At 42.6% G+C, this 72,089-nt stretch overlaps 2 protein-coding genes across 2 annotated transcripts; both read left to right on the top strand.

The window, feature by feature from the left end:
* Window positions 1-24,470: 24,470 nt before the first annotated feature.
* On the top strand, window positions 24,471-37,892 carry LOC124273713 (major surface trophozoite antigen 11-like). Its single transcript, XM_046709004.1, has 8 exons — window positions 24,471-24,548; window positions 24,876-25,350; window positions 25,489-25,698; window positions 26,639-26,848; window positions 30,034-30,192; window positions 34,651-34,692; window positions 34,922-35,003; window positions 36,231-37,892. The coding sequence occupies exons 1-8, from the start codon at window positions 24,471-24,473 to the stop codon at window positions 36,394-36,396; spliced, it is 1,422 nt and encodes a 473-aa protein (XP_046564960.1). The 3' UTR covers window positions 36,397-37,892.
* Window positions 37,893-42,771: 4,879 nt separating this feature from the next.
* LOC124273707 (mucin-2-like) lies at window positions 42,772-60,051 on the top strand. Its single transcript, XM_046708992.1, has 10 exons — window positions 42,772-43,011; window positions 43,767-43,821; window positions 47,463-47,603; window positions 49,115-49,371; window positions 49,659-49,974; window positions 53,953-54,093; window positions 55,019-55,321; window positions 56,422-57,421; window positions 58,710-58,772; window positions 59,571-60,051. Exons 1-9 carry the CDS (start codon window positions 42,988-42,990, stop codon window positions 58,720-58,722), a joined length of 2,250 nt encoding a protein of 749 aa, XP_046564948.1. The 5' UTR covers window positions 42,772-42,987; the 3' UTR covers window positions 58,723-58,772; window positions 59,571-60,051.
* The last annotated feature ends 12,038 nt before the right edge of the window (window positions 60,052-72,089 follow it).

The following is a 72,089-nucleotide window of genomic DNA, read 5'->3' as shown; positions in this document are numbered from 1 at the left end:
CTGACATTCTGCCCTTTGATACTGCGGTCGGTGTCAAATTTCAACATGCATGTGACAATATTATTATGCAGTCATACCTTCATGAAGGTACAAGCTCTCGCACCTCATCTATGTTTCGGGTAATAATTTTCAGAGCTTGATACTTTTATAGGACATGGAACATGCCGAAAATTTTAATCTTAAGTTCTTTCATGTGCGAGTATGTCAGTTGTTGCTCGTGTGCTTATGTTTTCATTGTATTTTAATTTGCTAACACATGACATATATCGATATACTACCTGTTAACCACTTCTCTCATGTTATTTTAAAGCCAGATGTAAATTGTTTTTTACCGGACAAAATGCAACTGGGTCCATGTTAGTAATAGCAACTGTGAAGGAGATACACAAGGATGAAAATGTTTAAAGTGCACGTAAAAAACTAATAAATCACCACAAAAGATGTATATAATTCAGTTGTGTAAGTATTGGTCGGGATTGTGTAAGGAAATATATCTGACCCTCCGACCGCAAGTGTTTACAAAGAGGGGCGTGAATCAAACTCCTTCACGAAAGAACAAATTGGAACTGAAGGTCACTAATACCCGCTGTTTGCACATTCTGGGCGTATTGGAGACCACGCCCTTTATGAATATGACAGTTCCGCTTCTTTTGGCTGAATAGACCCGCACGTGTCTCACCCGATGTGAGAGGAGCTGGATGCTGTGGTCGATCCACTGCTGAGAGGTTCTTTATACAACTGTGTTATCTCTGAGTGCAAGGCACTGTTGTTTACACACTGTGTATGAATACAATATGCTTTTACGTGATCAAAGCCTTCCTGTATACTGGAAGCTCACACAATGGGCTGTTTATTTTCAAATGTTTTGAGGTTTTGTTGATTTACGTGAAAGTTTAATGTAAAAGTCCATGTAAATGAGAAACCTTTTCACAATAGGAATTCCAGGTCCAAGTAATTACACACGAGCCGTCCCAGGTAGACAACGTATGGAAATCCCCACAACAACGATCCTGAACACATACACGAGAAGGTTCCGAACTGGCGTAGACACAAACAGACATCTACAACAAATATGACTTCTTTCCAAGGTTGCACAAGATCAACTTGCAAAGTCAACCACCCTGTCTGGCTTGACGCAATTCTGACTTTTCTCCAATAGGCGTTATTATTTATGACTGTGTGTCAGCGCTGTGTGGTGTAGCAGTTCCGGGGTCGGGCTGTCGACTGAAACTAAGCTATCTAATCCTGGTTCTTTCTCTCCACTGCTAGACAAAACTTCATCATTGTCAACCTTTGATGGGCACTTCTTGATCACACACACACATACACAGAACCTCGTATGTCGAATTGTCGAGTTTGATTGATCACGACAGCAATAAAAAAGCCTGCGTCAAAAAGCGATTGTTGGTGTCATTAGAAACGTATTTCTCATTACTGGTCCCACACCGTACATGCTAGTGGACGATGACTGACAACGTAGATACATCACTGACGATATTGACGTTGACGTTGTGAAGGTCACGAACTGCGTAGTGTGGGTGAACGCTCCTGTATAGAACACTGAAACATCACCTGTGGAATGGGTGTACGTTCCTGTATAGAACACTGAAACATCACCTGTGGAATGGGTGTACGTTCCTGTATAGAACACTGAAACATCACCTGTGGAATGGGTGTACGTTCCTGTATAGAACACTGAAACATCACCTGTGGAATGGGTGTACGTTCCTATATAGAACACTGAAACATCACCTGTGGAATGGGTGTACGTTCCGGCATAGAACACTGAAACATCACCTGTGGAATGGGTGTACGCTTCTGCATAGAACACTGAAACATCACCTTGGTGGGAGAGTTTACAGTGCGTTTAATTTGATGGAATATAACCTTGAGGGGTAGAGGTGGGGGCAATAGGTTTCTCTGCTGAACATATAAACATCACATTTGGCAACTGGGTGTTATGTTTGGCCAAGGTGCACTGTACAACGTACGACGTACGACGTACAGCGTCAAGTGTGGCGTTTTTACGGCCACAGTGCAATGTAGTCCCTTGGTCGCATGCTGGGTCATGTGACCTAAAGCGTCTGATGAGCACAGTCCCGTCAAGACAACCGGGAACCTGACCTTAATATGGATCCAGGATTCGCTAATATGTTATTCTTAGTCAGCATCACACCCGTGCTGCTTGAGCCCCCATCCCCACCCCACCCAGTCAACATAGCACCCGACAGTCATCACCCTAGGATCACCTGACATCACCAACACATATTTGATGTACAAACACGTCAGTTGTTTTATGAATATTAATAACAAACCTCGACATGTTAATAGTTGTGTTGGGGTAGCCGAGTGGTTAAAGCGTTCGTTCGTAACGCCAAAGAGCCATGTTTGAACCCCTACATGGGTACAACGTTGGAAGCCCCCGCCGTGATGTTGCGATCATATTGCTGAAACGGCACAAAACAATACTCACTCACAGTTTCACAGCAAGAAGGAAGTATCCGACTCTTTGCAGAATTAACAAAACTCCATTTCGTAACACCATGGGGCGTATGTGGGCATAAGATTTATTCAAAGTAAATATATGCGTAGCGATGAACAATATAACGTTAAAACCTCGTTATTATTAAATACATGCATGTTTCGTGTACCAAATGTCAAGATTTAAGCACACGTGTACATTAAAAACATTTAAACATGTCAAAGGAACAAAGAGGGCGGTTCTGACACATTATGCATAAAAAGACAAGTTGGTAAGTCGTTTTGAATGTCAATCATAATGACGTCACTATGACGGATATGAAGGGAGGTGCTTCTCCGTATCACGCAACGGGCTGATATTATTCCGCCTGAAGGCAGAGAGTTATCTGCCCTTCCTAGCTACACATGATGAATGGGTTGTTTGATAGTTCCTGTGATGACATTTGATGATCTGACGGGGACATACACAGTTTGAAAGGTTGATGACCCCAAGATGTTGTTAAAAGTAACTTTATCGCGTTTGCCCATGAAGACAAAGACAAATCTTTATGAATGGAATTAGGATGGGAAACCAGTTATGTAACACAACAGCCCAGCTTCTTAGTCTTGGGTAGTCGCCTACAGCGTTTATAATGTCCAGTTAGGTTACTACTGAGCATGTGCAATTACCAGTAAACATGCCCACAATTAATAAAGAGTGATAGTTGGACCAGCTTTATACCTAGTTTGTCATGGCAAATTTACATAGCTATTGCCAAGTCCGAACGTTCAAAGCTAATGTATGACAGTGAATGAGTGAGTCAATTAAGTTTTACGCCGCGTCTAGCAATATTCTAGCAATGTCACGGTGGTGGACACCAGACATGAAATTGTACCTATTCCAGTATATAATGAATGGGTTGGCTTCAACCAAGTCAACCAGCGCGTCCCTCGTTTCCCGTATTGAATTGTTGGTGTAGTTCTACCTGGCTTTCACGACCATTTAGTTTATTACAATAGCCCACATGTACATCATAAACACGTCAAATATATCATAAACAAATATTACGTGATGATAATTCATAATCTTATAATATCTGTCAAACATATATCAAAATAGTACTATAGAACATTACCAAGAGACATTGTATAATAGCGTAGTCTTTTGTCAACAGATATTCCATGATACTGAAACATATCATAAATATATATTGCATTGTTTTTCAAAATACATATTTCATGTTATTATTATATTATAATCATATATTCAAGTTGCTATGGAAACCAGTATATTATAAATAGAACATGCATGACATGACAGCCATTCTAAACATGAATATAATGATATCATAGTATATTATATATATTCATGCCAATAATGGTTGTCTACCCCTCCCACCCCCCAACCCCACACACACACACACCCACCCCACCCCCTCTCCAATTAAAAAAATTGAAGGGGGTGACAATCATTATTGGCATGAGTATACATTCATGCCATGATTCACAAAGACCTATACTGCTCAGAACTAAGTCAGGGAACATCCAATTCCTGTTTTGGGGCGAAGATAGATCAACAGCAATATGAAAGAACTGGGTGTTCTTGAACTTTTCCTGATCAGTATATGCCCATTTTCTTATAATATAAGGGTATCGATCTATGGCTTGAGTATCAATGATGATGAAATATCTTACAGCAACAGTGTTCGGATGTTATCAATCACTGGTCTGTCTGGTTTTGCAGCTTTTAGTGAGTGAGTGAGGTTTAATGCTGCTTTTAGCATTATTCCAGTAAAATCACGGCGGTGTACATCAGACATAGGCTTCACACATTTTACCTATTTAGGGAATCGAACCTGGGCGAACGCTTTAACCACTACGCTGCCCCCACCCCCACCCCACCCCCACCCTCCCCGCAGCTTTTATATGTACGGCATGGCGTTGCACAACAACCTAAAAAAGACCCAGTCACCATACAGCAAACCTCGCAAGTGGCAACAAACAGGTTTAGTCATCTGACTTGCAGAGCTGACCAAAGAAAGTGAGCCACATTATGCTTTTGTCAACCTACAGCACACCCGATATCTACCCAGCAGACAGGCTGCTATTCTCCACGTTCGTTTTAAGTAAATAAAAAGTTAGCTTCCCCGTGATGCGGAATACGGAATGCTCACATCCTACATTCGGGTGTGGTTAGAAAGGTGTGTCACAGCGTGTGATGTAGAGATACCCAGTTGAGCTGGATTACTGGAGTTGTCCGTTGAAGGTGAGTGATACCACGGCTCTTACCATCAAGGATTACAGGATCGAAGAGGGACCTTTTTGCAGTGGTCAAAGTGAGTTTGTTCTTCACTAAACTTTACCTAAATGTACCTTCATGGTTATAGTTGGTCGAAAACGAGGCAAACACAAAGGTTATTCTATAATGATGTACTAGTATTTCGGACAGGTAACGTGGTTTTGTTTTGGACATCAAGTTTTCAGTGTTTCAGTCTTGCATTTGTAATTATTTGGTTAAAGTCACTTTTATGGTGTATACATTTTTAGTTTACAGTTTAACTGATAGTTAAAGGAACACTACTACTTCATTGTCAGGGGTTTTTCATCTTTACACTCTTTACCCCGGACGTGGACCTTACTGTTCAGATTATCGAGGTTCCGCTTTATCCAATCATCTATTACAATTACTGGGATACGTCTACTGTTTCATGTTTTATGATGCGTTACTTGAGGATATAGTTTCCGAATTCTCCACTGTTTTCCAATTGATGGAAATGGGCGGTCGGGTAGCCTAGTGGTTAAAGCGTTCGCTCGTCACGCCGAAGGCCCGGGTTCGATTACCCACATGGGTACAATGTGTGAAGCCCATTTGTGGTGTTCCCCGCCGTGATATTGGTGGGATATTGCTAAAAGCGGAGTGAAACTAAACTCACTCACTATTAATGGAAATATTTGAAATGTTTGCACATGATTTACAATTTTTGAAATTGTTTGGATATATTTGGAAAGGTGGTGATTGTTTTGTAATTATGTTGCTACATATCTGTCCCTCTGTTGCTTTCATTTTGTCCTAATTGCTTCAATTTTCAGGAATGAAATTAGCCAGAGAATATACCATGTGCTATTTCCGAAAGCATTTATTATGATCACAAGTGTTAGTTCTGTAAGTGTTTGGTGTGTAGGTACACATAATATGTGGTGAAATAACAGCTGGATTGCGGCGTCAAGTATTGTCAATGATATTTCGAAAATGTTTCAAACTATTATCCTTCATATTGTATTTTATGATCAACTTACTCAACATCAAGCTGAAGGTTACTGCCTAGAGTTTTCGAAAACTATTATCTACTTTTCATAATTTAGGTCAAAATCAAATTCTCATTTAGCTCAACAGTTTGTTTTCAAACTGTTCCAGAAATATCACGGCGGGGGACACCAGAAATGGGGTTCACAGATTGTACCTATGTAGGGAATCGAACCCGTGCCTTCGGTGTGACGAGCGAACGCTCTAACTACTAGGTTACCCCATCGCCCCTGGTTGGGTTCGGACATTATCCAGTCTTATCCTAGCGTTTACAATATTTGTGGAACCTCGGGCAAGGGTATGACACCGGTAAACCCAATCAATCAATCCCGTGGGATCAGCTGGTCCTTGCATCACTAAGGAAGGCAACTCTGCTAAACACCACATTTTACTTCAGTATCTGAAAGAAAATTCTGATAAAAATACCCCAATAAGACCATTTCTTTATTTACAAGATTCGAACAACCCTATCAGCTGTCCGATCCGACTGTGTGATAAGCGGGTGTTATGATAGAGGCTCATAATGTTTTCCGTGTAACGCCGGTACACCTTGGTAAGCCTTCAAAGGGGTCGCTATAACAATAATCAGCACGTTTTCCTTAAAAGAAATATGATACCAGTCAAAGGTGTCGCCATGGAATCCAAGGGCGAGGATTAACACGTTTTCACCTTGTCCTTAAATCGCCAGTAAACGGCATCACCACGGAGACCAGTATGCAACATATAGGATGCTATACACCAATGACACAGGGTCGTCAGTTATATATACGTTTGTTTGACAAACATATCAGTTCCGAGAAACAGCTATCAATACGTTTAATCAAGATTGGCATTCAGTTTCATATAATAGCTCACGATATAATTCCTATATAATGTTTAAAACCCTACTCCAACCCGAAAAGTACCTATCACATGGTTACATCGAAGATTGATTTCTCCACTAACTTGGGGGAACCAATTACAAACCTTATACAGATGAATTGTACGAGGATCATGCATCAAATTGCTGAAAAGCATGTGTAAATATCGTGCAATTGAACCGCCGCGTTTTGGTGTAAAATTTGGTTAAGAATTCGCACATTTTCACTGATTTTCATCAGTTATGGAACTCATGACAATAATCTTTTCAACGTTAGGAATTTGTTTTACAACACATCAGTTCATGTATAAACAGTACCTTTAAACAGTATTGATTATTTTGCAAAATTTAGTTTAGAACAGTAAGTAGAAGTAAGTGGCTACATTTACACTAGTGAGTGTAAACTTTTGAAAGGAAGTATAGCTCGAATCTGTTCATGTAAACTGAGAAAAGATAATCGTCTCCATGAAGACATACTGGACATGCCTCACAGACATGTCAAAAGATAAATGTCTGCATGTATATAATGTATTCCGTGTTGCTGAGTGAAGTAAATACATACATCAACCTCAGACATCCGTGTTTGTGCATACAGAGATCTCCACTGTGGGGTCACCTCCAGCAAACATCGCCACGATCCGCTATGCCAATTAACGAAGACGTGTATTAAACATTCTCAATCAATATTTGCTCCCCATAAATTATAACCATTCCGTCTGGTTGGTCATTTACCAGATACCATTTATGCTTGCGTCGGCTATCATTATACACTCCCGGCAAAATATTTATACATCCATATTTGATGGTTGCTAAGATGCAACTGGATATTTGATGAAAGTGCATTTAGTACGAATATGTGTTTTCAGGACCTTCTGTTTTCAGTGTCTCTGCGACACTTTTAGCCCAGGAACGTTTTGATAACAGCTGCAGTTGTTGTGTGAGTCCTGTTTTCAGCGGTATACTTACTTCTGCCAGGACCTTTAACGGGCATTATACTGAGTTTTGTATCAACTTTCCTCCAGCGTTATGTTCGTTCAAGAAGTATTTCACTTTGATTGAAGGGGTTAAAGGTTTTTAGTCTGCGGGCCTCCATGGTGCGGGCCAAAATATGTGTTTTGGAACATGGCGATATTACAATTCTTTGGCATAGGTCAGTATACAGCCACAGACGTGTCCAAACTTGACTCCCCAGTGTTCGTGGTGTTTTAGGGTTGGTACCTCCCATTTGGTTGGTAGAGTACCCGGGTTTGTTGCCAAGAACACAGCCCTACTGTCACTGGGGATTCTTCGCATTCTCAGAAAAGAACACAGCCTGCGTGAAAGAGGCTCATCCAAATTGGTGCATTTTATTGTAATCTGGAAATATCGATAAAGTTATAAGAGCTAAACCTCCAGCATCGTGCGCATCGTGCACGTGTCTTGTGTTACCCAACAGCTTGTCAATATTTGATTTGCATTCTGACATCTTTCTCATCTACATTTCTTGACGATTATGTGATGCAGCGAATATTTTTGTGCGTCCCGCTTGACGCTGTATGCACTTTCTTCAGCGTTCATGTTTTGTATCTGAGCTCTCAGAACTCACATTTCCGTCACTGGTAGCGTGTGATTAATACCAACCTTCAAATTAGTCGTCTTAACCTCCCACAAAGTATATTATCCGATTTGTGTCCAAGAGCGTATAGGTACCTCCAGTGGAAACACACGAAAAGGTAAGAGGCGACTAACGGGATCAGGTGGTCAGGCTCGCTGACGTGTTAACACATGTCATCGGTTCCCAATTACGTAGATTGATGTTCATGCTGTTGATCACTGGATTGTCTGTTCAAGACTCGATCATTTACAGACCAGCGCCATATAGCTGGAATATTGCTGAGTGCGGCGTAAAACTAAAATAACTCCTTACTCACGCGAAAAGATACATTCTTTTAGGAAAAGAAGGCCACAGCTCATCCCATATCCGATCACTATGCAAACAGACCCCACCGGTTCTAGTACACTCCGCCTGTGGCCATCTTATGGTCCCGGAGACACTGGTTCTGTACTTCATACAGCGGTGGGACTCAATCCATATCCTACTACTCCTCACTGTTAGTTCTGAGAGTCAGTTTTGGGATTGTGAGAGCTGTGAGGTCTTCTGTACATATCCATGAGCGGGTCCATGAGCGGGTCCATGACTTTCCAGAAGGATGTGGTGGTGTTGGGATGCACATAAATCATGACGTCCAAAGGTCACGGGGAAGTGCTCCTCATTGATTTTTTTTCAGGGTGGGTCGGGGAGGGTTGGAGGGAGGTTTGATAGTGTGTACCCTCTGGATCCGCCCCCGATGTACATAAACACACATTCAGTGTTTGTGGCGATTTTCATCCATAACGTGTTCCTCTATAATGCAGAACGTGTTCCTCTATAATGCAGAACGTGTTCCTCTATAATGCAGAACGTGTTCCTCTATAATGCAGAACGTGTTCCTCTGATTGGGATAGTAATGTCAGTGTGTAAGATGTGACGCGGTACAAGTAGATCAGTGTGTTTGTTTGCTAAACAGACAGTCAACACGGCCAGGTCATTCTGCACAGTGGTGAAAGCTGTGAATATCATAGCACAGGTCATACATGGAGCGGGCAGCGTGTTGACCCAGTAGTTGGCCCTGCTGATCTCTGTAGTAAATGTATTCCAATTTCTTGTTCACTTTGAAAGGACCATGTTTGTTTCTTGAAAGGACGGTTTAAAGAAGAGGTCAGTGAACAAGATTTTTATATTCTTGTGATGATGTACACAATAAGCCTTTTCTCTGTTTTTGGCTTTTCATATGGTCTAGTTTGTGTACATCGAATATCATGTTATAAGTTCGAATTAATTTATCATAAATGGACGTGTATTTCCCTATGTGTGTAATTGTGTATATACAGTCATTGCTACTCGCGTGTACTCTGATAACGGGGTGATGGGGGGTAGCCTAGTGGCTTAAGCGTTCGCTTGTCACGCCGAAGATCCAGGTTTAACTCCCCACATGGGTACAAAGCCTATTTCTGGTGTTCCCGGTCGTGATATTGCTGGAATATTACCTTACTCACTCATTTCGAACGTTTTGTGAACTTGGATGGTTTCTTGGTGGATCTGTATTATTCCTTATATTTTGTATACATTCTCCGACACGTTCATATTGTCATTACGCTTGTTCTATTACAGATGAAGCTTGGGTTGATGGTACTACTTCTCGCTACAGGAGGTGTCTCCGTGCATAGCGCCAGTGAGTAGTGTTGTGCCTATCAGCCAGCATGTGTTCGGGGTTGGTGACGGTCTTTGATACCGCAGATTGCTGTCAACGTTTGGGTCCCTTATCCGTTACAGGATCCACTGTATGTGGGTTTGAATCCTGATATGATTAAACCAAAGAACGTCTAATCACGTATAAGATAAACTATTATGGATGTCAACTCTTTCCTTGCCCCTTCGTCATTCACCTGAAAAGCCCAGACACTGTTATACAATAAAGAAGAAGTTGACATCCATAATATTTTATCTTATACCTGAATCTCAACTTCTATATACCTCTCAAGAACCTCGTCTAATCACGTGATGTTCCTCACAGATAAACCTCACACAGAAAATTTATCATGATGAAAAAAATCGTTATATGCAAATTACTGTTGTATTTAATGTATTTTGAATACACAATATGCTAGACATATGCTCGATTAGGCCCACGTCCTGAATGTTATCGTCACTGGCTCTGTCTTCAGATATCTATGGCACCTGTACAACTGACGGGGAGTGTCCGACCAATGCTGGGTGCAAACCGTTCCGCTGTGGAGGCCTTGTGTGCCTGTGTGATCTTGGGTACTTAGCATCGAGTGATAGGTCGACTTGTTTAACAGGTAAAGTGTAGCCCTTTAACTATGACTACGTTGTATATTTAACCACACGCGAAGATCTTCAGTAACCCATGCTTGTCGTAAGAGGCGACCAACGGGATCGGGTGGTCAGGATCGCTGGATTGGTTTATTCAGGTTCTCATTTCTCAGTTGCGTAGATCGATGATCATGATGTCAATCTCTGTAATATGTCGTCTAGATGTCATTATTTACAGACCAGCGGTATATTGCTGGAATGTGTCGTCTAGATGTCATTATTCACAGACCAGCGGTATATTACTAGAATATGTCGTCTAGATGTCATTATTTACAGACCAGCGGTATATTGCTGGAATGTGTCGTCTAGACGTCATTATTTACAGACCAGCGGTATATTGCTGGAATATGTCGTCTAGATGTCATTATTTACAGACCAGCGGTATATTGCTGGAATGTGTCGTCTAGATGTCATTATTTACAGACCAGCGGTATATTGCTGGAATATGTCGTCTAGATGTTATTATTCACAGACCAGCGGTATATTGCTGGAATATGTCGTCTAGATGTTATTATTCACAGACCAGCGGTATATTGCTGGAATATGTCGTCTAGATGTCATTATTTACAGACCAGCGGTATATTGCTGGAATATGTCGTCTAGATGTCATTATTTACAGACCAGCGGTATATTGCTGTCTATCAGTTCACGGAAACAGGCGGGATCTGCAATCTGATGTATCTGAAAGCAATTGTTACCTACGGTTTAGTCCAAGATATTTGACTATTTGACAGATGATTATAAATATAGTGAGTGAGAGAGTGAGTTTAGCAATATTTCAGCAATATCACTGCGGGGGACAAATTGGCTTTAAACATTGTGCAAAAGTGTGGAATCGAACCCGAGTCTTCGCCGTGACGACCGATCGCTTTAACCACTAGGCTACCCCACCGCCCCAATTATGAATATAAATCGTGTGTGCAAAATAAAAACCTAGTGTTGACTCTCCTCAGAAACAAATTCTATTTAGTGTAGAGAGCAAATTGCTGCGAAAATCATATAAAGGAACCACTGAAAATCAGGGATGACGCCAGGTGTTCATGAACAGGGTCAAGACCCCCAACCCCCACACCACACACACACCACACACACACCCCACACACACCACACCCCCACACCACACACACCGCTGCCCGCCCTTCCCACTATTTGCCTTACAACGTTACAGCGATTGCGGCCTGTAAACAAGCCAAAGCGTCAAGTGACTGATGAACTTGAAAATTTTGAATTACGACTACTGTGTATACGTCCACAGATTCCGCTGCTGTCAAGTAATTTGGACATTTCCAACTTTGATACATCAGAAACCAAATGTATGACGAAGCAATTCACTACTTTGATTTGAACGACTTGTACGATAGGTTACAAGGTATAGGTGACCAGCAGCAATTGACCGGCCTTTGCATGTGTTTTTGACGGTCCCACCTATTGTCATCACATTTTGACAGTGATTCCTAACTGATGCTTATGATATACTGAGAGATGATTCATAAACAGACGGTTACTATTGAATTGAGAATGCGTTTTGTCACCTTACGTAAAGCATGAATAATTATATAAATTGTGATTATATAGCCTAAGCCTTTTAGGCCAACAAGATGACGTCTTTAAGAGAGTTAGACTATGTCTTTACATGCTTATTCGAACTCGACTTTAGTCCTGCAGTGGACAAATGACTTGCTTTGGCATATGTTTCTTGTTGGTCCCACCGTCGGGGCAGGAATACGCTAAGCTTTTCAAGAACGCTTGGTGGCATCATTACTACGTATATGATTGGAATGTACAGCCGGACCTAGATTTTCGAAGCTCTCTTAGCGCTAAGATAGTCGTGAGTAAATGTTAATGCATGGCATTTACGACTATCTTAGCGCTACAATCTTCGAAAATCTAGGCAATGGTTACGAATGTGGATAGGTGTTGGTTGCTGATATTTCTTAGTCGCAGAAACAATCAGTCATATCTCGTCACAGTCATATCTCGTCACAGTCATATCTCGTCACAGTCATATCTCGTCACAGGTTTAGTTAGACGATGTGTATGTCCGTCTTATGGAATGCTGCTGTTCCAGGACTTAACTTAACCGAGTCCTGTGACCCTGCCTCCACGACGTCAGTATGCGTCAACTCCATCCTCACCACCTGCAACAACGGCGTCTGTAGCTGCAAGTACCCCTTTACTCGAGAAGCTCTGGGAACCTGCTCTATGAGTGGAACTAAAGTGATCGGCGAGACCTGTGTGGTAGGAGAGTGTCCAGTACTTGCCCAGTGCTCCACCACGGCGTCAGTCTGTGAATGTCTGCCCGGATACAGACGACGGACTCCAGAAGAAGTCAATGCTGAACCAGATGTCGCCCTGGAATGTATCGCTAACAGCACCTCCTTGGGTAGGTGTGTTTGTAAATTTTCAAACACCACTTCTACTTTGTTATCAACTCTAAATTCAGTTCAGTTTATGGTATTCGCGGTGTCAGGTCCATATACAAATAAATATAATGTCATACATATATACATTGGTAATGGAAGTTTAACATAGTTGGCATTATGGCTTACATGTTTTCTTTCATTGTTCCGTATCTAATAGAACTGGAGTGTTTACAAAATGTACACAAGTTCCACACAATTTGGTTATTACAGACATAAGTAAACAAAACATGACAAAATTACAATTCTTAATGTATTTCTGCGGAAATATTGTTGTCTAATTTCATTATACAATGTACATTTTAAAATAACATGGAATTCATCTTCTTTTACATTTAAGCTGCAAAATTTACAAATCCTATCTTCTGTAGGTATATTATTTCTACGTCCGATATCTACCTGTAATTGGGCGCCTCCAGTTCTTAGTAAAGCTAAGATATGCCATCAGAATTTAAAAGCTAATTAAACAGATCGAAATGGGTTTAATAGATTTGAGATTAAAGTATGCAGCAGTGCCACACGAATACCGGCAAACTAGCATCTTAAATCCAGTCCATAATAAGACGCCCAATTATTGGTACTTTGACGAAGGCAAATTTTTATTCCAAATGATGAAAATCAAAATTACAAAATAGAACCGTACCAAAGCCAAAACGAAAACTAGAACCACAAAAAGAAGCAAATCAAATTTTGATCAAAAAGGATAAAATAAAAAAATGAAACAAAACCCCAACACAATAAAAACATCAAATATTATTGGGTACAATGGTCTCGGATGGGCCAATCTCTGTTTGCAGATACATGCAGCGGGACACCTGTTATTCAGCCTGTGTCCTCGACTACGGAACTTCCGGCATCTTCTACGTTATCAACGACAATACCAACAACATCATCTACCCAATTTCTTATCACACCGTCACCTACGTCTACGGAAATTACCGTGTCGGCGTCTTCAGTCCAAAGTGTGACGGAAACATCAGCACTGTCTACAGCAGCATCTACTCCAGCTGCGTCAGGGTCAGGTACGGTTTCTCTATAGCTGTTCCTCCTACAGCAATCCATAAGGTCAATCTGTTCCTCCTACAGCAATCCATAAGGTCAATCTGTTCCTCCTACAGACATCCATAAGGTCAATCTGTTCCTCCTACAGCAATCCATAAGGTCAATCTGTTCCTCCTACAGCAATCCATAAGGTCAATCTGTTCCTCCTACAGCAATCCATAGGGTCAATCTGTTCCTCATACAGCAATCCATAAGGTCAATCTGTTCCTCCTACAGACATCCATAAGGTCAATCTGTTCCTCCTACAGACATCCATAAGGTCAATCTGTTCCTCCTACAGACATCCATAAGGTCAATCTGTTCCTCCTACAGACATCCATAAGGTCAATCTGTTCCTCCTACAGCCATCCATAAGGTCAATCTGTTCCTCCTACAGCCATCCATAAGGTCAATCTGTTCCTCCTACAGTAATCCATAAGGTCAATCTGTTCCTCCTACAGCCATCCATAAGGTCAATCTGTTCCTCCTACAGTAATCCATAAGGTCAATCTGTTCCTCCTACAGCAATCCATAAGGTCAATCTGTTCCTCCTACAGCAATCCATAAGGTCAATCTGTTCCTCCTACAGCCATCCATAAGGTCAATCTGTTCCTCCTACAGTAATCCATAAGGTCAATCTGTTCCTCCTACAGCCATCCATAAGATCAATCTGTTCCTCCTACAGTAATCCATAAGGTCAATCTGTTCCTCCTACAGCCATCCATAAGGTCAATCTGTTCCTCCTACAGCAATCCATAAGGTCAATCTGTTCCTCCTACAGCCATCCATAAGGTCAATCTGTTCCTCCTACAGCCATCCATAAGGTCAATCTGTTCCTCCTACAGCCAATCCATAAGGTCAATCTGTTCCTCCTACAGCAATCCATAAGGTCAATCTGTTCCTCCTACAGTAATCCATAAGGTCAATCTGTTCCTCCTACAGCAATCCATAAGGTCAATCTGTTCCTCCTACAGCCATCCATAAGGTCAAGAGTAGGAACATGAATCGAGTCTGTTCCACTCTCAAGGGTATTCACTTCTCAAACCGGGTTCAATGCAATAACAAGACGTTTTGATATGGATTCTTCTACTGTTATCAAGCAAACATAACTGTGTAACCAGGGGCGTGTCACGCTTAGAAACAGCGTTAGAAAGTCATATAGGTATATAGACCCTACCCTAGTACTATATAGCGTGTCACGCTTGGAAACATCGTTAGAAAGTCATATAGGTATATAGACCCTACCCTAGTACTATATAGCGTGTCACGCTTAGAAACAGCGTTAGAAAGTCATATAGGTATATAGACCCTACCCTAGTACTATATAGCGTGTCACGCTTAGAAACAGCGTTAGAAAGTCATATAGGTATATAGACCCTACCCTAGTACTATATAGCGTGTCACGCTTAGAAACAGCGTTAGAAAGTCATATAGGTATATAGACTCTACCCTAGTACTATATAGCGTGTCACGCTTAGAAACATCGTTAGAAAGTCATATAGGTATATAGACCCTACCCTAGTACTATATAGCGTGTCACGCTTAGAAACAGCGTTAGAAAGTCATATAGGTATATAGGCCCTACCCTAGTACTATATAGCGTGTCACGCTTAGAAACAGCGTTAGAAAGTCATATAGGTATATAGACCCTACCCTAGTACTATATAGTTCTTATAGGCATATAGACCCTACCCTAGTAATATATAGTTTATATAGTACTAGGGTAGGGTCTATATACCTATATGACTTTCTAACGCTGTTTCTAAGCGTGACACGCCCCTGTGTGTGTAACAGTGTATACGAACATGTCGCTCTATGACATAAACAAGAAGTTGTTATCCATTAACTCGTATGCCTTTTATGGGCTCGCCTACTTCTAAAATGCCAGTCAAACAATTGGGAGTTTCATGCAGCTCCCTTCCAGGCGTAAATATTGATGCATTTTCTAGTTTATTTTTTACACATTCGCAGATCCCCATCTTTAATCCTTCATATGCCGTTTCATGTGATAGAGATTTTTACAAGAGCAAGTGTGTCATACGAACAAGTGTGAAATTGTGTTTTGTCGAGCGAAAGCGAGACCTATATATACTTTTGCACGAGTTTCGTAAATTTTTAAAAAGTCGTATGACACTTGGTCGAGTTTAATAATTTCTTTATTATCCATTATATTCATGTACATCTGTGCAGTAAAACACCGCAAGCAAGTGTGACGGCCCTCTTCATTGACGTCATGTTTAATTGTTAATGACATCCCAGACAACGAAATACAGAAACTATGGTTGCTAGTCAAAAGTGATATGTGCACATGTGCCCATATTATATATATGTATATATATATATATAAGTATATATATATGACACTGGTTATGTTTCACCATATGGGAAATATATTGGTGAACTTGTCCGTCTTCAGATATCTACGGTGCCTGTACAACTGACGGGGAGTGTCCGACAAATGCTGGGTGCAAACCGTTCCGCTGTGGAGGCCTTGTGTGTCTGTGTGATCTTGGGTACATAGCATCGAGTGATAGGTCGACTTGTTTGAGAGGTAACATGTACAACACCAGCCATAGTATATATAAATAATACTTGTGAACAGTGTAATTGTGTCCTTTATGCATTTACGAGGAGAACCATGCTTGTTGTCTATCAGGAAAGTATCTACGTGAAACTAATACTGTAAGGTTCAGTGTGAGTTAGTTTAGTTTTACGCCGCTTTTAGCAATATTCTAGCAATACCAAGGCGGGGGACACCAGAAATGGGCTTCACACAGTGTGATCGGATCGAAGCCAGATCTTCGGCGCGACGAGCGAACGCTTTAACCACTAGGCTACCCCACCGCCATGAGGGCTTCAGAACAGATTTTGATAATAGTTAAGAAAAATATTATATTCTGGTTATGATTTATGTTGCTTAAGCCGAACGACAGGCACGGTAAGAAATAACCTGATCTTTAAACGTCGTATGCAGTGACGTTCCTGTATTCGTGGCAGACTTGGCCGAAGTTAGGGTAGACCTGGTTGGCAATAGCTCGAAAAAGTCTTCAAAGGTTATTCAGAAAACACATTGTCACATTGGCACGGTTATTTCAGCGTGTTTGTTAAATCGCGTACTCGTGAGCGAGTGAGTGAGTGAGTTTTTTATCCTATCTGTATCGGCACATGGGAACCAGCGATGGGCATTTGAAATTAGACATTGGGAATCGGTGAAACGACTGAATGAAGCTTGATCTACCACCGCCTTTTATGTAATTAACAAAAACATGGACAAACGAACGAATTAATTAATGAACCTTTGCTTTAAATGTCACACTGGTATTTTACAAACAAATCCGACTAACCAAACACATACATGCAGAAAAGTAAGAGAGTTGTCTCTGAAGATTTTCTTGTGTGAAATAGAAGGACCAATAGAAACTGAATATATATTTAGCACATTATATAGAATCCGATATTTTGAAATGGCTATTTCATATGCAAAAAATATAGATAGCGGTAATGAATCGCTTCTTTGACAATGCACGTATTATTCAATGCTCCTGTTCCAGGACTTAACTTAACCGAGTCCTGTGACCCTGCCTCCACGACGTCAGTATGTGTCAACTCCATCCTCACCACCTGCAACAACGGCGTCTGTAGCTGCAAGTACCCCTTTACTCGAGAAGCTCTGGGAACCTGCTCTATGAGTGGAACTAAAGTGATCGGCGAGACCTGTGTGGTAGGAGAGTGTCCAGTACTTGCCCAGTGTTCCACCACGGCGTCAGTCTGTGAATGTCTGCCCGGATACAGACGACGGACTCCAGAAGAAGCCAATGCTGAACCAGATGTCGCCCTGGAATGTATCGCGAACAGCACCTCTTTAGGTAAGTGTCGTTTCTTGTCATAATCAGAAGACATACTTTCTTCAAGCTTTCCATGATAACTGAGTGTATTTGTGTTACAAGAATATTACTATTACCCATCAAACCAATAAAAAGCAAACAGCCCCTGAGAGCATAGCATAGCATAGCATAGCATAGCAAAGCATACCGTAGCATAGCATAACATAACATAGCATAGCATAGCATAGCATAGCATAGCATTGCATAACATAACATAGCATAGCATAGCATAGCATAGCATAGCATAGCATAGCATAGCATAGCATAGCATAGCATAGCATAGCATAGCACAGTAAAACATAACATAACATACTAAAACATAACGTAACGTAACGCACCATAGCATAGCACAACACAACGTAACAGAACATAATGTAACGTAACCAAATATAACGTAATGTAATATAATGTAACGTAACAGAACATAGCGTAATGTAATTTAATGCAACGTAACAAAACATATCGTAATGTAATATAATGCAACGTAACAAAACATAGCGTAATGTAATATAATGTAACGTGACGTAACGCAACCCAGCACGACATGACAAAAGCGACCCGACATCACATAGCTAAAATATCCACCATGAATTCAGTTATACTTGACATAGACTATGAGCTAGCCGGAATTAATATAATAATACTGACAACTATCGTATAATCCACATTATACGATTATACAAGGCGACTTTGTCAACTGCGTGTTCAGGTTCAATATACATGTATCCTGAAGACGGAGATCTTGGCTCGTAATGTCACTTCATTGCCGGAACAAGCCTGAGATACTATAATTACATATATATTGATCATAGTCAATAATATGTATGTGTCATGTCATGTGTCATGTCATGTGTCATGTCAACAATGTTGTGAAAATGTGTTTTCTACAGCGACGAAACATTGGATCTGTAAGAAAATATCTAACTAAAAATTCTGCTGTTATTATAGTCCTTTCACTGGTGATGTGCAGACTAACAGTCTCCTCTCCGGAGAAACTTTACCAACTTCAACGTGTCCAGAACACAACTGGGAGAATTGTGACTCTAAGACTGACCACATCACTCCTCTTCTAAAACAGAATTGACCAATTGACCACATAATTTCTTTCAAAGCCCTCTGCCTTGTTTTCAAATGTCTTCATCATACTGCACTATCTTATCTCCAGGAACTAGTATAAATTTATATTCCAAGCACACCCCTTCGCTCAGAAAATATAAACCTGTCAACTGTTCCAAACGTAAGAACATCGCAATATGGCAAAAGGACATTTACTTACACCGCATCGATGCTATGGAACAGTCTGCCACAATACCTGTGAGTCTGTACAGACTTGACTCCTTATAGGTCACAACCTCAGACCTATCTCTTCTCTCAAGCCTTTTCTCACTGTGCGCTGTGAGCATGCAATCCGTCATGCGTATATGCGTATTACAAGTGTTCTATTATATTATTGTATAATATATTGCTGGTTGCGATGTTGAATGATAAACAAACAAAAGAACATACAAATAGTTAGCATTACTATGATCTCATTTCCTACCTTCTAGCAACAGTTGCCTGGTGTGTTATCATGTAAGCAAAGATGTATTCTTCCATACACAACCCTTACGGAGCTAGGTTAGAATTCGTCTTACGCAGCCCACGGTTATCTCCCCCTGTGTAGATCCGGGTTACAATTAGGCTATAACAACCCATGCTTGTCGTAAGAGGAGACAAACAGGATCGGTGGTCTCGCTGACTGGGTTGATGAATGCCAGAGTATCTATCACATTTGCGCTGACCTGTGCTGGGTCTGGGCTCGATTGCTTGCAGACCGTTGCCATAGAGCTACAGTACATCGGTAAACAACAGCTCAACATTGATCATAACACCGGTTCCCCTCCTTTCAGGATACTATATCAACAGGAAAACCATGTATATCTATATATCGTATATCTAACTGTCATGAGTATACTAGTATTTTGATGTTGTGGTCGAGACAGGTATATACAACGACGATGAATTTACTGGTCAGGCATGCAGTAATCACCACCGTGTCGTTTTAAAACCAGTCCTGGTTCCCGATCCACAAAGCGTTCGTAGCGCTACGTACGACTTTTGTAAGCCTGTGGTAAACTATAGAGTTACGACATGTCGTAACGTTACGAACGCTTTGTGGATCGGGACCCTGGTCCCCTGTCCACAAAACGATCGTAACATTACGACTTGCCGTAACTCTATAGTTTAGCATTTGCTCACGAATGTCATAGGGCTATAAACGCTTGTTGATCGGAACACTGGAAAACTGTTTAAATATTGAACTTTATAGGAATCCCTCACCCCTCACCCCTCCGATTTGATCACTGGAAACTCTCTGAAATGGACATATCTCTATTTACAGATACATGCAGTGGGTCGCCTGTAATTCAGCCTGTGTCCTCGACGACAGACCTCCCTTCAACGTTGTCAACGTCGTCCATACATATTACAACATCCTCAACATCGATAGACCTTACTGCATCAAGTATGACTGCGACCACTGCAGGTACTACTCCATCTTCACAAGCTTCATCAGCATTCACTCCGTCGTCGACAATCTCCACCAGTTCCCTGAGATCAGCGACAGTGTCTACCTTCACCACTGTTCCTTCGTCAGCTACCTCCACCACCGTACTCGGCGCAACGACGACAGAATCAATCTCGCTTGTGTCTTCTTCAGAAATAACAAGTAGTTCACTTGGGTCAACAACAGTGTCAACGCCTATTTCTTCAGTATTTTCAACAAGCTCAGTAGGGTCAACGACAGCATCACTAGTCTCGTCTGATTCTTCTTATACAATCTCCACGAGTTCACTTGGGCCAACGCCAGCAACGTCCTTCGTTTCTGTTCCTTCATCTACAATAACCAGTAGTACACCAGGGGCAACAGCAGCATCAACCGCGACGTCTGATTCTGCCTCATCAGTCGCCATTAGTGTATTCGGGTCAACGACAGCAACATCAACCGTCACGCCTACTTCCTTATCAGCAAGCTCCACTAGTGTGCTTGGGTCAACGACAGCAACATCAACCGTCACGCCTACTTCCTTATCAGCAAGCACCACTAGTGTGTTTGGGTCAACGACATCAACATCAGCCGTCACGCCTGTTTCATTAGCAAGCTCCACTAGTGTGATTGGGTCAATGACAGCAACATCCCCCATGTCTGATCCTTCTTCAGCAAGCTCCAATAGTGCGTTAGGGTCTACATCGGCAACGTCAATCGCGTCTGACTCCTCTTCAGCAGTATCAAGCAGTTCAGTCTTGTCAACGACAGCACCATCCACCACATCTACTCCGTCTTCATCAGTCGCGACAACTTCACTGGCCGCGTCCGTTTCATCCTCAGCAATGCCCTCCAGTTCACAGGGGTCAACGACGTTATTGACCGCCACGACTGCTTCTTCGTCAGAGTCTACGACAGCTGTTACGTCTCTTCTAACTCCTGTGCTGTCATCTTCAACCTCGCAAACAACGATGTCGGATATATCTACATCAATACCGACACCAACTACAGTTACATCAACAGCTGTCACACCAACATCTTCGACAATCCGTTCTACATCACATGTGTCAGACCTTCCTACGCCTACATCCTCACCTTCTTCATCAACTGCTCCAACATCATCATCTCAAATACCGACTACCGCACAGACAGCGTCCCCAACGATATCTCCATCAAGCATCACAGTGACAACGACGACGACGCCGGTTACAGGTATGTAAGGCTAATTCACTTTGCAGACGTGTGTGCTCCAGCAGCCAAAGTAGGTGTGATGAAAAATAAATCGGATAATACAAATATATTTATCATTTAGCTGGGAATACAACCACTTTGAGTAACTTCGTAAAGTGAAGCGAATATGGAAGCTATATAACATGAGTAGGGGTGGTGTGGTGGCCTTGTGGTTAAAGAGTTCGCTCGTCAGGTCGAAGGCCCGGGTTCGATTCGTAAATATCGTACATATCGTAAATTTATGCTTAATTCAGGAGATAGGCATTCTGTCTGTAAAAAAAACCGGTCTTGTAGCTTTTAATCATCGTATTAGGGGCAATAGGGTATCCGTCAGGTCGAAAATCCCGGATTCGATTCACCACATGGGTACAATGTGTAAAGCCCTTTTCTGGTGTCTTGTGCCGTGATATTGCTGCGATAATGCTAAAAGCGGTGTATAACAATACTAACACACTCAATCTTATGATTTTATAGATGGTTTCGGTCGTTTTAAGTTGCAACAATCCTTGATGTACAGCCATAGGAATTATGACAATGTAATTGCCACTTTACTGGGTGAAGCCCTTTTCGAAAGGATGTCTACTTTCCCCCGCCATCTCCTGTTGTCTTCTGCTTGAGATGTTCCTGGACATCCAATGTATTGTCTTCCTTCTGTCCCCAGTTGTGTGTCCTGCTGGAGAGTTCCACAACGCTGCCAACATATGTGAGTCGTGCCCTGCCGGTCACTACCAGCCCGACCAAGGAGCAGCTGAATGCACCCCGTGTCCGACAGGAAAGTACCAAGAAGTTCCCGGATCTGTTGAGTGTAAACAATGTCCGTCTGGCACATACCAGGACGCCACAGGAGCCACCAGATGTACAGACTGCCCTGCCGGACAATACCAGGACTCTACAGCAGCAGCCACGTGCCTTGACTGTCCAGCTGGAACGTCCCAGGCGGTGGCAGGTGGCACTGGATGTGAGGCGTGTCCACTTGCGACATACCAAGACACCCCTGGTTCACCTGGTTGTGTTAACTGTCAGGCAGGATATAACACAACATCCACGGGTACCACGGCTGCTGCAGATTGTCTGAGTGAGTGACGCAGTTCTTGTATATGTACAAAGTCAATAACAGAGCCATTGATTTGTCAGTAGATTCACAAATTTGATTTCATTTGTTCCAAAGGTTTATCTGAAACAATATGAACTGATGCAAACTGAATGTCCACTGTATGAGGAGGTCGTGTCTTCAGAAAAGCATGTATTGTGTTTAGGCAGCCATTTATAGAACACTTCTCACATCAGAGTAATTGATAATGGACAGGAAGTATTTTAGAAGCTGTAAAGATGAAGGAAAACCAAGTTCTATGGATAGTCAACTCTCGTATTGCAATGAGTGCGATGTTTCGGTGTAGGTACTAACATCATTACTTGCTTGATAACAGTGTTGGTACCTACACCGAAACATATAGGGGCGGATACCGCTTTAGAGAAAGTATGTGTGTGCAGTTCAGAAGGGGGATTGGGTGCACAGTTCATTTTCACTCATTTTCTCTAGAGTTTCAATGGTCAGTTGATAAAATTTCAGGATGAATGGGGCTGGGTGCGTACTCCTGCACCCCATCTGCATCTGCCTATGACGTCGCACTCATTTGCAATAGAGAAATTGACTTCCCATAAAACTCCTTCAATTGACAGGAACATAAAGTAGTTCACAGAATGAGTACATAGCTGGAAAAGTCTACGCATTACAAGCTATTATTGCTGAAACAGCATTCCACAGAGTGTACACTTTGTTGTTTCCCATCTTTATCAAACATGATCTGTTATATCATTCCTTATCACTTCTTCATGACATACAAATGAGGGATAAACAGTTACCACTTCATAGTAATTCAAGTACTTCACTATTTGCTTGTTGTTTTAGGTAGTGTTTACAGGTGGCCGGACTTGCACAAAACCACCATGCCATTTACACATCTGTAACTGTCATGCTTTAACATGTAATTCAACTTGTAGGAACGCGTGGTTTTGTGCATAAGGTTCAGTTGTTGCTTTTCTATACTGTCATTGGCAACGGAACAGTAGTATGTCGTCTTTATTCATTTTAATTTTAATGATTCCAATTGTGAAATTTAAGGATGCCAAAGTGGTCACTTTTCATAGAAGGAACAATTTGCCTTCTGAAATTAATTTCATTAAATCTTTCGTCGTCAGTCGTGTGTGTCGCGGGTCAGTTCAGGACGTCGTCTACAGCGTGTGAGCAGTGCCCGGAAGGAACATATCAGAACGAGACGGGGTCCACTCAGTGCCTGGCCTGCCCTATTGGCACCTACCAACCCAATACAGGATCTGCTGATTGTATTACTTGTAACACAGGCTACACAACACTGAACACTCGGTCCACAGCGGAATCTGACTGTCTTGGTAAGACGACCTTTTGTAATTGATGTACTTGGAGTGTTGGCAAGGTGATGGTGTAAATGTATAAGGGACACAGGCAGGTTTGCTATTGTCGAAACGTTCGTTGCCCTATGAACTTCTTAAGCCCATTCTTAACACATTGGCTACGATCAAAGTTAGGAATTCTTAGGGCTACGAACGTATTGAGAATAAGATCCCAGATTAAGAGGAAATATTTGAGACAAACAGAATTGATACCATGTGGATTCTAAAAAATCAAAATATTTGAATATTTATAATCTCCACGACTGACCGAGGTCAGTTCTGTTAAAACATTTGAGTTTTCGACGTTGTACACTTCTATCACACATGTCAGATTTATGACATTTTGTCAGAAATGTAAGGAAATGCCATTTGAAAAGGACGTTTGCTGAGGAAACAGTATGCAAAATGCCTGACGTCCTCATATATAACGTCTATGGAAAATTTGGGGGCAAACAATTTGGACAGGAGAAGACAATTACATGGGTACCAATTGTTCTCCCGTTTTCGCGGATCTGTTTCTTTATACATGTGAGTCAGAATTTCTGCTTGGGTTGGGAAAATCACAGCAAGGTAATATGATCACGATGTTCCTAGACATCCGATGTACTGTGTTCCTTCTGTCCCTAGTTGTGTGTCCTGCTGGAGATGTTCCTGGACATCCAATGTATTGTGTTCCTTCTGTCCCCAGTTGTGTGTCCTACTGGAGATGTTCCTGGACATCCAATATATTGTATTCCTTCTGTCCCCAGTTGTGTGTTCTGCTGGAGATGTTCCTGGACATCCAATATATTGTATTCCTTCTGTCCCCAGTTGTGTGTTCTGCTGGAGATGTTCCTGGACATCCAATGTATTGTGTTCCTTCTGTCCCCAGTTGTGTGTCCTACTGGAGAGTTCCGCAACGCTGCCAACACATGTGAGTCGTGCCCTGCCGGTCGTTACCAACCCGACCAAGGAGCAACTGAATGCACCCCGTGTCCGGCAGGACAGTACCAAGAAGTTCCCGGATCTGTTGAGTGTAAACAATGTCCGTCTGGCACATACCAGGACGCCACAGGAGCCAGCGGATGTACAGACTGCCCTGCCGGACAATACCAGGACTCTACAGCAGCAGCCACGTGCCTTGATTGTCCAGCTGGAACGTCCCAGGCGGTGGCAGGTGGCATTGGATGTGAGGCGTGTCCACTTGCGACATACCAAGACACCCTAGGCTCACCTGGTTGTGTTAACTGTCAGGAAGGATATAACACAACCTCCACGGGTACCACGGCTGCTGCAGATTGTCTGAGTGAGTGAAATACCCTCTTATATATTCGTTACAATGTCATCACCTGTTACTGAATCTATATTAAAAAAGGTCGTTATACTTTTGAACTTCTGACGAAATGCAAAACCTACTGAAGTCTAATACATCTTTCGTCGACAGTCGTGTGTGTCGCGGGTCAGTTCAGGACGTCGTCTACGGTGTGTGAGCAGTGCCCGGAAGGAACATACCAGAACGAGACGGGGTCAACTCAGTGCTTGGCCTGCCCCATTGGCACCTACCAACCCAATACAGGATCTGCTGATTGTATTGCTTGCAACACAGGCTACACAACAAAATACACCAGGACCATTGCGGAATCTGACTGTCTTGGTAAGGGCAAGTATAAGTGTCGTACTTGGAGTTTTGGGGAAGTGGTGGATGGTGAAGGAATGAAAGGTCACAGTCAGATGTTGAAATATCGAGGGGGTTTCAGTCATTGAACCAATAAGTGGAATCGATCTAGCTTTACCAACTAGGCTATCCCACCACCCTTGGCAGCAGCAGTAGCAACAGTACAGGTGGAAATGGTAGTACAACAGTATTTACTGTAGCAACAGTAGTAGTAGTAGTAGTAGTAGTAGTAGTCCGTGCAGCAGTAGTAGTACTAGTTGCAGCAGCAGTAGTAGTAGTAGTGGTAGTAGTAGTAGTGGTAGTAGTAGTAGTAGTAGTAGTAGTAGTAGTAGTGGTCCGTGCAGCACTAGTAGCAATAGTCGCAGCAGTAGTAGTAGGAGACGCGATAGCTGTAATGGACGTAGCAGTAGCAGAAGTAGAAGTAGCAGCAGTAGTAGTAGCATTAGCACTACCAGTAGTTGTAGTAGTTCCAGCAGCAACAGTAATAGTAGGAGAAGACGCGACAGCTGTAATGAAAGCAGTAGTAGACGTAGCAGCAGCAGAAACAGCAGTAGTCGTTGCAGCAGCAGCAGTAGTAGTAGTAGTAGTAGTTGCAGCAGCAGTAATATTAGCAGACGACGCGACAGCTGTAATGGAAGCAGGAGAAGAGGTAGTAGCAGTAGTAGTTGCAGCAGCACTAGTGGTAATAGTAGGAAGAGGAGAAGGAGGAGGAGTAGGAAGTTACTGTAGCAGTTTGCTTGTTTGTTACTTGCCTGATGCCGCACTCTGCCATAATCCAGCTGTAGGACGGGGGTATATCAATAATGGACCATGGATAGTGTCGGGACCATTCCTTATAATCACGGAGAGGATGTATCTCCTTTACTGCAGCAGCGTCCAGGATCAGTAGTCTCAGTGTAATCGCATGTTCATGTTGCAGTTGTCTGTACCCCCGGGGAAGTTCGCAGTGCGTCTAACGTGTGTCAGAAGTGTACTGCGGGGACCTACCAGTCGAACTCGGGGCAGGAGACGTGCACCAACTGCTCTGTCGGAACCTACCAGCCAGCCTCAGGGGCGACCTCTTGTGTCAGCTGCGACGAAGGTTATACAACATCGTCTACGGGGACGGGACTAGCGAACGAATGCCTCAGTAAGACAACCAAATACATATTCTGACTGCATATTTCCCGAGCCGTGAACTGTTAATATGCAATTATATTTTCAGATGTTTGGATAAAGGTGGACGCTGTTGATAAATATCTCTTATGCCTACAGTCCCAATTTGCCTTCATCCCAGGTTGTCTACAAAAATTACTGTAGGCAGAATGGGAAATGTTTTTTGACCTATAAAATAATGGAACAGCCCATTTACCAGTCACTGAAGGGTTTGTTGTTGGGTTTGGAAAAGGGGTTGGGAATGAGGCAGTTCGTATTCCTCATTTATAAAATAAACGAAAAGTCAAAAAAAATTATGTCTGAACATTTAATACACCAAAACCGAAACAAAACAGTAAACCCAATGAAAAATCCCCGCACTGTACATTCACCGAAAGTGTGAATGTTAACTCCTGGCTGGAGCTCGATATGGACGACCCTGTCCCTCAGCAATATGTCTAACTAACTCCCGATGTTACACTGATTAACGCTGTCGTCAGCTATGACCACAAAATGCACGAGATTTTAAAACCCACGTGCATATACGCATAGCGACGGGTGTATTTGGGCGCTCTGACCCAAGCTAAAAACGAAAACATCTCTTTCCTTCTGTCCAAGGGTAATTAGTGCACTTTCACTTAGATTACACGACATCATGATATGGGTGATAATAAACGGCAAATTAAAGTTTCAAAGTTGTGGTTGGTCTTTATAATCCAGTTACAGATACATACAGACATATACAATGTGTCTGCTCAGTTAATCAAACTCCTGATGAATTAAAACGGAAACAAACAGTACCCATCACACAATGGCAAATGTTCAGCAAGTTGAATTCATCACTTCACAAACAGGACAGCAAGTATTCTTTGCTGGGTACCGCTATCGCCTAAACGTCAGGCAACAGACTACAACACGTTCTACCATGACTTCAGTAAATACGGGATTGTGATTGGTTAATTAAAGTCATTCAGGGGTATATAATCACGTCATATACCTCCGATTTTCCAACACAGTATGTACTGTTTTAAATCTAAATAACCAATATCTTCTGATTGAAAGTGTGTGCATTCCGCATGCAAAGGCCTCTGTTCCACAACTGGAGACTTCATTGGGCCCAGGACGAATAACCATCTTGAGGGTTGGCATCACAAGTAGAAGAACTAAATTCTATTGACATTTTGTCAATTCCAATGGATAAAATGCATTCAGAAAGAAAAAAAGATACTTTATACCAGAAAACCTATTTTTTCTCATTTTTTCCGTATTGCCTACAATTAACGTTTGGTCAAGTTCATCTTAGTAAAGGTAGAATAGGGTCAGCACATTAACCTACTTCCTGATCACTGGACCTTATCAAGTTGCGATAACGTGTAGGCTCTTGGGAGGTTTTTTGACTTTTGCATTTTCGTTTTGTATCGTTCAAGTTGGGACACGGATAACGCCCAAAGCGAAATTGAAACCGTGGACCTTCCGTAAACAGAAAAACTTCCACGTTAGTACGTGGAACTTCCTTGTTGTTCTTACCGTATAACTTCCACAATAGTACGTGGAACTTACGTATTATTACCGTTTAGTTTCCACGTTAGGACATGGAACGCCCTTGCATTCGAACCTTGGTACATTCGAGTTAGACATCCGAGTTTGAAATAGTCCCCAGCAGCAGAGTAAGTGGTTCACATGTGCTGACATCGTATCCCGACTAGGTGGATTGTTCGCCTAACTAGTAATCACATCTGGTTCAGTAATCACATCTGGTTCAGTAATCACATCTGGTTCAGTAATCACATCTGGTTCAGTAATCACATCTAGTTCAGTAATCACATCTAGTTCAGTAATCACATCTAGTTCAGTAATCACATCTGGTTCAGTAATCACATCTGGTTCAGTAATCACATCTAGTTCAGTAATCACATCTGGTTCAGTAATCACATCTGGTTCAGTAATCACATCTGGTTCAGTAATCACATCTAGTTCAGTAATCACATCTGGTTCAGTAATCACATCTGGTTCAGTAATCACATCTAGTTCAGTAATCACATCTAGTTCAGTAATCACATCTAGTTCAGTAATCACATCTAGTTCAGTAATCTACACATCTGGTTCAGTAATCACATCTAATTCAGTAATCTCACATCTGGTTCAGTAATCATCTAGTTCAGTAATCTCTGGTTCAGTAATCACATCAGTAATTCAGTAATCACATCTGGTTCAGTAATCACATCTAGTTCAGTAATAATCACATCTGGTTCAGTAATCACATCTGGTTCAGTAATCACATCTCTGGTTCAGTTCAGTAATCACATCTGGTTCAGTAATCTAGTTCACATCTGGTTCAGTAATCACATCTGGTTCAGTAATCACATCTGGTTCAGTAATCACATCTGTAATCACATCTGGTTCGAGTAATCACATTCAGTAATCACATCTGGTTCAGTAATCACATCTGGTTCAGTAATCACATCTGGTTCAGTAATCTGGTTCATCTAGGTTCAGTAATCACATCTGGTTCACATCTGTAATCAATCAGGTTCAAATCACATCTGGTTCAGTAATCACATCTCTGGTTCAGTAATCACATCTGGTTCAGTAATCACATCTGGTTCTAGTTCAGTAATAATCACATCTGGTTCAGTAATCACATCTGGTTCAGTAATCACATCTGGTTCAGTAATCACATCTGGTTCAGTAAATCACATCTGGTTCAGTAATCACATCTGGTTCAGTAATCACATCTGGTTCAGTAATCACATCTGGTTCAGTAATCACATCTGGTTCAGTAATCACACATCTGGTTCAGTAATCACATCTGGTTCAGTAATCACATCTGGTTCATCTGTTCAGTAATCACATCTAATCACATCTGTTCAGTAATCACATCTGGTTCAGTAATCACATCTGGTTCAGTAATCACATCTGGTTCAGTAATCACATCTAGTTCAGTAATCACATCTCTGGTTCAGTAATCACATCTAGTTCAGTAATCACATCTAGTTCAGTAATCACATCTGGTTCAGTAATCACATCTGGTTCAGTAATCACATCTGGTTCAGACTGGAAGATGTACAGGCCACCGTCGTATAGCTAAACGTTGCCGACCACATTGTTGAAGAACAAACAAGGAAGAAAACCCATAGTGGCAAACTTAGCTTACTGTTGTATTTCTACTCTATTATACAGTCGTGTGTAAGGCTGGTCAGTATCGGAGTGCCCGAGACACGTGCCTGGACTGTGAGTATGGCCAGTACCAACCAGACACAGGGGCTGAAGCTTGTCTCAGCTGTCCTTCAAAACTGACCACCAGTTCTAGAGGGTCCACCTCGGCAAAAGACTGCATCGGTAAGTGAAATAATATTATGACATGAATATACACATGGGCAATACCGTGGAACATGACTGAACCGGACACATCCTAATCGGGATCTCTATCAAAACAGGTTTAATGTTACGGTTTCGAGATAACACTCTGCAATTATAATCAAGTAAAGTTTCTAAAATACAGACTTGATTCAATCATGAAAGAAATCATGAACTGCATGATAACGACGCAATATACAGCAAACTTTATGGAAAACAACTTCTTTATATTCGTGAGTGCGACGTTTCGATACAGATTCTTGTACCGTTGTCAAGCATAATGTTTGTTCTATATTGTACTTCCCAACTTCTAAAATGCCACTCAAAGAAGTTAACGACGCAATGTGTCATGCACTTAAAGCGTTCTAATCTGTATTCATGTATTTGAATGATTCGAGTTACAACTTGTCTTCAGCAACTCATGCTTGTCGTAAGGGGCGACTAACGGGATCGGGTGGTCACGTTCGCTGACTTGGTTGACACGGTATTTGGTATTACAGTTGTTTAAATGGATCAGTGAGGTGGGTGTACTAAACACTGAACTGCACAACGAAATCGGACTTCATTTACATGATATCAACTAACTTAATAACATGAACATATCAACACACTACTTCTTGATTGGCATTGATTGATATCAACTCACTGCATTTGATTGACAAATTGATTGATATCAACTCACTGCATTTGATTGACAAATTGATTCATATCAACTCACTGCATTTGATTGACAAATTGATTCTATCAACTCACTGCATTGGATTGACAAATTGATTGATATCAACTCACTGCATTGGATTGACAAATTGATTGATATCAACTCACTGCGTTTGATTGGCAAATTGATTGATATCAACTCATTACTTCATGGATGAAAAAAATGTATTATGTATTTTAAGGGGTGTAAATAATGGTTCGTGGGAATATTTCAATGAACCGTTAACACATGTCATCGTATCCCCAAAGTGGAGTTGCTCACAATGTTGATCACTGGATTGTCTGGTCCAGACTCGATTATTTAAAGACCGTCTTCATACAGCCTGACAACTGGGACCGGTGTTAAAGTATGTTTGTCAGTGAAAACGTACCGATGAATTTCACTTTAAACAAAAATGTAAATCCAATAAAGTGAAATTAAGATTGCGAATCCTCATAAATTGACCTTGCCAATTGAACATTTGAATCTCAGCATTTTATTCATCTTAGGATAAAAGTTGTTTAACAAACGATCATAGATTCAAATCGGTATTATTGGTTTGTATTACAAGGGGGTAAGTGCTGTAGGTGGAACACTTAAACGGTACGTGATGAGCGTTAACTTAGACCAACCCACCTGTTTCATTTGATGTGCATACACCCTTGTAATACCAATATTTTTTTCTATTTGAAACGATGATCGTTTGTTAAACAAGCTTTATCCTAAGTTTATTAAAATTCTGATATTTTAATGTTCAGTTGGCAAGGTAGAATTATGAGGTTCCGCAATCTAAATTTCACTTTATTCGATTTACTTTTTTGTTTAAAGTTTTACGTTTAAAGTGAAATTATATCAGTATACACTAACACCCTGCAAACAGTTCTTATAATCAGTATACACTAACACTGCCTGTAAGCTGTTCTTGTCAACAGACTATAATCAGTATACACTAACACTTCCTGTAAGCTGTTCTTGTCAACAGACTATAATCAGTATACACTAACACTGCCTGTAAGCTGTTCTTGTCAACAGACTATAATCAGTATACACTAACACTGCCTGTAAGCTGTTCTTGTCAACAGACTATAATCAGTATACACTAACACTTCCTGTAAGCTGTTCTTGTCAACAGACTATAATCAGTATACACTAACACTGCCTGTAAGCTGTTCTTGTCAACAGACTATAATCAGTATACACTAACACTTCCTGTAAGCTGTTCTTGTCAACAGACTATAATCAGTATACACTAACACTGCCTGTAAGCTGTTCTTGTCAACAGACTATAATCAGTATACACTAACACTGCCTGTAAGCTGTTCTTGTCAACAGACTATAATCAGTATACACTAACACTTCCTGTAAGCTGTTCTTGTCAACAGACTATAATCAGTATACACTAACACTTCCTGTAAGCTGTTCTTGTCAACAGACTATAATCAGTATACACTAACACTGCCTGTAAGCTGTTCTTGTCAACAGACTATAATCAGTATACACTAACACTGCCTGTAAGCTGTTCTTGTCAACAGACTATAATCAGTATACACTAACACTGTAAGCCTGTAAGCTGTTCTTGTCAACAGACTATAATCAGTATACACTAACACTGCCTGTAAGCTGTTCTTGTCAACAGACTATAATCAGTATACACTAACACTGCCTGTAAGCTGTTCTTGTCAACAGACTATAATCAGTAATCAGTATACACTAACACTGCCTGTAAGCTGTTCTTGTCAACAGACTATAATCAGTATACACTAACACTGCCTGTAAGCTGTTCTTGTCAACAGACTATAATCAGTATACACTAACACTTCCTGTAAGCTGTTCTTGTCAACAGACTATAATCAGTATACACTAACACTGCCTGTAAGCTGTTCTTGTCAACAGACTATAATCAGTATACACTAACACTGCCTGTAAGCTGTTCTTGTCAACAGACTATAATCAGTATACACTAACACTGCCTGTAAGCTGTTCTTGTCAACAGACTATAATCAGTATACACTAACACTTCCTGTAAGCTGTTCTTGTCAACAGACTATAATCAGTATACACTAACACTGCCTGTAAGCTGTTCTTGTCAACAGACTATAATCAGTATACACTAACACTTCCTGTAAGCTGTTCTTGTCAACAGACTATAATCAGTATACACTAACACTGCCTGTAAGCTGTTCTTGTCAACAGACTATAATCAGTATACACTAACACTGCCTGTAAGCTGTTCTTGTCAACAGACTATAATCATATCAGTATACACTAACACTGCCTGTAAAGCTGTTCTTGTCAACAGACTATAATCAGTATACACTAACACTGCCTGTAAGCTGTTCTTGTCAACAGACTATAATCAGTATACACTAACACTGCCTGTAAGCTGTTCTTGTCAACAGACTATAATCAGTATACACTAACACTGCCTGTAAGCTGTTCTTGTCAACAGACTATAATCAATATACACTAACACTGCCTGTAAGCTGTTCTTGTCAACAGACAAAGTGTTCACAGCATAGAATAACAAGATCAGAGTTTACAGATTGTTTATTGCGGGGTTTAGACTGAATATCATTCCAAGATTCATTGACAGGATTAGATAAATCTGATATTAGCTGAAGTAAATACACTCAATATTTACGTTGTTTTTTTCCACAAAAATACTTCGCGTACTGTCAGGAAATCTCTCACTGTCATGAAACAAACAACAGGATATGCTGAAAGAGACAGGTTGATATCTGTGACGTTTACATGGGTTTTTAACGAGATCTGGAAATGTAACGTCATATCTGTAGGTGACGTTGACGTTGACGTTGTGGTTGCTTGGATTAGACAATGGTAGACACTAGGACTTTGTCTTAGTTGAAAATATCGCCTGTAATTTTGTATAAAATCACCTTATATCATTGATGAATCCTTATTACTATTGCAAACCAACATGCACTATCTACACATACCTCCACTTGATGGTACCGGTGAAGGTCCGGGTTAGAATATTGATCTTCAGTAACCCATGCTTGTCGTAAGAGGCGACTAAGGGGATCGGGTGGTCAGACTCGCTGACTTGGTTGACACATGTCATCGGTTCCCAATTGCGCAGATCAATGCTCATGCTGTTGATCACTGGATTGTCTGGTCCAGACTCGATTATTTACAGACCGCCGCCATATAGCTGGTATATTGCTGAGTGCGGCGTAAAACTAAACTCACTCAATCCACTTGATGGGGATAAACAATTGGCATTATAAAGATGGTGGATCCAAACACATCGCGATAACTCTGTGTCGGAGCACACATGAGGGCGTACTTTACCTGGATTAAGAAATTCTGTATTATTACCTATCATTATTAACCCCAACACTCTGGTATGTCCATCCACGTGACACTGCACAGGGGAGGTAAAATCGTGGGAATTTGTTTAAAAAAGAATAAGCATTTGCTCAAAAAGACATCGTTTCAAATATATATATTATAATATTAATAAATCGTTATATTATAGATAAAAATAAAAGTCTTTGATTTCTAATTATAGGAAATTACCGATATCACACATTTCGACCGGAAGTAATCAAGGATACTGATATTGCAGCCTTAAATAGCCTTCATTGGAAACAGGTATAACTGAGTGGCTTCCCTTTGAACTGTCACACTATGTTTATCGTGTATCCCAGATACAATATTGGCCGAATCACTAAGGAATCCCTGCAGATGTAGTTTTTTACGTTACTGTTATATACTTTCAGACCCTGAGGCGGGAGGATCCGAAGCTAATACGGCGCTGACAAGTAAGTACACATGTATACACGTGTTTGATTCCACACATTGGTCCAGGGCTTAAGCCCATTTCTATGACAATGGGGCCGGTTGGGTAGCATAGTGGTTAAAGCGTTCGCTCGTCACGCCGAAGACCCATATGGTACAATATTTGAAGCCCATTTGTGGTGTCCCCCGTCTTGACATTACTGGAATATTGCTCAAAGCAGCGTAAAACTAAACTCACGAACTCTGTTTCAGCCGGCATCACGGCGGCCTCATCAATAGCCGGCATCATCGCCCTGCTGTTCTTCGTGGCGGTGTTCTTCATCCTCTGCAGGAGGTAATGTATACTCAGTTCAGGCAATATTATCACACCCTTGAAGATCCTGGGCAGACCTGGAACCTATGCTTGTATGCGTGTGAAGATCCGGGTAGAACTGGTCTTCAGGAACCTATGCTTGTATGCGTGTGAAGATCCGGGTAGAACTGGTCTTCAGGAACCTATGCTTATATGCGTGTGAAGATCCGGGTAGAACTGGTCTTCAGGAACCTATGCTTGTATGCGTGTGAAGATCCGGGTAGAACTGGTCTTCAGGAACCCATGTGTGTTCGCTTGTGAAGATCCGGATAGAGCTGGTGTTCAGGAACCTATGCTTGTGTGCTTGTGAAGATCCGGGTAGAACTGGTCTTCAGGAACCCATGCGTGTACGCTTGTGAAGATCCGGGTAGAGCTGGTGTTCAGGAACCTATGCTTGTGTGCTTGTGAAGATCCGGGTAGAACTGGTCTTCAGGGACCCATGCGTGTACGCTTGTGAAGATTCGGGTTAGAGCTGGTGTTCAGCAAACCATGTTCTGTATCCAAATTAAGATCCGGGTTAGATTTCGTCTTCACTGACCTATGCTTTTAGCCTAATGAAGATAAGGATTAAAATGCTCTTCGGCAACCCATGCTTGTACCCCTGTGGATATCCGGACTAGAACTGAGCTAACTGTGCCTGTTAGAAGGGGGCAAGCGGGACCCTGTGGCTGATTACAGAAATCGTTGCTCACGGTGTCAATGCCTGGCTCGATTATTGGCAGACCATTTACCTGGAATATCGCTGATAGCGGCGTTAAGTATGGTGCGCTATACCGTGTCGCCATATCGCAATATCGTGTCGCGCTATCGCTTTGTCGCGATATCGCCTAGATTTTTCAGGGCGATAAAGCGATGGCCCGAATGATCCACCATAGTTAAGCAATATCCAAATAATATTCACCAGGTAGAAGATACATGTCCACCAATCGTCATTTACCTTATATTTATATTTGAAGAATTCTTATAGGAAACCCGATGTTTTCATTTCTGATTTACCAGGCTGATGTATATCTCTCAAGCAGGAACAATCTGATTTTATGAACGCTTTAGTTGATTTTACGCTGACGTATTCGTCAAATGCATGATTTATAAATATTCTGACACTGGATCAAGTTGATTTGTTAGTTAACAGACTATTTTATATAATTTACATTCAATGCTGGTAGAACTATTAGTGTACATAATAGTGTCACTGTTGTTGTTATTCAGGCGTCGACGTGGACAGCGATCACGATCCAACTCCACCACTTCGACGGACACTTTGAAAATCCCCCGACCTTTTGTTTCATACGGACCCTTCATGAACTCCGAGATACTCGCAGACACACAATATGAGTTCAACAATTACAGCTACAGAAGCAAAAGCCATGCTTAGCGGTCTGCGAGAGGATTTGACGCGACCTTATCTGCTCTTGAACCTAAGGGCGAAGTCAGGGCGAGATTTTTCGACATCAGCGTGGGGAACGTTTATTCAGAACTGGGATGGACACTACCCATTTCGATACCCGAGTTTTCGTATTTGGGATGTTGATCATGATCATTGAGTGTTGTTGTGAAACAACTCATTTTGAAACAACAATACTCAACTCAAATCTATGCACATCTTGGATCGCACGTCCATTACTTCTTTAAGCCCATTTCTGGTGTCCCCCGCCGTGATATTGCTGGAATATTGCTAAAAGCGGCGTAAAACTTAACTCAGTCAGTCAGTCCATTACTTCTAACTTTAAAATGGCGGTGGGGGCGGTTATGAATATTTATGAATTCACGACAACATTAAATATATTGCGCACACTTGTATTATTGTGAATGTGACACTATGCATCAGGGGTAGGCGCTGAGTTGTGACCCTTTGTCGTGCAGGATCCAGTCATCTTGGAGTCGATTCACAGAACCACCTTGATGGTGGTTGACAGTACTGTACAACTTGTGGTGCCGTTGGTGTGAAAAAAATGAGAGAATGGTGTCGTATGGGCATGGTAGAGTTTGTTGAAATCCAAAGTAGTGCAGTAATAGAAGTATTTCTTGCTAGTGAGACAGTTTATGTTGACGTTCCGAGACTGTCTTGTTGGCGTCATTTTGTCAAGCTCTGCTAAATACTCGGGATGTCCCAAAAGGAATCCTCTATTCCTGTATCACGTCATTCATGTGTCGAAACTGACCTACAAACGAAAGTGTTTCGCAACATGTACACGTTTGTTTGTGACATCGAAGTTACACTCAAAACATTTTTTATAAATATTTACGTTGTTTTGTGCAAAATAACCTCAAAGTGTCAGGTGTATAGTTTCTTCTGCACGTCAGTGTATATTTAGATTCATTCTAGTTGCACGTCTCTCAAGACGTTTTGAAATATGTTTACCCTGAAGAAGTAGAGGTAAATACCAGTACACCTATTCGACTATTGACGGAGAAATCCAACTGAACTGGGGTAAAAAAGAAACTATACCTCTTAATTGATATTGCTGCATGAATTGATGTACACAAAACATGACTGTACTAGCTTGCTCAGCGAGTAGTTTCATTTAAACTTTCGCATAACACGTAAATACTCAAGGGAATTTTGGACACCTTATCTTTGAGTGCAAATTGGCATTTTGGAACAACGTTACATCTCAGACGAGGTAGGAATATATGGTTATACATCTATTTCATGTCTAGAACTTTATGGATCAAGATTATTTTGCTCAAAGTTACAGGACCATAGATAAAGATTTACAAAATGAGTTATGGTAAACTGGCATTACAAAATGTAATACAGTTCTTTCTACGTTTGCATAAAAGTAAACTCGGCATATTTTCTCAGCCCATCTGCACATCATGTATTATATGGTATTTATACTTATTCTAATAAACCTATTTGTACAGATATCATATACGTTTTTGTTTTGTGTTTGGAAATCCTTGTGTTTAAATCACTTCACACAACCCTTAATGACAATGATTCTTTCCTGAACTCACCTTTGTTTCCTCTGGCCCAAACTGTAGGAAAAAGACAGACAACATATGTCACTCTTTGTTTTCAATTTCCGTAGTCACATCACACTAGTCGTTTTACGCTGCATCAACACGATTGTTTGTTATTGTTGTACGCCGTACTCAGCAATGTTCCAGCTATATGGCGGCGGTCTGTAATAATTGAGTCCGGACCATACAATCCAGTGTTCAACATGAGCATCGATCTACGCAATCTGCTCAAATATTTTCTATTCTCCATTAAAATGATCAACCTCATAATGATTGGGGGGGGTTGTTGTGAAGGGAGGAGTAGAGAACTTTATATTCCGCTATTATGACGGCCGTATTCTAATCTGATAGGATAATAGACACAGTTATTTTCAGGTAATATCAAAGGTGTTTAAATGACGTAAAAGCGTAACTGTTTTATAACATGAATGCCGCTTTACGGTTCACAAACGAAAATATTTTGTTGATTATTTTAATGGAGAACAGAAAATATTTTAGCAGTGTACTTTGAATGACGTGAGAGCCCTGGCCTGTCTTAAGTTGCGGTACAGAGAGCGTGGTTGTTCATTTACCTTTACCACGTTTCTCGAGTAATAAAGTAACATTGTAACTTTAACTAAGTACTACTTGCATGAGCACTGACAACTGAATACGTTGGGATGAACGTCGCTGTAGAACATCACACACTTCTGATGGACACATGAATTCATGTACCACTACTTCATGTATGAGCGAGGTACGCTGTTGGTGTCAAACAGGCCGAGGTACTCAACAGCGTTCAGTGCTGATCCAGATACACGCACGTGTATTAGCCAAAAAAAGGTATCTCTGCATTGTTAAAATTATTTTTTAGTTTGAAATAAATAACAATAAGTTTCCATGTGTTTAATAGGTGGATACTGAAATCACAGGAAGCATGTTTAATGTCCGTGACAATGACGTTAGGAGTCCAAATGCGGGGCAGGGGTCAGCAATAATGTCATAACGTCAATAACATGTATACCCACTGTGATTAGCGAGAACAACATCGCATCTCGAGCGCATAGACTTATGGAATATGGTATGGAAGGCTTGCGAAATGGCTACACATATTCCCTAACTACTTATCAACCAAACAATGAAAGTTAGCGGATTCTATAGCGGATTTGGTACACAACGTAGACGTTGATCCCCTTCATCCCACACGTCTCTATAGTGGAGAGATTCGCCAGGCAGTACTGGAACACTGTTATGTTGAAGAAAAGCCACAGCAAAACTAGTCGTGTTGAGGCGGGCATTATCCTGTCAGAATGTCAATTTTGGCTCATGACGTTGACGAAACGGTATTGTCACTGGTCAGAGAGTGTAATCACAGTAGCTAAATCTCGTGAAATTGGCCTTAATAACAACTAATGGAGTTTTTGACGTGCACTGATTCAGCATAAAATCTCGGATCCGTTAATCTTGGATTCCTTACCGTGAGCAGGTTGATGGACATGATTTCGGTGCCACCTTTGACGGTTTTCTCGATTATGTTGCTTTATGATCCACTCTTTAAATAAAACAAACGCATAAACCATTTTAGAAGAAATTATTGCGTTAGTTTAAGAGCAATTATTTCATGTAAGTTCAATAATTTAAAGGTGTTAATTCACACGTCTATAGACAAAGAGTTCGCCAACACAAGATGGCGTCAAAATCAGTACTTTGTATGGCCACCATTGGCAGCAATTACTGCTCGGCACCGTCTCGGCACAGACTGGATGAGTCGACTAAAGTCACTCTTGCGAAATTCTTCCCCTATGTTCCTGCAATGGTCAGTTGTGGAAGTGTCTGAGGCGCGCTTTTGGCGCAGACGTACACGTCGATCGACTTCATCCCATAGGTTTGCTGTTGGGTTTAGATCTGGTGATCGGGAAGGACATGGCAAGACACTAACGTTAGAATTGGCAAGGTAGCTGAAACAACTCCCCTTGTCGGTCCATAATCGGAAGCATGCGACGTGCAAGGACTTCGTTGATGTACCGATTTGCTGTTACATTCCCCTGAACCACCACTAAATGAGATCTTTGTGTGCTCGATATCTCACCCCACACCATGACACTGTCTCCACTGAATCTGTTGATCTGTCGAATACATTCAGGGGCAAAACGTTGATTTCTCCGACGGTAAACACGCTGTCCTCCATCTCGCCGGTGAAGAAGAAATCGTGATGCATCACTGAACCAGATTCGCCTCCAGTTTATACGGTTCCAGTTCCGGACTCAACGACAGGACCTCAAGCGTATCTCAAACAGGGCGCCACAACTGGGTTGTTGGTTAAATCCCCACTTCACGCAATCGATTCCTGACAGTTTGGTCGGAAATTCTTCTCAAACCAGGAATGCGTTGAGCAGTCTCCACGGCTGTGGCAAGACGATGGCGCAAGTGACCCGGGCTCGATTCCCTAAATGGGTACAATTTGTAAAGCCCATTTCCGGTGTCCCCCCCGCGATATTGCTGGAATATTGCTAAAAGCGACGTAAAAGAATACTCACCCACTCACGTATCAAATACTTCACGTCATGGGCAACATCCAGCAGGGGTGTCTTGTTATGAGGCAGTGTTTTACGTTGTGCAAGAGTGTGTAAACTGGTAATTAGTATACCTGTTCTGTAAGGGGTAGTTCGTCACGCCGAAGACCCGGGTTCGAATCCCCACATGGGTACAATGTGTGAAGCCCATTTCTGGTGTCCCCGGCCGTGATGTTGCTGGAATATTGCTAAAAGCGGCGTAAAACCAAACTCAGTCAGTCAGTAAGGGGTAGTGATGTGCTATATTCAGCCGCGGTATATTTAGAAAGAGTTGTCATGGCTTCCACCTTGGCTTACCCACAGAATATTATAGAATTTTCTAGCAATTTATTTGTGTGTATATATAGGGAGCAAGTTATTGCCTCTCATCTCAGAGTACACCTCAAGTTACTGGAACACCAGTATTGTGTGATGACCATAGTACCCACAGGCCCTCGTGTCTTTGCGGGGATTAAAGATTTTAATAAAATAATGTTTTTGAGATGGTAGTGTAGCGATCGGCAAAGCAGTCGGATGGGGTGTACCGAAGTGTCCGGCCTTGTCATAATGAATTGTACTGTGAAGCATTTAGTGTCGGGGGTCATCTCAAATTTCTAATAGTATATATATTTTTTTAAATCTTTAATCCTCGCAGACACAAGGGCCTGTGCATATACCCAGTCCAGGTCTTTGGGTACAAGGTGGATTACTGTTACTGATGGTGATTATCACTGTTTCTATAGCTATAATCACTGTTCTTGTATTATATTACCTTTACATTTGCAAAACCGCCTCCGTGGTGTGGTGGTTAGAGCGTCCGCCCGGAGAGCGGAAGGTCGCGGGTTCGATCCCCGACCGCGTCATACCAAAAGACGTTAAAATATGGTACTTGTTGGTCCCTGCCTGGCGCTCGGCATTAATGGGTATAACAAGGACTGGTCGGCTCGGAGTCAGTATAATGTGTCTGAGTGGGGTATTCATGCTTCACTGCGGCATGGTATCTCGGTGGGCTAGCACTATAAAACCAGCTTCAGTCTGGGCTAGTACAAGCAGCCGCACATACACATACACGCATGCACGTGGTCATATGAGCGAAATATTCTCAAGAACGACGTTAAACCCAATTTCACCTCACCTACATTTGCAAAACAATTCATTACTGATATAGTTATACCTTTGTATTGTTTTGTGAACTTAGTTAATATTGGAAACTATTTGTTAATTACAGCACATATCTTGTTGGTTTTCATCTCGTTATTCTACTGACCGATTCCTGGTAAACTATACAGTGTCACCTTGGCAACTAACATGCAACAGTATGCCATTGCCTGACAGTTTAGAGGAATGGATGGCGTCAACAGGTACATGTCGACAGGAGTGAGTGAATTTAGTTTTATCATCCAAAACTGTGTTCCACAGGAGATATTGCTTGTGTGAGATCATACGATATCTCCTAGGAAATATCGTTTTGAAAGTAGATTTTGCACAATGCCCTGACAATGCTCTGACGTCATGAACTTGATGACGTCACAATGCTATGACATCGCTGCACTGCGAGTCTAATGGTAGTACAGTTTTCAGAAATGTACATTTTTCATTTAAATCTAATGAAGAGTGATTTTTTATGATAACTAGAATCTCATCCTCGTGTCTACCGATATCAAATATATCAATACTCGTTGATAAAAGTAAAAATATCCTCGGCAAGCCTCGGATATTTGTAACTTTTATCAACGAGTGCTGATATATTTGATATCAGTTGACACTTGGGTGAGATTCTCGATTTACGCCACTTTTAGCAATATTCCAGCAATATCAGGGCGTGTGACACCAGAAATAGGCTTCACACATTGTACCAGTGTAGGGAGTCGAACCCGGGTCTTCGGCGTGACGAGCGAATGCTCGAACCACTAGGCTACCCCACCGCCCCTTGCCGGTAAGAAAGGCGAAAAAGAACGTGCATGTGACTAAAATAGGAACACAGCAACGATACAAGTCTCTAATTCATTCTGCTATGACCCATCCCGCGTTGAGAAACATTTCTGTACATTCCATCGTGACTCCACCCGCGTGGATTCATGTGTCGGATTGTTCCAAACAACATAGCTTTCTTTAGAAACACACAATACCAACATACAATAAGATTAAAAATATATACAGGCTTGTCACACCCAGCTCGGAGACTCTCCTATCACGACTTCCTCGTCTTAAAGCTCTTCTCTCAAAACACTGGGGTGTAAAGATTCCGTCATCCCGCCAACCTATTGTCCGCCATCTTGCTACATGCCGTGTGAACAGAGCGGAAGCAGGGAGACATGTTGAGCCTAGTGCCGGGTAAATAAAAAGTTGGGTGGGTCTTTAGACGGAATGTGATTCTCGCCACACTGCATCAGGCGCTGGAAATAGTTCCAGCATGAGACGGGTCTGTGGGTATAAGAGACGTGAAGCTTAATCATGTGTACTGTGATATGACAGAATCTTTCATTATCAAGGTAAGGGTGATGCAGTATGAGTTTATCTTAAAACATTAACACTTGTCTGTCATAGTAATATAGCAATACATTATTAAACTTCTTTGTAAAGTTTCTGTATTGAAGTATACGTTTAAACTGTTCTGAAAAGTGGAAATATTTGGCTATTTCCACTTTCACAAATATTTGAGGTATTTAACTGCATGTTAGATATATGGTGGAGGTAAAACCTGAGCAACATTTTATCTCAGGCGTTCAAAACCCGATTGAAATCAGCTAGCACCTGCTGACATATCTAGAAATGCTATTAATCTTACGCCAAGCTTCCGTGCACTTACACTCATACTTTATCCATATTAACTAGTGCTGTACAAACAGTGTGTACAAATCTTTAAATACGTTGGTTGCTTTTCTCATTCGTGTAATTAGACATATGTGAATTAAATATGATATTTATGACCTATTTATCTATAGCAAAGTACCAGGAATAGCTGGTATCAATATAAGTGTTGATCGCCAAAGGGATGATAGTTTGCTCGACGTTTTGAGTGTTACTTGTCTCGGATAAAACGAGAATTCCTTCAATTTCTCTAAATCTTCAATCTGGTTCGCTAACCCCATAACGTTATGAGTTACTTGTAAGTTAGCTGATTCTGAATTGAGTGTCTCCTCATTATCACGGACCCTGCTTATCCAGCAGCCCCTAATGATTCGATAATAAAAAGAAACGCTACCTAATTTATTTCCTAACTTGTTGTTTCTTTGTTGTTTTTCAGATGTATCTATATGTTGTGGTTGTCTTGGGTTTCTTGCCGAGTGCACAGCCGCAGAGTAAGTAGTGCCATAACATAGGGAAATAATTCATCTATGTAGATATGTCAAGTTTTTCCATATGTAATACTGCTGTCTTTGACTAGGGCTTGAGTGGTTCGGTGGTTCCGTGGAATTCTTACCTTAAACTCTACCGTTGGTCATTGGTCACAAGCTCCTCGGTCGATGACGGTCACGAAGGATGGGGTCGTAACATTGATCAAATGCTAAATTATTTTCCCAGTAGACTAAACGTGTCTCGACATTTTTTAAAGTTTATTTTTGTTAATGTTTGCTTGAATATTGATTAGATATTTTATACCTACTTCCGTGTTGATAAATACATACAGACAGCGATACTGATTATGAACATGTCATTGAGCAAATATGCAGGTAATTGTTGAGTCAATTTGGAGTAATTGACTTGAGTAGCGGCATCGCCGCATAGTAGTTTTGCAGCTATTCGCGGCAGTGTTCTATATTGTTTGAATTCAGCATACTCATCATCATGATTGTCGTCGTTGTCGTATTCACCATCATCATGATTGTCGTCGTTGTCGTATTCACCATCATCATCATGATTGTCGTCGTTGTCGTATTCACCATCATCATCATTGTCGTCGTTGTCGTATTCACCATCATCATCATTGTCGTCGTTGTCGTATTCACCATCATCATGATTGTCGTCGTTGTCGTATTCACCATCATCATCATTGTCGTCGTTGTCGTATTCACCATCATCATCATTGTCGTCGTTGTCGTATTGCCATCGTTGCCGTCGTTGTCGTATTCACCATCATCATGATTGTCGTCGTTGTCGTATTCACCATCATCATGATTGCCGTCGTTGTCGTATTCACCATCATCATGATTGTCGTCGTTGTCGTATTCACCATCATCATCATTGTCGTCGTTGTCGTATTCACCATCATCATGATTGCCGTCGTTGTCGTATTCACCATCATCATCATTGTCGTCGTTGTCGTATTCACCATCATCATCATTGTCGTCGTTGTCGTATTCACCATCATCATCATTGTCGTCGTTGTCGTATTCACCATCATAATCATTAATAAGTATCATCATTTAAAATATACATATCAATAATTCAGCTTATATTGATGGCGTAGGCATAGCCTAGTGGTTAAAGCGTTCGCTCGTCACACCGAAGACCCGGGTTCGATTTCCTACATGGCTACTGGGTGTGAAACCCATTTCTGGTGTCCCCGCCGTGATATTGCTGGAATATTGCAAAAGCGGCGTAAAACCAACCTCACTTGCTCTTATATTCCTGCCAAATTTTCCGTATTCAAAACAATGCATGAATTCAGTTCCATGACGTCAGCAGATTAGAAAAGTAATCAAGCACTAATCACTATATCAAGCAATACATAAAGGCTATATTTCCCCACTCAGGAGTGACTGAGTTAGTTTTACGCCGCAGTCAGCAATATTCCAGCTATATGGCGGCGGTCTGTAAATAATCGAGTTTGGACCAGACAATCCAGTGATCAACAGCATGAACATCGATCTGCGCAATTGGGAACCGATGACATGTGTCATGCTACTCTGACCACCCGATCCCGTTAGTCGCCTCTTACGACAAGCATGGGTTGCTGAAGATGAATATTCTAATCCGGACCTTCACTGGTACCACTCAGGATGATACTGACCTATATTACGTGATGCAAAAAGGCACTGTTGACCAATCAAATCTATCCATACAGATACGACAATAACATATTGTTTGTATACGTGTCACGTTTATCATCTGATCTGGTGATAAGAAGAATTCTAGATACCAATGTCAACAACCTCTCGGCAGTATTTCTGCCGGGTCTTGACGATCGTGCCGCCAACAATACACCATGCTGTAGTACGTCTTTCCGCAGTAGGCCCTATTCCCTGAACAAACACCGCCAGCCGTGTGTACCCCCCTCTAGCCTAGTCGTGGGGGGAGGCGATGGGGTATGCCACCCTCACACACAATAGCAGCTACCTCTATCTAAATTCCCTTGCTGTAATAGTTAAATGGTGATAAATTGCTACCTGTAGGAAATACCTGAAAAGACACTTAATTGCAAATTTGCGGATATACAAAAAGTGCTTTCAATTACGTGCTTTCCAAAGTGACGGTTTTTCGTCAGTCTTGTGAGATAAGTGTATGACACGAGTCACGTGGCTTTACAAGCAATTAAAAACTGCATCGTTGTTTGAGTATCTCGGAGTGATATAGAGGCTATTTACTGCGAGTCATTAAGCGTTCATTCACTTCCGTTTTACAGGTAAATTGTCAACCATTTCAGCTTATCTGTACTTTCTAGAAAATGTCAAATAAAAATATCCCTCGGTTCGTCTACCAAAATGGTGGCGGTCTGTAAGTAATTGAATCTGGATCAGACAATCCAGTGACCAAAATGAATCGATCACACGCCGAGGTAGATATCTTTTTGAACAAATATATGTCAGGGTAGAGACTGCGATCTGGTAGAATCGGAGATTCTACCAGTAGAGATTGCGATCGGAGTCTCTACTGGTAGAGACTACGATTATATGGAATAACCTATGCAAGCAAGTGCAAGCTTGTTTTCCTATTATTTGCCAGTTATAACTGAACTTATTTAGTGTTATCTTGTTAACTTTATTTGTTAAGTCTGTTTTCGAGTAAGGTATTTTGTTTTGGTTTTTTGAGTGGAGTCCAAATTTGGCAGCTTGGTCTCATGATGTAAATACAGTGTTACAAACCATTTTTATTTTGTATTTTGATATTGTTTACAGTGAGGTGTTAAATGTTTGTTATCAAAGTCTCAGTTAAAAGTAGGAACTTCATTCAGATGTATTTCAAAACTTATTATCAGTAATTGTTATAAAACCACTGCTTTCCAAAGAGGTGGGGAAATGACCAGGTGGGGATATGGCAGATGGGGTAATGACCAGGTGGGGATATGGCAGATGGGGTAATGACCTGGTGGGGAATTGCCCTACACCTATCCTCCCAAAATGCCGACATGCCAAGACACCTATAGCTTATAACAACAAACCAATTCTGTATTTCCTGGAGCAGTGTTACAATAGTGTTACCCACCGATCACAGTAGAAAACTGACTCAGTTTGTAGTGCGATGACTATGGTTGTATGACGTTAAGAAGTCCGGCCATATGAAAGATTCTGGCATACAATCTTCAAGATAGGTATCAATAACACAATGCCAATATCTGGTGTAACCTCCGCCAACTGCAATAGCACCCCAACCCTCATGGACTATATCAGACGTTGAATTTGACGTTGAGGTATTGCGTTCCATTCATATAAGAGTGAGTGAGTTGGGCTTTACGCCGCTTTTAGCAATATTCCAGCAATATCACCGCAGCAATACGGCAAGATTTTGTACTGGAATCGAACTCTCTTTCTTGTTCGAATGCGGCAAGATAATGTACTGGAATATCTCTCTTTCTTATTCTGCGACCCACGACCAAGACCGTCATTCTAGGGACGACCACCGTCTATAGGACGACCACGTCACCCATTGTATAAATAGAAAAGTCTGAAAAGTATTTCCAAAATTCATGGTTTAATAATTTGTGACGTATTTATTACTGATGAGGCTGTTTATTCAGCTGACAAAGACCCTTTTACACATACACGTTCTGTGTTTATTTCAGCGGAGGCCATTTATCACGGATGTACACACAACAGTCAATGCCCTGACAACGCCAGTTGTTTACCTTATGGTTGCCGTGGTTACGTCTGTCTGTGTCACATGGGGTACGTTGTGTCACGTACCAGGTTTTCGTGCCTCACAGGTAAGACATGTACACAGAGCCTTACACGTGCCTAACAGGTAGGTAAGACATGTACACAGAGCCCTTACACTTGCCTTGCAGGTAAGACATGTACACAGAGACCTTACACTTGCCTTGCAGGTAAGACATGCATTGACAGAGAATTACAAGTGCCCACAGGTAAGACATGTATTGACAGAGAATTACACATGCCTCACAGGTAAGACATGTATTCACAGAGCCTTTACACGTGCCTCACAAGACGTGTACACAGAGCCTTACATATGCCTCATAGGTAAGACATGTATTGACAGAGCCTCACACGTGCCTCACAGGTAAGACATGTACCCAGAGCCTTACACGTGCCTCACAGGTAAGACATGTACACAGAGCCTTACACTTGCCTCACAGGTAAGACATGTACACAGAGCCTTACACGTGCCTCACAGGTAAGACATGTACACTGAGCCTTACACGTGCCTCACAGGTAAGACATGTACACAGAGCCTTACACTTGCCTCACAGATAGGTAAGACATGTACACAGAGCCTTACACTTGCCTCACAGGTAGGCAAGACATGTACACAGAGCCTTACACGTGCCTCACAGATAGGTAAGACATGTACACAGAGCCTTACACTTGCCTCACAGGTAAGGCATGTACACAGGGCCGTACACGTGCCTCACAAGTAGGTAAGACATGTACACAGAGCCTTACACGTGCCTAACAGGTAAGACATGTACACAGAGCCTTACACGTGCCTCACAGGTAGGCAAGACATGTAGACAGAGCCCTTACATGTGCCTCACAGGTAGGCAAGACATGTATACAGAGCCTTACACGTGCCTAACAGGTAAGACATGTACACAGAGCCTTACACGTGCCTCACAGGTAAGACATGTACACAGAGCCTTACACGTGCCTCACAGGTAAGACATGTACACAGAGCCTTTACACGTGCCTAACAGGTAAGACATGTACACAGAGCCCTTACATGTGCCTTACAGGTAAGACATGTACACAGAGCCTTACACGTGCCTCACAGGTAAGACATGTATTGACAGACCCTTTACACGTGCATGGTATAACCGTTTACACAACAAAGTACTTCACTTAACCTTGGTTGTGGAGAGGATTTGACGATTTACTTTTTAAAGACCTAATCAAATAATGATAATATTTTATATTGTTATTCTCTGACATAATACCGGGGGATACTCTATTCGACAATGAAATTGCTATGGATCAGTTCTACTTGTTTTTTGCAAAACAGTTATTTGTTAAATACTTTGCGCTGTGTAGAGTCGCGTTCCATAGAATCCAATAATCCCGGGGTCAAATATAAAAGTGGTGAAAACGTTTAACTTAACTCCGTTACAACACACTGTTATTGTAGATCGATGTTCATGCTGTTGATCACTGGATTGTCTAGTCCAGACCCAGCTATTTACACACCGCCCCCATATAGCCGGAATATTGCTGAGTGTAGCGTGAATCAAGCAAAGAAATCAAACTGTTATTTCACTTTCAGCGGGCAACGTGAGTGACACGTGCGACAGCACTGTGAAATGTCTTGGCGGGGTGTACGCCTCATGTGTCAGTGGACGATGTGAGTGCTTGTCGATTGCACGAGTAACAGAAATGAACACCTGTGTGGCAGCACGGAGTGCAAGGGTCGCCGGGGCCACGTGCTCTCCGTCGGACACGTGCCCCACGCACGCCTCGTGCACCGGGGGCACCTGTCAGTGCGATGCAGGTTATCGCCAGAGAAGCAGCGAGGAATACTGGGTGAATCCGGAAAGCAGAGAGGAATGCGTTGAGCTGGACTATTCCTTGAGTGAGTAAAATGTTTAGTCAAGTCAGCAATATTTCAGCCACATTGGCTATTCCTTTGTGAGGCAATAATTATGTTTTACAGTTACTTAAAATAACGATTTCTTCTCATGGAAAAGGTAATTGATGGTGTGTCTTTTGCAAGTTTGTTTCTTGGCTGACCATGCAGCACAAACTCAACATGGTTTTAAATATAATTAAGTGCGATGTTCAGTTATATGTTTTCTTAAACTGGTGTACAGATGTCTAACTTCAATTTCAGAGTCTTGCAATGGTGTGCCGTTATCTACAACAACGTCTACACCTACAACATCTACTCCTGCAACTACCACAACAACCACAACTACTCCATCTACCACAACTACAACACCCACGACTACCACAACTACCACAACACCACAACAACAACACCTACTACGACGACACCACCTACAACAACTACCACACCTACAACGACAACTACTACTACGACAACGACAACACCGTCAGTTACAACCCAAAGTTCTCCTACAACCACCACTACAACTACGATGAAGCCAACCTCGACATCTGCCACTGGTAATACGCGTAAAACCTCTCTCACCTTATTGGGTTCCGCGACGGGATAGATTACCCGCGCTGGAATCTATGAAAGTTGCTTTGTATTCTACAATACTATGTCCTTATAACCACAGCCAATAAATGCACAGGGCGGTGAGGTAGCCTTGCGGTCAAGGCGTTCTTTTGTTTCGGATTCGATTCCCCATATGGGTAAAATGTGTGAAGCCCATTCCTGGTGTCCACTGCCGTGATATTGCCGGAATATTGCTGAAAGCGGCGTAAAACCATACTCACTCGCTCACTACAGCAGCATCAACGACCACCTACAACATGCTTGTCACAAGAAATTGACGTGTGAGTGAGTGAGTTTGGTTTTACGCCGCTTTTAGCAATATTTCAGCAACAACACGGCGGGGACACCAGAAATGGGCTTCACACATTGTACCCATGTGGGGAATCGAACCCGGGTCATCGGCGTGATGAGCCAACGCTTTAGCCACTAGGCTACCCCACCGCCCCCAATTGACGTATGATTATACTGTGGGTATAATATACAACCAGTCTCTGGTCCTGCTGTTAACACTGGTTGGTCTGGCCGTGGTTCGGTAAAATGTACAACCAGTCTCTGGTCCTGCTGTTAACACTGGTTGGTCTGGCCGTGGTTCGGTATGATGTACAACCAGTCTCTGGTCCTGCTGTTAACACTGGTTGGTCTGGCCGTGGTTCAGTCTCTGGTCCTGCCGTTAACACTGGTTGGTCTGGCCGTGGTTCGGTAAAATGTACAACCAGTCTCTGGTCCTGCCGTTAACACTGGTTGGTCTGGCCGTGGTTCGGTAAAATGTACAACCAGTCTCTGGTCCTGCCGTTAACACTGGTTGGTCTGGCCGTGGTTCGGTAAAATGTACAACCAGTCTCTGGTCCTGCCGTTAACACTGGTTGGTCTGGCCGTGGTTGGGTAAAATGTACAACCAGTCTCTGGTCCTGCTGTTAACACTGGTTGGTCTGGCCGTGGTTCGGTAAAATGTACAACCAGTCTCTGGTCCTGCCGTTAACACTGGTTGGTTGGTCTGGCCGTGGTTCGGTGGTTCGGTAAAATGTACAACCAGTCTCTGGTCCTGCCGTTAACACTGGTTGGTCTGGCCGTGGTTCGGTAAAATGTACAACCAGTCTCTGGTCCTGCCGTTAACACTGGTTGGTCTGGCCGTGGTTCGGTAAAATGTACAACCAGTCTCTGGTCCTGCTGTTAACACTGGTTGGTCTGGCCGTGGTTCGGTCCTGCCGTTAAATGTACAACCAGTCTCTGGTCTGCACGTTAACACTGGTTGGTCTGGCCGTGGTTGGGTAAAATGTACAACCAGTCTCTGGTCCTGCTGTTAACACTGGTTGGTCTGGCCGTGGTTCGGTAAAATGTACAACCAGTCTCTGGTCCTGCCGTTAACACTGGTTGGTCTGGCCGTGGTTCGGTAAAATGTACAACCAGTCTCTGGTCCTGCCGTTAACACTGGTTGGTCTGGCCGTGGTTCGGTAAAATGTACAACCAGTCTCTGGTCCTGCTGTTAACACTGGTTGGTCTGGCCGTGGTTCAGTCTCTGGTCCTGCCGTTAACACTGGTTGGTCTGGCCGTGGTTGGGTAAAATGTACAACCAGTCTCTGGTCCTGCCGTTAACACTGGTTGGTCTGGCCGTGGTTGGGTAAAATGTACAACCAGTCTCTGGTCCTGCCGTTAACACTGGTTGGTCTGGCCGTGGTCAAGTCTCTGGTCCTGCCGTTAACACTGGTTGGTCTGGCCGTGGTTGGGTAAAATGTACAACCAGTCTCTGGTCCTGCCGTTAACACTGGTTGGTCTGGCCGTGGTTCGGTAAAATGTACAACCAGTCTCTGGTCCTGCCGTTAACACTGGTTGGTCTGGCCGTGGTTCGGTTTAATGTACAACCAGTCTCTGGTCCTGCCGTTAACACTGGTTGGTCTGGCCGTGGTTCGGTAAAATGTACAACCAGTCTCTGGTCCTGCCGTTAACACTGGTTGGTCTGGCCGTGGTTCGGTAAAATGTACAACCAGTCTCTGGTCCTGCCGTTAACACTGGTTGGTCTGGCCGTGGTTCGGTAAAATGTACAACCAGTCTCTGGTCCTGCCGTTAACACTGGTTGGTCTGGCCGTGGTTCGGTAAAATGTACAACCAGTCTCTGGTCCTGCCGTTAACACTGGTTGGTCTGGCCGTGGTTCGGTAAAATGTACAACCAGTCTCTGGTCCTGCCGTTAACACTGGTTGGTCTGGCCGTGGTTCGGTAAAATGTACAACCAGTCTCTGGTCCTGCCGTTAACACTGGTTGGTCTGGCCGTGGTTCGGTAAAATGTACAACCAGTCTCTGGTCCTGCCGTTAACACTGGTTGGTCTGGCCGTGGTTCGGTAAAATGTACAACCAGTCTCTGGTCCTGCCGTTAACACTGGTTGGTCTGGCCGTGGTTCGGTAAAATCTCTGGTCCTGCCGTTACAACCAGTGGTCTCTGGTCCCAGTCTCTGCCGTTAACACTGGTTGGTCTGGCCGTGGTTCGTTCAGTGTACAACCAGTCTCTGGTCCTGCCGTTAACACTGGTTGGTCTGGCCGTGGTTCGGTCAAATGTACAACCAGTCTCTGGTCCTGCCGTTAACACTGGTTGGTCTGGCCGTGGTTCGGTAAAATGTACAACCAGTCTCTGGTCCTGCCGTTAACACTGGTTGGTCTGGCCGTGGTTGGGTAAAATGTACAACCAGTCTCTGGTCCTGCCGTTAACACTGGTTGGTCTGGCCGTGGTTCGGTAAAATGTACAACCAGTCTCTGGTCCTGCCGTTAACACTGGTTGGTCTGGCCGTGGTTCGGTAAAATGTACAACCAGTCTCTGGTCCTGCCGTTAACAACACTGGTTGGTCTGGCCGTGGTTCGGTAAAATGTACAACCAGTCTCTGGTCCTGCCGTTAACACTGGTCTCTGGTCCTGGCCGTTGGTCTGGCCGTGGTTCGGTCAAATGTACAACCAGTCTCTGGTCCTGCCGTTAACACTGGTTGGTCTGGCCGTGGTTCGGTAAAATGTACAACCAGTCTCTGGTCCTGCTGTTAACACTGGTTGGTCTGGCCGTGGTTCGGTAAAATGTACAACCAGTCTCTGGTCCTGCCGTTAACACTGGTTGGTCTGGCCGTGGTTCGGTCAAATGTACAACCAGTCTCTGGTCCTGCTGTTAACACTGGTTGGTCTGGTTCGGTCAAATGTACAACCAGTCTCTGGTCCTGCCGTTAACACTTGTTGGCCTGGCCGTGGTTCGGTAAAATGTACAACCAGTCTCTGGTCCTGGTTGGTCTGGCCGTGGTTCGGTAAAATGTACAACCAGTCTCTGGTCCTGCCGTTAACACTTGTTGGTCTGGCCGTGGTTCGGTAAAATGTACAACCAGTCTCTGGTCCTGCCGTTAACACTGGTTGGTCTGGCCGTGGTTCGGTAAAATGTACAACCAGTCTCTGCCGTCCTGCTGTTAACACTGGTTGGTCTGGCCGTGGTTCGGTAAAATGTACAACCAGTCTCTGGTCCTGCCGTTAACACTGGTTGGTCTGGCCGTGGTTCGGTAAAATGTACAACCAGTCTCTGGTCCTGCCGTTAACACTGGTTGGTCTGGCCGTGGTTCGGTAAAATGTACAACCAGTCTCTGGTCCTGCTGTTAACACTGGTTGGTCTGGCCGTGGTTCGGTTTAATGTACAACCAGTCTCTGGTCCTGCCGTTAACACTGGTTGGTCTGGCCGTGGTTCGGTATGATGTACAACCAGTCTCTGGTCCTGCCGTTAACACTGGTTGGTCTGGCCGTGGTTCGACAAGTTTACATTGATTCATTGTTGCGTTTGAGTGCTTTTTATTTTTAAAAATGCCATCCTCCATCTTAATTCGTAAATATAATGTTTGCACCTTAAATACTGCGAGCATAGCCCCGTAGACCCAACGTATTTCTATGTCTTCAATTCCTTGTGTTACAGTCAAGCCAATACTGGACACGTGCACATCCCCCAGTGAGTGTCCAGACAACGCCAGCTGCCGACCTAATGGGTGTCGAGGGGTAACCTGTCTTTGTAACGTAGGGTACGTCCCTGCTCCGGATCTAACCATCTGCTTGAAAGGTGAGTCAATTATTAGAGGTATTCGAACGTGCGCCAACATTTATATTGACGCTGATAATGAGATTCATTTTGCATTGCATAACAGTTATTATTATTGAGGATGATACGATAGTCTGGTGCATTGTGTGTTTTCATGCAATGATGCTATACACGGTGTGCTATGCTCGCGGTATGTAAGGTGCAAACAGTTCATGTGCAATGGTATATTTGCTTATGTATCGATACAAAAAGATACACTTGCTGAAATCCTGTAATTTGTCAGCCAGGTATAACGGTTTTATTCCTTTTAAAAGTCTATTCTGAGATTGCATATATGCATATACATTATGCGGTGAGGTGAGGTGAAATTGGGTTTAACGTCGTGCTTGAGAATATTTCGCTCATATGACGACGTGAATGCGTGTGTATGTGTATGTGCGGCTGCTTGTACTAGCCCAGACTGAAGCTGGTTTTATAGTGCTAGCCCACTGAGATACCATGCCGCAGTGAAGCATGAATACCCCACTCAGACACATTATACTGACTCCGAGCCGACCAGTCCTTGTTGTACCCATTAATGCCGAGCGCCAGGCAGGGACCAACAAGTACCATATTTTAACGTCTTTTGGTATGAAGCGGTCGGGGATCTAACCCGCGACCTTCCGCTCTCCGTGCGGACGCTCTAACCACTACACCACGGAGGCGGTCCATACATTATGCAATATCAACGTCTTCTTGTTTAGTGAGCCCAGTGGTTAAAGCGTTCGCTCGTCACGCCGAAGACCCGGGTTCGATTTCCCACATGGGTACAATGTGTGAAACCCATTTCTGGTGTCCCCCGCCGTGATATTGCTGGAATATTGCTAAAGCCCAACTCTTCTTGTTCTCTAACGATTGCCTTTCATATTGTGGAAACCTCCCAATAAATTATAACCTTTCGCTTCAGCTTCCAACATCAGCGACGTCTGCGACGTCAACTCTAAATGTCTCAGCCCCTTCGCCTACTGCAGCAACGGCGTCTGTGACTGCATCAGCTTCTTCAGAAAGACGACGTTGAACACATGCTCGCAGATGGGGACCAAGGTCATCAGTGAGGACTGTAGTCCAGGAATTGACGACTGTGGGCTGTTCGCGGAATGTCGGGACCGGAAGTGCGTGTGCGAAAGTGGCTACCGGGAGAAAAAAAACGAGGAATTCTGGGCTGAACCTGACAGTGTCGTTGAGTGTGTTCAAGAGACGTTTTCGCTAGGTGAGGATGGTGTTTCTGGTGAATTTCTGTTAGTGCAGTCTTATTTGTCAGAGGTCTTATCCTGTCAGAGCAAAAGGTTTACTCATATAGTCTGACGTGACGTCGTCATTATTTGATAAATGCAATTGTGATGACGTCATAACGTGATGTCACGTGGTACTGCGCACAGGTCATAGATCAGGTGATGTGAAGCAACACTTGCAGTATGGAGTAGTTGAATGGGTGACCTTGAAGGGTATCTCAGCTGAATGTTTCAAGGGCTTCGCTCCTGCCTTGTCAAGAAACACATGTTGTACATTAGTGTCTCCTTGGGCAAGTTAACATGTCCGAAATATACGTGGTCTCTTTTCACCCAGCAGTATGTGGGTACCCGGTAGGATGCGATGATAGTGTTGAGCCTTGAGTCCTGCATGTTAAAGCATCCTTCAAATGCAATCTTAATCTCATGTGTGATGGTCATTTATTCGTCACTTGACACTGTTCGCGCATCATATTTCCTTACTAACGATACGAAGGCGGTCTACACAGATCAACCACAAATATTTCACCTTCACCGCTTGTAAACTGATAAATTCGCCCATAGTTGACATATTACTCCCAGAAAGTGTAGGGCCCGTAAGTAGGTCACGCACTTCGCGAGACCTCAGTACTTCCGGTGACAAACACCGTTTCATACCTTTTCGAATGGTCTCATGGCTGTCAATTGAAGGTAAGGAACTGATAATCTTTGCAGGAATAGCAAATTTCCCATCTAACCATCCCAACTATTACGACAGCCAAGCATGAATGTCCGGTCTAGTAAAGTCATATTTGGCGGTCGCGCAGTTTGGAACTAGAACTGTCATCGGAAATCTTGTACCGGAAGTAAGCTGGGCCCCGTCTGGGATATCGTCAGTGGGTGAGCGCAAAGGGGAGACGGGAACCAGCTTAGTACCTGAAGTAGCGCCTAGCGAGACTTACAGGCCCTATTACAAGATACCTCACGCTGAATGAATAGCTTCTCTCTATTCTGACTCTTAGAATATTTTTTCTCACAAGACGAAAGATGGTATATTTGACCACCGAATCAGACCAAACTGATACACCTTTGTATCTTTCAGATTCATGCGGTGATGAAACAAAGCCACAGACCACAACCATTACCTCTTTGACCACTACCACCACTACAGCAACGACTACCTCCACGACAACCTCTACCTCCACGACAACCTCTACAACACCACCAACAACAACGACGACCCCAACAACGTCCACTTCTACAACAACGACCCCATCAACGTCTACTTCTACGACAACGACCACATCTACGACAATTTCAACGACGACTTCATCAACGTCCACTTCTACGACAACGACCCCATCTACGACAATTTCAACGACAACGACACCAACCCCATCTACGACAATTTCAACGACAACGACTTCATCAACGTCTACCTCTACGACAACGACCCCATCTGCGACAATTTCAACGACAACGACACCATCAACGTCCACTTCTACGACAACGACCCCATCTACGACAAATTCTACGACAACGACTTCATCAACGACGACTTCCACAACAACGACTTCATCAACGACCACCACTACACCAACCCCACCAACTGCTGCAGAAACATCAGCAATCACTTCAACTTCCACACCACCAACCACGGTCACTACTCCGATCACACTTACCTATCCATCGTCAACCACCGCTTCAACAACCACCGTGGGTTCCACGACCACAACAGCATCAATTCCCGCAACATCCACAGTTCAAACGACTTCGTCTGAAACCGGAACTGCAACGACAACTGCTCTGCCGACAATACCAACAACGGCTAGAACATCTACATCCCTAAACAGTCAACAAACGTCGACATTAAGGACATCTGCTCCACCTTCAACCACATATACAACATCCCCAAAATCAACATCTTACACTCAGACGACAACCACATACACACCATCAACCCAACAATCAACAGCGTATACTCAGACGTCAACGTCAACTACACCATCGACAAAATCTTCAACAATGCCTGAAGCTTCAAAGCCATCTACTGCAGATGCAGTAACGTCATCGTCATTGGGGTTCTCTCCAGATGACAATGTGTTCCTGCTGCTTGTCTCTTCACACTCCCTGTATCGAGGTTTAGCCTTACAGTTCCTTATAGAATGTGTTCCTGCTGCTTGTCTCGTCACACTCCCTGTATCGAGGTTTAGCCTTACAGTTCCTTATAGAATGTGTTCCTGCTGCTTGTCTCGTCATCGAGGTTTAGCACAGTTCCTTATAGAATGTGTTCCTGTATCGAGGTTTAGCCTTACAGTTCCTTATAGAATGTGTTCCTGCTGCTTGTCTCGTCACACTCCCTGTATCGAGGTTTAGCCTTACAGTTCCTTATAGAATGTGTTCCTGCTGCTTGTCTCTTCACACTCCCTGTATCGAGGTTTAGCCTTACAGTTCCTTATAGAATGTGTTCCTGCTGCTTGTCTCTTCACACTCCCTGTATCGAGGTTTAGCCTTACAGTTCCTTATAGAATGTGTTCCTGCTGCTTGTCTCGTCACACTCCCTGTATCGAGGTTTAGCCTTACAGTTCCTTATAGAATGTGTTCCTGCTGCTTGTCTCTTCACACTCCCTGTATCGAGGTTTAGCCTTACAGTTCCTTATAGAATGTGTTCCTGCTGCTTGTCTCTGTCACACTCCCTGTATCGAGGTTTAGCCTTACAGTTCCTTATAGAATGTGTTCCTGCTGCTTGTCTGCTTGTCACACACTCCCTGTATCGAGGTTTAGCCTTACAGTTCCTTATAGAATGTGTTCCTGCTGCTTGTCTCTTCACACTCCCTGTATCGAGGTTTTAGCCTTACAGTTCCTTATAGAATGTGTTCCTGCTGCTTGTCTCCGTCACACTCCCTGTATCGAGGTTTAGCCTTACAGTTCCTTATAGAATGTGTTTCCTGCTGCTTGTCTCTGTCACACTCCCTGTATCGAGGTTTAGCCTTACAGTTCCTTATAGAATGTGTTCCTGCTGCTTGTCTCGTCACACTCCCTGTATCGAGGTTTAGCCTTACAGTTCCTTATAGAATGTGTTCCTGCTGCTTGTCTCTTCACACTCCCTGTATCGAGGTTTAGCCTTACAGTTCCTTATAGAATGTGTTCCTGCTGCTTGTCTCGTCACACTCCCTGTATCGAGGTTTAGCCTTACAGTTCCTTATAGAATGTGTTCCTGCTGCTTGTCTCTTCACACTCCCTGTATCGAGGTTTAGCCTTACAGTTCCTTATAGAATGTGTTCCTGCTGCTTGTCTCGTCACACTCCCTGTATCGAGGTTTAGCCTTACAGTTCCTTATAGAATGTGTTTCTGTAACACACAGTTTTACAACACGTTTGTTTTCTTCAGCATTGGACACTGACGCCAGACAAAGTACCCCGGTAGTTCCAGGAGATGAAGATTTTTCAAAAGGTACCGTAACATTTGTATTGTACTTGCACTAACAGTTTTCACAAGCTCTAAGGAACCGTTCATAACTAATGGCTAAGTGTGTGTGTGCGCGTGCGCGTGTGCGTGTGCGTGATATGATGATGATCTTTATGGTGAAGCTTAAATGACCAAGTAAAGTTAAGTAAGTGACCCCTCTGCTTATCATGTACATGTCTACAAAAGTGATGACCTTCCCTTAAAATCGCCATCACGAACGGGGCGGAGGGGTAGGTTCACTCACTCACCCACTCGTCATTGAACAGCATCCCAGAATATTGCAAGCGTTTTCATCAAACATTTGATGCTAGGAGGACAGGAACTGGAAATGCATATGTGTAGAACGTTTGTTAAGACATGTTTAAATGGAACATGGAAATATCAACTGCCTCACTTGATATAATCATCTCTCCTACAGTTATCTTTAGAATAATTAATCCTGTGCCTATATTTCTATTTTCACTACCCATCAAGAACCCAGTTTAGAATTCGTCTTCAGTAACCCATGCAGAGGCGACTAACGGGATTGGGTGGTCAGGCTCGTTGACCTGGTTGACACATGTCATCGGTTCCCAATTGTGTAGATCGATGCTCATGCTATTGATCACAGGATTGTCTGGTCCAGACCTGTTTATTTTTCAGACCGCCGCCATATAGCTGGAATATTGCTGAGTTCGGCGTTAAACAGCCAACTATTTTTACACAATGTGATATTTTCGTAGAGTGAGTTTATTCTGTATGAATGTATATATGTTTTACAAACTGTGTGCTTTCTATTTCCAGTGGCTTTAATTGCATCCGTCTGTACAGCTGTTGTTATCCTCGTCGTTGTCATCGTCGTCGTTACCGTCCTGTGTCGAAAACGCTGCCGTTACAAACGGCGTTTGGAAGTGACCAATGACCAGACTGTTCTCAACACCTATTATGACGGACACCGTCGGGAAGACCCCACCAGACCTTGCTACATGGTTGAAACATAGCATCCCAACATGGAAACGGTCAGATTTGCTGGATCTCAGACGACGGTGCAACAGTCGTAATGTTAGATACTTGTACATAAACATACATTTGAAAGACAATGATAAATACACTTCCACTGATTTCCGACGTCGGGGTCCAAGGGCGTTTCAATAGTGTAAGGACAGCCTTCTTCGAGCTGCGTCCCTTGGTGAGGTCCGGGTTCGAATCTCGGTTTATGTCAGCAACATAACTGTGTTCATGGGTCTTCCCATGGTAAACTTGGTGACGTCTTTTGAAGTCTGGAGACGCTTAGTCATGTGATATATCTGAACTGCAACAGCACTATTAATTCCTAGTGTAGGCACTAGTGTCTGTCAGGCATTAGATTTTGCTGGAGACACAGGCTTCCCATCGACACGGACCCGTGAAGATCCGGGATAGAATAGGTCTTCAGCAACCCATTCTTGTCATAAAAGGCGACTGCTTGTCGTAAAAGGCGACAAACGGGATCGGGTGGTCAGGCTCGCTGACTTGGTTGACACATGTCATCGGTTCCCAATTGCGCAGATCGATGCTCATGCTGTTGATCACTGGATTGCCTGGTCAAGACTCGATTATTTACAGACCGCCGCCATATAGCTGGAATATTGCTGAGTGCGGTGTAAAACTCAACTCACTCACTCCCATCGACACGTAGTCGCCTTTACAACACCTCTACAGACACCAGGGCCTCCTTTCACAAAGCAGTACAATGTTAACGAATGGGACTTAAAGGTTAACCTTAGTGCGTCAGAATCACTGGCAGAATACAGGTCGGGAGGAAAGCCCAACTGTAATTTGACGCCTAAGTCATACACTGAATTGTGCGAAACATACTGTGATCTTACAGAGATCCAGCTTCCGGTACACACGGGGTCTCTACGACTGTTATTGAACGGTCGAACCTATGGATACAGTGAACAGTGAACATGAAACGACCAGGCTTCAGATACACGTCAGGTCTTATTGGTGTACGAAGTAACATACAATTAAACGGTCATGTGCGGTCCATTGAATACACTGAAGGTTGGCGGTGCAGTGGGCTAACCTTGTTTTAAAGTGTTCGCTCGTCACGCCCAAAACCCGTGTTTGATTCCCCACATGGTTACAAGGTATGAAGCCCATTTCTGGTGTCCCTCGCCGCGATATTGTTGGAATATTGGTGAAAGCGGCGTAAAATTAAAGTTACTCACTCACTGAAGAGCGACAGTGAGTGAGTGAGTACGTGAGTGATTGAGTATAAGCCGACGGTCTGTAAATAATCAGTCCAGTGATCCACAGCATGAGCATCGATCTACGCAGTTTGGAAACGATGACACCCACCCACACACACCCGAAGTATGGCTTACTGAAGATCAATTCTAAGCCGGATCTTCACGGGTGCGAAGAGCAGCAGAGCGGATGCAGTGTTACTATATTAATGTCAGATGTAGTCATTCTCTGGTGGTAATTTCCAAGAATCTAATATCTGTTGATGACTTCCTTTAAAACATACGGCATATTTGGGATTACACTTCCTCAGTACAGTGGAACGCCTCCGTAGTATAGTGGTTAGAGCGTCCGCCCGGAGAGCGGAAAGTCGCCGGTTCGATCCCCGACCGCGTCATACCAAAAGACGTTAAAATATGGTGCTTGCTGGTCCCTGCTTGGCGCTCGGCATTAATGGGTACAACAAGGACTGGTCGGCTCGGAGTCAGTATAATGTGTCTGAGTGGGGTATTCATGCTTCACTGCGGCATGGTATCTCAGTGGGCTAGCACTATAAAACCAGCTTCAGTCTGGGCTAGTACAAGCAGCCGCACATACATATACACACGCATGCACGTCGTCATATGTGCAAAATATTCTCAATCACGACGTTAAACCCAATTTCACCGCACCTCACCTCAGTACAGATTCTAGTACTTTTGTAAGGTTTTGTCTGGGATTTGGAACATACACCTGTACTTTACTGAAACCGTACTTTGCCGAGAAAGTGTAATCCCAAATATGACATGTTTCATATGACCAATTTGTAAATGACATTGTGAATTGACAAGCTTCCTTTGACTCACTTGTCACACAAGGGACGGAGGTGTAGGCTGAACCCTGTTGTCACACAAGGGACGGAGGTGTAGGCTGAACCCTGTGGTTAAAGCGTTCGCTCGTCACGCCGAACACCCGGGTTCGATTCCTCATAAGGGGAAAATGCGTGAAGGCCGTTTCTGGTGTCCCCCGCAGTAATAAAGCTGACAAATTACCTAAAGCGGCGTAAAACTATACTCAGTCACTGATGTCATGTGACGCAAATAAAGAAGAATGTAGGCACTGAACGTAATGTACTTATTACACATTTTAAAAGATGTGTTTTGAACTTAAATCTGTGGACGGAAAATGTATTATCTGTGTGATAATCCTGGAAAATTTAAACAGTAATATGACGGCACCAATATGGGTATCAGGCATTGTACCCATGTGGGGATGGAACCCGGACACTGATTTGCGACTTGAGAGAGAGAGACACACACAGACACACAGACACACACACACACACACACACACAGACACACACACAGACAGAGACAGACAGACAGACACACACACACAGACAGACAGACAGACAGAGTGTGGGTTAAGTGGAAAACCAACATATAACAAAGAAATGTGATGTAATTACCAACTATATTCTCGACAAAGGTATTACAACACACAAAATACAAATTCAAATGCATTCAATGTAAGAACAGTGTTTCAAGTAATAAATGACAAGGGCAAATGATTTTTACTTCTATCTTCTTGTAGTGTGAGATTTAATATCAGACCCCAAAAGCTGGAACTTGTTTATAGTGTACCTGCTCTAAGTATGGTGGCTGATTAGGGCCATCGCTTTCTCGCCTTAAAATTCGGAGGCGAGAAAGCGAGAAAGCGATATCACGAGACGAGAAAGCGATAACACGAGACGAGAAAGCGATAGCACGAGACGAGAAAGCGATAGCACGAGACGAGAAAGCGATAACGCGAGACGAGAAAGCGATAACGCGAGACGAGAAAGCGATAACACGAGACGAGAAAGCGATAGCACGAGACGAGAAAAGCGATAACGCGAGACGAAGAAAGCGATAAAGAGGAGAAAGCGATAGCGATAAAGCGAGAAAGCGATAAAGCGAGAAAGCGATAGAGCGATAGAGCGAGAAAGCGATAAAGCGATAGAGCGAGAAAGCGATATTACCCACAATTCAGTGCTGTCTGCGCATGATCGACTGCAAACGGGATCTCAGTCGCCATCGTAATTTCTGGATAGTATTAAATGGTTTTCAGTAATGTTCTTGCCCACGAATGGCCGTGTATGACTAGACTTTTAGAAAATATCTTATAGAGATGTAGACTTTCCTTTGACATGCAATTTGCACGTATGCAATAGTCATATCGTGAAATAACGGAAACGTTCATTTTGTGATGTGACTTAAGGAATTACATATTTTTTGACATAACTGGATTCGAATTGTCTTAACCAACTTAATCACACCAACCAATTGAATTGTTTCTTTGATGGGCATTTTAGATTTTGAGTTGATGAAGAATAATGACAATTATATTGGATATACAACTTCTTTTATTCTGTGGAGGCGACGTTTCGACATAGATTCTAATGTCGTTGTCAAGCAAGTGATACATGAGTAACAAATTGAGAGAATATATACATGAGTTGTTATTACGGTAGATAGGGGATGAGTTGTTTATACATTAAATGAGGTTGATGTACAACGCTTGTAGAAGAGATTGAGTAAGTTGATTGGAAGCTAGAAGGGTGATATACAAGGACTGAATTAGAATTTATAGGAGGCCAGGTTGATGTATATACAAAAGATGGGTTTGATGTACATAGTTGAATTGAAACAGATAATGTACACAAGAAATATTATTGATTACTTTATCAAGTAATAATAGGCATTGGGAATGTAGTATCCTTCATCTCTGTTGAGAGCGGATCATATCTTCTTGATGTGTACTGCTCCCAAAAGTTTCCGAATTTTCTAGTCTGACTGGTTCTTTTTTATGGTTTTCTTTGAATTATGATGTTGTGTGAGAAATGTGTCGGAAGTGCCAGATGAACGGGAGGGACCTATGACAAATAAGGCATTGTGACGAGTATATTTTCATGTCATTTTCCACCATGAGTGGCCAGCACTAAGACAATCAACCACATCCAAACCAGCATCCTAAAATAAAATCACCGAGTGAGTGTGTGAATTGAAATACATGTATATGTCGCCTAAGAGCAATATTCATGTTTTAGGTTCATTGTTGATGGTTTTGTGACGCCATATTGTACGCCATCAGTTCAATTCCAACTTAATGGAATGGTGAGTTACACTTACATTTCAAACAAATTGGAGCTTGCGTTTCTTTTGCAGCTCAGTTTATTACATATACATCACATTCAGAGAGTTTTGAAGTATGTGACACTATAAATGAGCTGTATGTAGACGATTCAAAATAATTATCAGTTCTCGCTGTTTGGTTATAGGTGGAGGAATTAGAAATGAGGCATGGGAACTTAACCGTTTATGTTTATGTCACTTTATTGTATTTCAGGGTGATCAAAATACAGCTGTAGTTTCTTTGAATTAATAAAAACGATGAAATTTATTAACTGAAGAACTTCACCTACATGAACCCAATTCGCTCCTACCCAAAGATAGAGGAGACGCACGTGACAGTAAAGCACCTTGGTACCTCAATGTAGTAACAGAACCATTCCACAGTCAATGGTGTAATCTAAGCAAATAAAAGGATGCAGTCAAACGTTCGTCTAATCAAAGCTGAAAATAGTACGCAGTTAAACGCTGGTCTAGCCATATATAGTGAACTTCTTTGGATGGCATTTAGAAGTTGGTGTGCTTAACAACGGGGAAAGTTATATGGATATACAACGCCTTTATTATAATGTAAGAGACATTTTGGTCCGCCAATTTCAAACCTGTTCTGCCATCAAAATATCTATCAAAACCCATCTTTTCCGCCATGTTTTCTTCTGACAAAAGTTAGATAATAGACATGTTATACCAACAACTGGTTTTCTACAATATATTATTACCCTCCGCCGCTATTTTGACTGTATGTAATAATTGATGTGTGTGATATGTACTCTTATACCACCATTGGTGGTCTATTGAGAATAAAAGTAAAGTAAAGGCTACAGCTGGACGTGGTCGCATAGGTTTTGAAAAGCTGATTAGTGTATCCAGTTAATCCTTCGTAACATTTTCGTTTCCAGAGGAGGACTTGAAACTCGTTCAATATATGGAACTATCTACCTGTATCATCTTGTTTATAACCTGGTCAACTCATGTCAAAACGATTCAAATCAAATAGAGCAATAGGTGGCATTCACTGGGATGCAGACAAATAAACCCTCCTACACATCTACAAAACATTTATCTTGTACACACAGGAGTGAGTCGCTCCCGTCCTTCTCTATCCCCAACGAAACTCCTTACAATATATTAAAAAAGCCACAGGTGCAAAGACTAGTACCTACTACCTATTACTTACTAGAAGAAACCAAATGACTCAATAACTACCAGACTGGGTCAGAAAATAAAATATCAGAATATATGCAGAATAAACCCTTTAAAACATCCCTATCCAGCCACACATTACAGTGTAAACTCGATTATCCAGACTAACTCACAATGTCAAGGCCACGCACCACACGTTTCACAACCAAAACATAAACACCGTACCCTGGCTCCCAGCCCTACTTTTTAACATTTAACCCCAATTCATCTATTTAGTAGACTCCTTATGAGCTTATCAGCAACAGTTTAACTGTTCTGCACAATAAGTCACAATATACTTTACACCACTTACTTAGTTGAACTTATAGGCAATCAACTTCCCACCTTCTTCCGTCCAACTTCTCAGCTCCCCATCTAAACTAACTTATTTTCAATATACAGGTGTTTATCATATAGTGCTTTATTCCCCAAGCAATAATTTTATTACGTTTTGGTTAAACACACCTACCACGTCGGTCGATGAATTGTGGCACTGTCTCAAGTCGATAGTTGGGAGTTCGGGGACAGACAAACATATACGTATGTACAGAAGCCATTCTTGTAGAAGTATGAGAGGTTATGGCACATACATTTAGAACAATACCTTTTTCACATAATAGTAGATATATATATGTGTGAAATATGCACACATTAAACGACCAGATGAAAGGCACATGGTGCATAAAATTCCACCACTGATACAATACAGCCCGACGGGGAGTTGGTTTGGTTGGTCTGTTGTTTAACACCGCACTAGGCAATATTACAGCTATATGGCGGCGATCTGTAAATATTCGAGTATGGACCAGACAATACAGTGATCAACATTATGAGCAAAAAACGCCACGGAGTTGGGTTACGATGACATTGTCAACCAACCAAGTCAGCGAGCCTGACCACCCGATTCCGTTAGTCACCTTTTAGGACAAGCATGTGTTGCTGAAGACCAATCTAACCCGGATCTTCACGGGTAACATGGGGAGTAGGCAAATGTGTAGCTTAGCCCAGTGAAAAACAGAGCTCATAAAACAGGACTCATAAAATACCTAAAGGTATTAAGAGCAGTTATGGGCGTAAACTTCTGTATTTGTATAACACGATGCAACGGAGTACATTCTTATTCTCCATCGAGTGAATGAAAGCTGAAAACGTACAGTGATAAACAAACAGTGATAAGATAACAAGGGAAGCCAGTACTTAATTAGCGCTAAATTGGTAGGGTTGATGGACAAATGGAAGCCAGGGATTGTTAATCCCGGCATGAATAATGAGATAACAATGGTGGCATTTAACAAGGGAAATGACAATAAAGAAATGCAAGCCGGGAATTAATCCAGACCTCATTTCAACGAAAACACACTCGGTTTCTGGTGTTATTGTTGGATTATTGTTTGGACAAGTCAAAGGATTAATTACAAAAATGCCACAGAATTCGAAAGCATGTTCATTTTGTTTCTATACGATTAAACCAAATGACAATAAAGCCTCCTGTTGGATTAAATCATACGCAGGTTAGACGTCATGTGCAGACAGGGCAGAATTATGTGAAATATCGCTTTCTCGCTCTATCGCTTTCTCGCTCTATCGCTTTCTCGCTCTATCGCTTTCTCGCTCTATCGCTTTCTCGCTCTATCGCTTTCTCGCTCTATCGCTTTCTCGCTTTCTCGCTTTCTCGCTTTATCGCTTTCTCGCTTTATCGCTTTCTCGCTTTATCGCTTTCTCGCTTTCTCGCTTTCTCGCTTTCTCGCTTTCTCGCTCTATCGCTTTCTCGCTTTCTCGCTTTCTCGCTTTCTCGCTCTATCGCTTTCTCGCTCTATCGCTTTCTCGCTCTATCGCTTTCTCGCTTTATCGCTTTCTCGCTTTATCGCTTTCTCGCTTTCTCGCTTTCTCGCTTTCTCGCTTTCTCGCTTTCTCGCTTTCTCGCTTTCTCGCTCTATCGCTTTCTCGCTTATCACATATCACACACATCAATTATTACATACAGTCAAAATAGCGGCGGAAGGTAATAATATATTGTAGAAAACCAGTTGTTGGTATAACATGTCTATTATCTAACTTTTGTCAGAAGAAAACATGGCGGAAAAGATGGGTTTTGATAGATATTTTGATGGCAGAACAGGTTTAAAATTGGCGGACCAAAATGTCTCTTACATTATAATAAAGGCGTTGTATATCCATATAACTTTCCCCGTTGTTAAGCACACCAACTTCTAAATGCCATCCAAAGAAGTTCACTATATATGGCTAGACCAGCGTTTAACTGCGTACTATTTTCAGCTTTGATTAGACGAACGTTTGACTGCATCCTTTTATTTGCTTAGATTACACCATTGACTGTGGAATGGTTCTGTTACTACATTGAGGTACCAAGGTGCTTTACTGTCACGTGCGTCTCCTCTATCTTTGGGTAGGAGCGAATTGGGTTCATGTAGGTGAAGTTCTTCAGTTAATAAATTTCATCGTTTTTATTAATTCAAAGAAACTACAGCTGTATTTTGATCACCCTGAAATACAATAAAGTGACATAAACATAAACGGTTAAGTTCCCATGCCTCATTTCTAATTCCTCCACCTATAACCAAACAGCGAGAACTGATAATTATTTTTGAATCGTCTACATACAGCTCATTTATAGTGTCACATACTTCAAAACTCTCTGAATGTGATGTATATGTAATAAACTGAGCTGCAAAAGAAACGCAAGCTCAATTTGTTTGAAATGTAAGTGTAACTCACCATTCCATTAAGTTGGAATTGAACTGATGGCGTACAATATGGCGTCACAAAACCATCAACAATGAACCTAAGACATGAATATTGCTCTTAGGCGACATATATTTCAATTCACACACTCACTCGGTGATTTTATTTTAGGATGCTGGTTTGGATGTGGTTGATTGTCTTAGTGCTGGCCACTCATGGTGGAAATCGACATGAAAATATACTCGTCAAAATGCCTTATTTGTCATAGGTCCCTCCCGTTCATCTGGCACTTCCGACACATTTCTCACACAACATCATAATTCAAAGAAAACCATAAAAAAGAACCAGTCAGACTAGAAAATTCGGAAACTTTTGGAAGCAGTACACATCAAGAAGATATGATTCGCTCTCAACAGAGATGAAGGATACTACATTCCCAATGCCTATTATTACTTGATAAAGTAATCAATAATATTTCTTGTGTACATTATCTGTTTCAATTCAACTATGTACATCAAACCCATCTTTTGTATATACATCAACCTGGCCTCCTATAAATTCTAATTCAGTCCTTGTATATCACCCTTCTGGCTTCCAATCAACTTACTCAATCTCTTCTACAAGCGTTGTACATCAACCTCATTTAATGTATAAACAACTCATCCCCTATCTACCGTAATAACAACTCATGTATATATTCTCTCAATTTGTTACTCATGTATCACTTGCTTGACAACGACATTAGAATCTATGTCGAAACGTCGCCTCCACAGAATAAAAGAAGTTGTATATCCAATATAATTGTCATTATTCTTCATCAACTCAAAATCTAAAATGCCCATCAAAGAAACAATTCAATTGGTTGGCGTGATTAAGTTGGTTAAGACAATTCGAAGCCAGTTATGTCAAAAAATATGTAATTCCTTAAGTCACATCACAAAATGAACGTTTCCGTTATTTCACGATATGACTATTGCATACGTGCAAATTGCATGTCAAAGAAAGTCTACATCTCTATAAGATATTTTCTAAATGTCTAGTCATACACCGCCATTCGTGGGCAAGAACATTACTGAAAACCATTTAATACTATCCAGAAACTACGATGGCGCCTGAGCTCCCGTTTGCAGTCGATCATGCGCAGACAGCACTGAATTGTGGGTAATATCGCTTTCTCGCTCTATCGCTTTCTCGCTCTATCGCTTTCTCGCTCTATCGCTTTCTCGCTTTATCGCTTTCTCGCTCTATCGCTTTCTCGCTCTATCGCTTTCTCGCTTTATCGCTTTCTCGCTCTATCGCTTTCTCGCTTTCTCGCGTAATGGTATCGCTTTCTCGTCTCGTGTTATCGCTTTCTCGTCTCGCGTTATCGCTTTCTCGTCTCGCGCTATCGCTTTCTCGTCTCGTGCTATCGCTTTCTCGTCTCGTGCTATCGCTTTCTCGTCTCGTGCTATCGCTTTCTCGTCTCGTGTTATCGCTTTCTCGTCTCGTGATATCGCTTTCTCGCTTTCTCGCCTCTGAATTCTAAGGCGAAAGCGATAACTAATCAGCCACCATATGATCGTCGATAGGCAGGGGTAGTGGATGGGCGGGGATAGTCAATAGGCAGGGGTAGTGGATAGGCGGGGATAATGATAGGTGTGGATAGTGGGTAGGCAGAGATAGTGGATAGCGGGGTGATGGATAGGGAGGCATAGTGGATAGAGCGGTAGTGGGTAATGGATAGGTGTGGATATTGGGGATATGCGGGAATAGTGGATTAGCGTGGATAGTTGATAGCCAGCGGTAGTGGATAGGCAGGGATAGTGGATAGGCAGCGGTAGTGGATAGGCAGGGATAGTAGATAGGCGGAGATAGTGGATAGGCGGGGACAGTGGATAGGCAGGGACAGTAGATAGGCAGGGATAGTGGATAGGCGGGGATTATGGATAGGTGGGGACAGTGGATAGGCAGGGACAGTAGATAGGCAGGGATAGTAGATAGGCAGGGATAGTGGATAGGCGGGGATAGTGGATAGGCAGCGGTAGTGGATAGGCAGGGACAGTAGATAGGCAGGGATAGTAGATAGGCAGGGACAGTAGATAGGCAGGGATAGTAGATAGGCAGGGATAGTGGATAGGCAGGGACAGTAGATAGGTGTGCCAAGGTGGTCGATGCCTGTTAACGTATCTGCCTCGATCACTGCTTCTAATGTCAACAACTGGAATATCTGGTCTTCATTGAACATATTGCCGTCAAACAACTATACTACTGGAATAGTAACTGTGCATTATTTGATGTTATGTCATGTTTCAATGCAAAAATATACTAACATGGTTAGTGGTGTGTTCCTTGACTGTTGCCAGGATAATATCATAATCAGTACGATTTGACACAAGCCATCGTCACACGCCCTTGAAGAGATGTGATGTCAAAAGTCTGTTTACAAATTCAGTATCGTGTGTGTCCACCATTCGCGTTGGTGCAGGTTTGACAACGACGACGCAAAGACGACACTAAGCGATTGAAGAATGCTTGGGGAATGTTGTTCCATGTCTGAACCAACGCTTGTCCCAATTCAACTAACGTCAATGGCTGATTCTGGGCTTGACGTAAACGTCGCACCACTTCATCCCAAGCGTGCTCGATACGGGACAGGTCCGGACAAACAGCTGGGCCCCGTTCCTCAAAGCGATCGTAGCGCTAAGATGATCGTAACTCCCATACTTTAACATAGAGTTACGACAGTCGTAGCGGTACGATCACCTTGAGGAACGGCGCCCTGGTCAGGAGAGTACCGGAATGATATCACAACACGAACCACTTGCTCTAGCGTGAACTTACGTCTCTGTGCTTAAAAAAAAGGGGGCACATGAGGTCCAATGATCTCATCCCTGTATCGCAGACCTGTCAGATTGCCATTGACAACGACAAGTTATATCCAACCATGAGATGTGATGCTCCCCCATACCATAACGCTTACGCAACCAAATTGCTGATGTTAAACAACGCATGCGTCAGCATACCGTTCACATCGCCGTCTGAAAACCCTTGCCCTGCCATCTGAGCTGCCAGATGAAATTTCGACTCGCCAGTGAACAAAACCATCCTAATCTTGTCTCCTGTACCGTCGATGCTGTCTGCACAAGGCAAGACGTGCCTGTCGGTGACGTTGAGGCACACCCTGTCGTGGTGTCAGTGGTAAAAACGTTACTTTATTGGCTCCTTGTGTGAAGCTCTGTACTCTGAGACACGTGACTGTCACAAGACCATCCAAGAGACGACTGTACATACAAACACCTGAACTAGTTTTCAGATGACACTAAGGGTGTCCGCTCTTTCCTCACATCATGGTACCTCGTGGGTGACGGAATATCACGAGTTTACAAAACGGAATCGGGAACACTCGTACGTGTCCGTGAGCTAACGGAATACCTTGGGTGTTAACAATTCGTACGTGTATAAATATGGCTCAATTAGGCAGTCGAGTAGAAGATCCGGGTCCGATTTCCCACATGGGTACCAGGTGTGAAGCCCATTTCTGGTGTCTCTGCCGTATATTGCTAAAAGCGGCGTAAAACTGAACTCATTCACCAAATTAGTTAGATTAAAAGGAGTCAGATTTTCACCAATCTGTAATCGGCATCGTTACGAGAAGTCGTGGTGCTGAATTATAAAGAGCTAAAAGCGTTGTATCATGCACATGATTCCTGATGGATACACCTTCCTGATGGATACATCTTCCTGATTCCTGATGGATACACCTTCCTGATGGATACATCTTCCTGATTCCTGATGGATACACCTTCCTGATGGATACACCTTCCTGATGGATACATCTTCCTGATTCCTGATGGATACACCTTCCTGAAGGATACACCTTCCTGATTCCTGATGGATACACCTTCCTGATGGATACACCTTCCTGATTCTCGATGTTTACGAGGATACTACGCCTTCAAAGTCCACCTGAAGACTTTTAACCTTCTTCATTTTGTCGTCATAGAAGTGAATCTCAGTACGTCTACCTGTATAGCAGGTGAGATACCAGAGTTCGCCATACCTGCCCAAAAACCCCAGAGAT

Source organism: Haliotis rubra, unplaced genomic scaffold (genome assembly GCF_003918875.1).
Source record: "Haliotis rubra isolate DU_JTF1 unplaced genomic scaffold, ASM391887v1 Scf1036, whole genome shotgun sequence".
NCBI lineage: Eukaryota > Metazoa > Mollusca > Gastropoda > Lepetellida > Haliotidae > Haliotis > Haliotis rubra.
The sequence above is the reverse complement of the archived record's forward strand: the minus strand, read 5'-3'. Positions and strand labels throughout refer to the sequence as shown.

What these genes read in the sequence shown, in the direction of transcription:
- LOC124273713 (XM_046709004.1), top strand. Translation starts at nt 24,471, where the DNA reads ATGCCTGACGTCCTCATATATAACGTCTATGGAAAATTTGGGGGCAAA. An exon ending in GGCTGCTGCAGATTGTCTGA is followed by an intron (nt 25,351 to 25,488) that starts GTGAGTGAAATA and finishes TTTCGTCGACAG; the next exon opens with TCGTGTGTGTCGCGGGTCAG. An exon ending in AGCTAATACGGCGCTGACAA is followed by an intron (nt 34,693 to 34,921) that starts GTAAGTACACAT and finishes ACTCTGTTTCAG; the next exon opens with CCGGCATCACGGCGGCCTCA.
- LOC124273707 (XM_046708992.1), top strand. Translation starts at nt 42,988, where the DNA reads ATGACAGAATCTTTCATTATCAAG. An exon ending in GAAGCAGCGAGGAATACTGG is followed by an intron (nt 49,372 to 49,658) that starts GTGAATCCGGAA and finishes ACTGGTGTACAG; the next exon opens with ATGTCTAACTTCAATTTCAG. An exon ending in AACCTCGACATCTGCCACTG is followed by an intron (nt 49,975 to 53,952) that starts GTAATACGCGTA and finishes CTTGTGTTACAG; the next exon opens with TCAAGCCAATACTGGACACG.